This window comes from Poecilia formosa, unplaced genomic scaffold (assembly GCF_000485575.1).
Source record: "Poecilia formosa unplaced genomic scaffold, Poecilia_formosa-5.1.2 Scaffold217, whole genome shotgun sequence".
In the NCBI taxonomy this organism is placed as follows: Eukaryota; Metazoa; Chordata; class Actinopteri; order Cyprinodontiformes; family Poeciliidae; genus Poecilia; species Poecilia formosa.
In genome coordinates, this window is record NW_006800156.1 from 255,802 (window position 1) to 318,808 (window position 63,007).

Below are 63,007 nucleotides of genomic sequence, written 5' to 3' on the forward strand. Positions count from 1 at the left end.
CACACGCGCACACGCACACAGTCGTGTTTTCATCACTTGTGGGGACTTCACATTGACTTCCATTAATTTCTTCAGCCTAATCCTAACCCCTAACCCCACCCATCACATACCTAACCCTTACCTTAACCTTTACCCTAAACCTAACCATCACAGACCCTAAAACCCAAGAACAACAATTTCCCTCATGGGGAACAAGAAAATGTCCCCACAAGGAGCAATGGTCCCCATAACCCCACATTGTAGACAGAAATGGGTTCCCATAAGGATATAAAAACCTGGTACACACGCACACACACGCGCACACAGCTATAAAACACACACACACTGCAACAAAGACTATAACAAGTAAAATAGATACAGAACATTCTAGGCAAAGAAAAATGATTTTAAAGTAAACATTTTAAAATAAATAAGTATATAATTAAAAGCAGAACCGTTGTAGACACAGACAGTAAATACAATGTTATCAATGGGAATAAAATAACAGCGTCTCTTGTCTAAACATTTTTAAAGAGTTTTTTTCCTCTTCCCTTTTGAAAATCTATACATAAAATAATACAAAATAAATAAAATATTTTTTCAGTGTTAAGAATTACAGATCATTAATACTGCAGTGTTTATAATACTTGGGTATACTATATGATATTTAGTTGCATTTAAATTGAACAGAATAAATTTCCTATAAAGTACAGCTGTGATAAATTTTAATTAGTGGTTAAAAGACCTTTTGTTGTCAGTTATAACCTTTTTTTAATTATTATTAATGAAGCGCTTCAACAGAAACATGATCAATTTGTTGCTGTGATCCTAAATTATATTGAGATCTCATTTAAAACATAAAACTTAAAACAGGATCATTTATATTAGAGTTGAATTCAAACATTAAAATATGTTGTTAAAAGAAAAATGAGAATATTTTGGAGATTCAGTGAATTTGGTAATTACAATTTAAGAAAATAAACACAAAGAGGACTGACTGCACATCTTTGACTGTGATGAAAGTTTGACTGATGGCGTCCAAAGTTTGTTTGTGTCTGTTTCAAGTTGGAGTGAATGTTTGTTTGTCTGCTGTTAAATTTGAAGCTCTTTATGTTTATTATCATTTCTTATAATACAGATCAGATCCGACCAATCAGAGCTGAGCTGCCGTTGGTCTCAGAAAACAGGTTGAAATGAATCAGAAACATAAAACAGATTTAAATAAATCATAAAGCCTTTCTCCATATCAGCTCTGGTTGATCTCAGGAAGCTGAACGATTGGTTCCTACCTGCAGTCTGGACCAGAACCAGAACCAGGAGCAGAGAGCGACCCATTCCTGCAGGTCAGGAGATGAACTGAGATCCTGAGAGTCTGGTGCTGGAACCAGGATGGAGAATCACACGGCGACGGTGGCGTCACCTGTTACCGGGCAGATTGACCTGACAGGAGCAGAACAGCAGGTGATCATCGGATCCACTGGATCCACTGGTTCTGATGGTTCTGATGGTTCTACTGAAGATAAAAAACCTGCTGCAGGAATCCTTCTCCTCTTATCTGTTTAATGTAAGTTATATAAATAAAAAAATGGTAAAATTATATTAAATATTCTAAAAAATAGCGAATGTTTCCAAATGTTTCTCTAAAACTTAAAGACATAAAAACATTCAATTTGTTTAGATGATTTTAAAGTTTTCTGATCCGTTACAGATCAAACTTTTTACATCCTCAGGTTTATTTTCCCAAATCAGAAACAGACTGAGATATTTTTGGTGTTTTATAAAAGATATTTTAAGAAAATTCATGTTGTTGATTTGGCGTAAGTTAAATAAACTGAATTATTAAAGTCAGAAAGTTTGTTTGACTTGATGGACGTTTTTGTTTCTTGAAATCTGATCAATGTGTTGAACTTTGGTTTCTATTGTCTCATAACTGAATTTATGGATGTGATATGTCATTGTTTTACCTGTGTTTATGATGCTGACGGACATTATGAACGTTTGTTTTCCACCTGAAGGTCGTCTGCCACACCTGGTTTCTGCAGCTGAAGGTCGTGGAAATGTTTTATCATGAGACTAAACCTCTAACAGATGAATATTGTTCAGTACTTTCTAAAAATAAAGTCAGATGAGTTTTATGACTGTACAGGTTTGGTTTCACCTATCAGTTTTATTTTAGTTTTCCTTTTGTACAGATTCATTCTCATAATTTGTGTTTTGGATGTTTTCAGCTTCAGGTTTTCCTTCCTGAGTCTCAGGTCAGTTTCTGCTCCTCAGCCTGTTTTCCTGCCTGTTTCCTGTCAGCCTGGTTCATTTTCAGCCTGTTTTCTGTTTCTGTCGTGTTTTTTCCTTCCTCAGAGTAAAATCAACATTTGGTTTCATTTTTCTCCTCTGACTTTCTGTCATCCTGTTTTTATCTCCCTTGTTCTCAGAGTTGAACCTCTGTGTCCTCCAGCTTTATCATTTATTATTATATGTTTCATTTAGTTATTATATTTAAATCATTTTGAATTTTTCTGAGCTGAGTAACAAAACGGAGGAAAAGTTTCAGGTTGTTCTTGTCAAAGTTTGGACAGAGCCCTTTATAACAACTGTACAGTATTGATGGTTTTCCCACTAAATGAATATTTCGTTCAGGTTCTTTATTTGAAGAAAAGTAAATACTTCCTGCTGTTTGCTAGTCAGATTGTTACACAGTCGATGGAAACTCATTTTAATTAATACAACATGTTTAAAGATTCACTCTAACGGTGAAATGTTTTAGATTAGTGAGAACACAAATTCATAACTTCAGAGTGAAAAAGGTTTTAATTTCATTTTAATCAGAAAACAATCATCAGTACCAGCCAGAAAAACTGATTCAGTCCAGAACCAACTGAGGATCAGACGTTCGGGTTTCCAGAACCCGTTTCTTGATCGCTGTGACGTTGTGAAATGAAGCGTCAGCTCCAGAACATCTAGAGATCATATTTCTATAAAGACCAGCCTGAGTCCAGGAGCTTGAATGTTGAATCTCGGACTGATCCAAACTGATCGGATCCAAGTGTTGAATCAGAACCAAGACTTCCTGTCAGGAGGTTCAGGATGGACCAATCAGCTGCTTCCCTTTAACCATGAAGAAGGCTCCGGCGGCCGCTCCCAGCAGACCCACCATCACTCCCACCGCACACAGAACCGCCGGGCCGGAGCCGGGCCCGGGCGGCACCTCCACCTGGAACTCTGCAGACAGGAAACAGTCAGTCAGTCACTGCTTCAGCTGCTTCCTGTCTAGTCAAAGGCCGCTCACCCCAGGTCCTGGTCAGCGGCTTCCTCAGAGCCGGATGGTCCACCGAGCAGCTGTAGACGTCTCCGAACTGAACGACGATGTTCAGCCTGGAGATCTGGGTGAAGGTGCTGCTCCTGCTGGGCAGCGGGACGCTGAGGCTGCTGGCCGCCGTCACTTCCTGTCCGTTCTTCATCCAGTACACTTGGACCGGCGCCGGACAGAAACCAGAGACATGACACACCAGAACGTTCTTCTCCCCCAGAACCGCATGGTGGGCCGGGTAGAGCAGGCTCAAGGGGGGATCTGTTGGCAGGGAGGGTCAGAGGAAACATTATGACTGGAGGACACACACTAAACACACACACACACACACACACACACACACACACACACACACACACACACACACACACACACACACACACACACACAGGATGACATTAAACATCAACAACCAGAGCACACTGGTTGTTGATGAGCCATCAGGAAACTAACGATCAGTCTGATCTAATCTTGTTCTCTACCAGTTCAGGAACAGTTTCCTCACCAAGCGGATCAGGGATGTCCTTCATTTCTAAGCGGAGAGCCTTCAGGTTGTCTTTGCAGAACTTTTCTCTCTCCACAGCTCGCTCATAAAACCCTGGAAACTCTGGATGGACGAGGAAGTGCGGCATGGTGACGACTCCTTTTCCTTGGACAAAGTCGGCGTGCCAAACGTGTTCACCATCCAGAGCCATCATGTCCATTTCATTAGCAGGTGAACAAGCCACCACCTCTAGGTCCTCATGTTGGACTGGAGGGAGGAGGACCGGGTCAGAGGGACCAGGCTGAGTAACCAGGCTGGATGAGGAGGGCAGACGCTCAGCAGCCGCAGACACACAGAGCAGCAGCAGCAGCAGCAGCTCCATCTTCAGCTGGTCTGCTCTGAACTCATCGAGTCAGTCAGAAACTCTCCATCCAGCAGCCAATCACAGAGCACTGTTTAGTGATGTCATCAGCAGGTAGGCAGATGCTCCGGTCCTGCAGGTTCTGCTCTCTGATTGGTCAGACTGTGACTGGACTCCGCCCTCTACCTGCAGGTCATTGGGTCAGATTCCTCTGACTCTGGTTCACCTGTCCAGGTTTTATAGACTCTGTTAAAGTGTTAGAGGAGATCTTTACTGTCAGCTGAGAAAGGAAAACAGGTCCAACTGGTTCCAGTCAATAAATGACAAACATTATGGGATGAATATTTAAACTGTTTTTCAGATTAGATAACAGGATCAAAGTTTACATCTTTTATCTCCACAAAGTAAAAAAAAATCTGGTAAAATATTTAAAGAGGAAATATTTTGTGTTTTCCATCATTTCATCATTTCTATTTTCTGTTTTGTCTTTTCATCAGTAGTTAAAGAAATAAACTATCAGTGGAATAAAGTTTCTTCCTCTGCTGCTCTGAGTTCATCCGACCAGCAGAGGATGAACTCAGAGCAGCTAGCATGGGGTTAGCATCACCACAAGAAACCAGCTGCAGTCAGAACGGACTGAGGGTGATGGCCGACCCGGTTCTGCTGGGTCCATGGTGGGTCTGACCGACAGGGAGGAAAGTTTCCATCCTGGTCCGATTCATCGCTTAGCAACAGCAATGAACCAGAGACAACATGGCCGCCGCAAGGACGCTACAACACAGACAACATGGCCGCCATAGAGAGCTACATGTTCTCCTGTTTGCTTTGTGACCAAGAAGAAACACAGTAATCCAGATGAAACTCTGGATTACTGCTTTAGAGAATAATTATTCGCCTACAGACACTTCTGCTCATTTCATCTCTGCAGCTTTTAAATCTATATCACCTTTTCAAATCACAGTCATGGGTAGAAAAGTCGAGGAACCGCTGTTACAGAACCTGAATTTTTCCAGAAACCCAAAACTAAATATAAATAATTTCTACTCCAAACAGAAAAATGGAAAACTACCACTTCCTGTCTGACTGTAGATGGTTTCTGTTCATTTATTTTGTTGGTAAATTTATGTCCCATTAATGTCATGGGATGAAATTTAATGTTTAAGTTGGTTTTAGTCTTTCTGTGAACATGTGAAGGAGTCAAACTGAACCTTTCATGACCATCAAGACATCTAATGCAGGTTGATGGAAACTTGATGTGATCAAACATCTCAGCTGCTGCAGGAAGCAGGAGGCCGATGACTTCATGTGATCTGATGATTTATTCAGTTTGAGACTCAAATGGCCTTCATGGCTAATGTTTGCTAATGCTAATGCTTGCATCATTTATGAAAAACTTATTTACTTTGAACAGCACAAGTTTTCTCTTCCTGTTTGTCTCAGACTCACTAACATGTCTCCATTACAGAGTCATGGAACTAGTTGGTTAAACACTCTGACCTCTGACCTGACTGTAATGTTTTCCTGTAGGAATTACCTCACATGTTAATCCTCTGACTGAACCGTTCCTTAATCCCATTAATCCCAGTGCTGTCCCAGTAAACATGACCCATTAATCCCAGTGCTAACTCACTGGGCTACCAGTAAAATGGCCCAGGTCTCTTCATAGGCTGTGATCTCCTAAATATGAATCCAGCTGCTGTAAAAACATAAAACCAGGTTAATGTTCAGGATATTAACCATTGGTTCTCTTAAAAGTGCTGGAATCGCTGTTCCAGGTCAAACATTTTCTGTTTCCTGTTAATCAGATCAGAGATCAGACAACTGAAGAAAGTTTTATCCAATCCCTGCAGTCCATAAAACCAGATAAGATTAATCTTTATTGTCTTTGTTTCTCTCAAATAAAACACTGAAGATGCCATCAACATAAATGAGAAGATATAAAACACGTTCAAAATATGAAACATGTTATTTCAGAAATGCTGCTATGCCACCTGCAGCTGCTGCTCCTGACTCTGGTAATATTTGGTCCCAGATTTAACCTGGAGACATTTTCTCTCTGCATGTTTCCTGTCTGGTTCATTTTCCCTCCTGACAGTCAGGATGGTTTGTTCCAGGTCAGGCCTGGATATTTACCAGACTCTCAGAGTCCAATAATTCATAATGCTGAACTGAAAACCTGATAAGACTCAAACCATCAACTGGTCCAACAACCAGTAGGCAAGGCAGCTTTATTTATGTAGCACCTTTCAGCCGGAGACAATTCAAAGTGCTGTTATAATAAATGTTAAAAACAACATACAAGACAGGGAAAAAATAAAAATCAAGCAACATTTTTTGCTTGATTTTAGAGTCATCATTCATGCTAGCATAGGAACCGGGTGGGAGAGGGGATGTGTCCCCCCCAATCAGTGAGGGCAGTGAGGCTTAATCATAATCAGATTTACAATAAACCCCTGCATGTTGTTGCTTATATGAGAAAATTTCAGGATACAGAGAAAATCAGTTAAATAAAGTTATACAAAAAGTTTGGATGTGTCTTCTTTGCCCGGGGTAAGGGGCGGCTGGAGATCTGGAACTCTGAGGATGGAGTAGATGAGAGGTGAGTTAAAGGGCGTTAAAAGGAGTTAAAGGCCGTTAAAAGGAGAAGCCCCCCTAGTTGTACTTTAACAGCTTCTCCTTTGCTGTGGATCGTAGCACGAAATTAATAATACCTAAATGTCCAAGTTTGATTGTCAATAACGCAGTTATTCTACCGCGGCAGTACGGCTTTGGATGGTATGTATGTTGGGGTTCTGGTTTCTGTGGCGCTGCTTTTCTTTTCTCTAGTCATCCACTAGATGGAGACAGGAGGCTGTGTTGTCCGGAGGCGTGTTCAGTCGTCACACCTGCAACCCATAGGCGCCGGGCCAGGGTCCAGGGGGTCATATGCCCCTCCACTTCACAGCACTGCCCTGCTGGCTCCTTCAGTACAACTAACTCCTTTTAACGGCCTTTAACTCCTTTTAATGGCCTTTAACTGCTTTTAACGGCTTTTAACTCCTTTTAACGACTCGTTCCCATAGCAACCGACAACAACACCCCTAAAACTGAAATATTTCCCACACAAAGAGCAGAACATTCAATCTGTCAGTCATATGGTTTTAGGCTTAATGTTTATTTTGTGATTATTAATAACTGATCGCTGTGGTAAGAGGAGAAAACTATAAATATATCGATGCACTTGACTTTACAGCATGGCTAGATGCTAGCTCACTGTTATCGCCTCTTACTCTGCAGTTGTGGAGTCACAATGTCTGGGATCATGAGCGCCCTGGTGCAGAAACTAAACCCTGAAGCAAAAATCAAATATGTCATGCATGAATTCACATGAAATCATGACATATTTGATGGATTGCTGCATGTGTACAGGCCAACATGCAGCAATCCATCTCAATCTTTTGTCGACTGTCTCTCTGACAAGTTCTTCATTTTCTCTTTTTGGTTTTGTATTTTTTATTTCCTTTATTTAACCAGGTAAACCCCGTTGAGATCCAGATCTCATTGTCAAGAGGGACCTGGGCAGAAGTCTGCAACACACAGCAACCTGATTACAAAATTAAACTAATTGATACATATGCACAAGTGTAAAACGGTACAAAACAATTTAAAAACAGTGACACTGTTTAAAAGAATCTCGTTGCCTGTTTTTAAGAATCACTCGAAATAAGTCCAGTGAAATCAATTCTGACGTCTTGAGTTCAGACTGGAGCCGATTCCAGGCTGAAGGAGCATCGCACTGAAGGCTTGCCTTTTTCAGTTTGAAAATGTGGAACATGCAAAAGAAAAATGTTAGAATGTAAAGAATGGGAATTAACAGATCTATGTAAAAGAGAGTTTAAGTATGCTGAAGCCAAGCAGAGTAGAGATTTGTAAATCAGAATCAGCAAGTGATTAGTTCTCCTGCTCATTGTCTCCTCTCAGAGCGTTGCGGAGACTCCTCCAGAACTCCGGCCTCCTCTCCTCCTCTTGAGGCCACTCCAGGTAGGTGGTGGAGCTCATGAGTTTGCGCAGTTTGCAGAAACGTTTGGGGACGTCGTCCTTGGACAGCGGCTCCAGCAGAATCAAAATGGCAGTGTCTCCACCGGCCTCAAACAGCCAGAAGTGGGAGAAGTCCAGTTCATAGCGGCACCAGTCGGACTGGACGAAGTTCTCGGAGAGGACGAAGACAGTTCGACGACTGCGTTCGATGGCGCTCATGATGTTGTCCATGATCCAGTGTCCAGGAAGGAAGTCTCGCTTGTGGAGACAGAGAGTCAGCGGGGATGTTGGATTCTCTGAGTCGGAGTCACTGTAATAAGATAAGAATCCACATCATCTTATGTCCTTTATTATAAATTTGAACAAGAAGCCCTCCAGCACACCTGGGAGCCGGGAAGCATCTAGAACCTATAGGACTAGGTTTGGAGACTATGAAAACAGTTTCCAAGAGCCCTAAAATACTATCTTGGGATCTACAGCAGGCTCTTGATCCTCGACGTGAAAGTCCAAGGCTTTACAATGACAAAGAAACTTACAAGAAGGAAACTTGTCCTTATTTAGATGAGGCTCAAATTTCAGTATATCATGCAATTATCTGACAAAAGACAATATTTACAAAGTGGCTTCATTCATCCTATTGCTTCAGTATCACACTAGTATGACTTTGTTCACTGATAGACTTCATATTGTAATTTTTCCAGTGAAGATGTTTGTATGATTAAGATAAATCATAATTTATATGCATCCATTCAGCTGTGGAAACGGCCAACAGTGAAGAAGCACCAGTGCAAACAAAGACGTTTAAAGGTTACCTTGGCTCCTCCATCTCAGGTACCAGAAAGTTTTCCACCCAGCTGGCATCTTGTTCACTGTAGGAAACAAATGCATCAAAGGACAGCAATGGATCTGTTCCCTCCGTGTTTCTTTGTCGCCGTCGTCGTTGGGAACTTCTCTTGGCCTTGAGCCACGCCCAGGTCATCTTCAGGAACCAGAATGCGTGGCATCGCCAAAGCAGGCCAGCAACCAGTATCCCAAGAAGCAGCGCAACCCCACAGCTAACAGACACAAACAAAACCGGCTGGCACTGGATGATGGAGAGGTTAACCTGACTCACTGCCTCCCCCTGCAGGTAGAGAGGGGAGTCACAGACATAGGTCTGATGTTTGTCCGTTATTTTCACATCTCCACTTCCCGTTAGTTGTGAGTGGAGGAATGTGATGAATTCACATGAGCAAACAAACTTGTTGTGTCCCGCCTCGAGGTTCTCAAGTCGTCTGTATGACTGAAGGTCTGAAAGGCTGAACGCGTTCAAGGTGTTTGACTGCAATGTACAAAACCAGACTGGATCAGCATGGAGAACACAGAGAGACACAACGTGACGGATGGGATTGTTTCTTACCTGTATCGTGAGTGTTTGCAGATTGGGGTATGGGCCCCCTGCTGGTAACCTCAGGAACTTGTTCCCAGAAAGGTGGAGCTCTCTCAGAATTGGCATTGTCAGCACAAACTCTTTGAGATCGTTATAGCTTAAATCCAACACCTGTAAAGAAGCAAGAATGAGATAAATAGAAAGCATCTTTTCAGTGGGAAGGTTTACTGGTCCTTGATCCAGTCTCTGTACCTCCAGAGATTTTGGAAGACAGGGAGTGACGATGGTTAGCTTAGCCCGGGAGATGTTCAGGTACCTCAGGGTGGACGGCCAGGAGCAACTGGAGGGCATGGAGTTGTAGCTGGTTCTGCTGACATCCAGCTGGGTGAGCTTGGTGAGTTTGGTGACCAGACGACTCAACGTGGACAAAGACTAAACAGACAAACGTTCAAAGGTTTGCACTCTGAGCAATTTTACACAGATTTTACCTCAGGTTCAACGCTGACACCTTCAGAAGGTTTCCGCTGATGTTTAAAACTCGGAGCTCCTGGAGAGTTTCTTCACTGTCACACAGCATGTAAGTCAGAGTCAGGTCGGTCAGCAGATTATCGGACACATCCAAGTACAATGTGTTCACCATCATCTTGGTTAAGTAACAGGATAACAGGAACAACTGAAAGTAAAATGAGAACAGAGCTGTGAGGAAAACATTTATCATTATTTTTATATTTTAATGTGATTTAGGATGGAACCACACGAAAATACAAAACTCAAAATAAAATGCTGTTTGGTTAACATGAATGACAAGGAGATGAAAAATTATTTGCCTGCTGATTAAACTATGATTTAAGATTAAAAGCATCATAGCCTGATTCGCATTACCACCATGCAGACAGATTTTTGTATGTGAAGTGTGATTTTTACCTTTGCGTTAATAATGGAGAGCTTCTTCTGGTATTGCAACAGATACTGCAGTTCTGAAACCATGGCAAACTTCAAAATGTCTAAAATTGTGACGTCACTGGCAAAGAACTCGTCCATGCTTCTCAGATCTGTCCGGTTAGCCGTTACCCACCTAACGCAAAGCCAGGAAATGTTTTAGCCACATCAAATACTAAATATTCAGGTTTGGAGGAACAGTCAAAATTATTCATCCATCAAAAGTCTCATCAGATGTTTCGCCTGACTGGAATTAGTGTCTTGAGGTAACCCAGTGCCTACTTGAAGCCCAGCTTAGGCAGTCCGACTGTCTCACATAGTCCAAAAATGTGATTGTCAGGTTAACTGGTGTCTAAATTGCCATTTGTTATGGGTTAATGATTGTTTGTCCCTATGTCTGCGTTGCTCTGATGGACTTTTGTCCAGCGACTGCTGAAGATAGACTCCATGAACTCCACAAACTTTCAAGGATAATTGGGTTCAGACAATGGATGGATGGATAAAGTTTGACTAAAAGAGTGATGAACAGCTGACATGTTGGTTTCCTACCTGCCCTCGCCTGTCAGAGTTAAACCCACAATGGAGAGGGAGCTGAGCGGGACTCCATCTAGCAGTGCCAGCATAGAGACACAGGCTTCATCAGACAGAGACACATTACGGAGAGACAGATATCTGGAGAGAAGAACCAAAGGAGAATTAACGTTTGCTAAACATTTTGCTCCATTTAAGTTATTCTAACAGCAAAAAGGAGGTTATTATCAAACCTGATCATGTTGATTGAATCTTTAAAAGGTTGAACAGACACATAATGAGCCAGATGGAGGTCTGACAGAGTGAGCCGAGTTTCAGGGTAGCACACATCATTGAGCACAGCTGCAGCCAGCGCAGGGTTTGTTAAAAACGGGCCGTGAAGACTTAGAGTAACACGACCCAGAGGCCAAATGTCCCCAAACGTGCCAGAGTCGTACCTGCAGAGAGACAGAGTCAAAGGAAGAGGGAAGACAGCAGATCGATCAACAAGGGTTTGGACTTTGGTTTTTGTTTATTTCCATGAATAAACTGCCTGGCAGTTATTTATAAATTTTTAGTTTTTTTAGCTGAAATTTGCCACACTGCTGGACAGGACATGTAAAAAAAGGAGAAGCAATAAACCAATAAAGTCCAGTGAAAAACAAAGACCACCAGAACCTTTGGAGAACTGCTCATCAAGCGCAATTTAAAAGACTCTGAGAACATCTGGGAGATGGAAAACCCAGAAAAATGAGGGCTGGTTACCTGTCCAGATTGTTGGCGTTAACAGTAAGCTCTTCCAGGTGGGTGACTCCTGATAGGTCTTCTCTCCTCAGCTCCTTCAGATCTGGACCTCCAAACATCAGCCTTCTCAGTTCGGAAAGTCCAAGAAACAATGAAGGGGAGCCGAGAAAGCTGCAGGAGGCCAAGAAGGACATGCATGTGATGAGTCTGGTCTTTGTTCAGGCATTTGGTTGCAAAAAGGACGAGAGACGGCATGGAGGTTCACCTTCCGACAGGACAACAACCCTAAATGTTTATCCTGAGCTGGATGGTTTCTATTTAAGCATTTTCAAATGGCCCATTCAAAGTAAAGACCTTCATCCATCTGAGAACCCGTGGTAAGGCTTTGGGGATCTTCACAAAATGGGTAAAAGCCTCTGCATCAGAGCGTAAGCCGCTCTCCTCACCTGTACGGATTGTTGAGCAGGTTGAGATGCTGCAGCAGCTCCAGCTTGTTGAACCACTTGGGGTTGAGAACCGTCAGCTGGTTGTCAGACAGATCCAGTTCCTCCAGGCTCCACAGAGAGTCGAACGCTGACGGATGGATCTCAGCTAACCCGTTAGCTGCAGGGCAGAAACACTGCATTCAGACACGCTCTACTGGTTTTTTCAGTTTGAATCCCTTGATTGTTACCATGGAGATCCAGAAGCGTTAGCCGTGAGTGTCCCATCAGGTCATCTTGGGTCACCATGGTGATGTTGTTGAAGGAGAGATCAAGGCTCAGAGCTTGGTCTGTTACCATGGGAACGCGGGTGAACCCACTGTAGGAGCAGTTACAGGCGTGATGGAGGTCGCAGCGCCTGCAGGTCGGCCTCCCATCATCCCCGTTCGCCGTCTGACCCCAGATCAGCGAGAGGAAGAGGAACAGTGCCAGTACCCCCAGATGCCTCATCCTCTGCAGAGACATTTGAGTGTTCAAGTTGGTGAAATGCAGAAACAGGAAAATGAGTCAATTTTTTTTTCGTCCTGCAGCTTGTTTTACATGACAGACACACAGAAGTGAAAGTCTGACAGGAGGTGTGAGGAAATCATTTCATGACAAAATCAAGTCTTTCTGGCTCCACAGTGGATTATAAACACCATCCCATAAACACGTAGCTGTTAAAGAGGGAAGCTCTCTTGAGGTTATTATGGTTTTTATATGTGACTTAGGAACAATCATTCAGGCTAAATGTGATGTTAGGGGATAAAAAGGCTTGAACATAACATGTTAGGAGAGTCTGGTCGCTTGCAACGTGCCTGGGGTTTGTTATTGTTATTAACTGCTGGGAATTCATAAAAACATTGAGAAAGCAGATGCTCCACTTTGTGGTTAAAGTGCAAAATATGAGTAAAATTTGTGCAGAAGATTCCAGGATGGAAAACAAATGACGTGGTGCAAATGATCAGCTGGTCAGCTTAAGTAACATCAACTGCTTTTAACTAGTTTTTAACCTAAAAGACACAAAACAGAAAACTTGTGTTTGATCCTATGACTCCCGGTGGGACTAATGAAGTTTATAGATGATGTTTCTGAGCAAACAGTTCTGGGCTGCGGTGCCTTTTCACAGGTTCCAGCTGTGGGTCGACTCCATGCAGCACAGATGTGACTCAATGATTCAAATGAAAACTAAGCATACAAGGATTCTTCATGTGTCTTTATGGTGCAAATTGTGTTGTAAAAATCACTAAGAAGGGAAGAAAAATGACTTTAAAAAAAAAAAAACGTGTAGTCGAGTTTCAGTACATTGAACAAACTCCATATTATGTTTTTTCTAACTTTATTGCTGTGGCATCTCATTTTGTCATCTGAATAACTGAGAACCTCTGGAAAAGCAACAAGATGTGAGATCAACAGAGGCTGTGTTGGAGAAACTCCCTTCAGGTTATCGCCGATAAAATCTCTTCAATAAGAGTTAAAGAATACAGATTTTTTTTAAAAAGCATAAAAAATTTAACTTTGATGGATAAAAACATTTTTTAAACAGCGAAACATACTTTCATCAGTACTCAGGATGTTTCTTACCTTAGTATCTGCTGAACAGATGAAATGGACGACAGAAAAACTGAGTCAGAGAATAAGAAGAGTTTTTGTCCATCTCAAAGAGGAACAACGAGTTCAAGTGCAAAACAGGAAGTAAGTAGACAGAGCAGTTTCATGGTGTGCAGTCTGGGGTCGACGCCCCTCATATGACAGACAGGTGTGTGCAAACAGTCACACAACACAGATTACATCACATGTCTAATGGAGAAATGCTTTGCTGAACAGTGTGAATACATATTTTCATGTACGTTTAGGAATAATGAATTATTAGACAAGAAAGTGAGTTATTTTTAATGTTTTGTTTTTTCCATATCAGGACAAATTATTCCTGCTCTTAATGAGGATTCATGTCTGTTTTGAACCTGCTGACCAACTTTCAGCAGGGATCCTGTGTTAAATTATTATCCGTCGCCTGATAACACAAAATGACATGAAAATGTTTTTTATTTGTTCTTTATTCTTTACAGCTAAAACATATTTTTGTCCTCTAAGAACATAAAAGCAAAACAAAATTTTTCATGCAAAGCTACAATTATTAATTATGAATAAAAACATTAGTCATCAGGTCAAGTTACTCATTAGGTGATATTATTGGTAGAATAGTTTCAGCATTGCTCTTTTGTATGTTGTTTTGTTTCAATATGTCCAATACATCTTTTGATTGTTATTAACCTTAAGCAAGGCGTTAATTATGGTTTTCCAGTTTCTATGGTTCAGTCCTTCTCCTTGGATTATAGTCCAACATGAATTACATAAAATGTGGGTGTCTTTCTTAATAGTTCAAACACCAAATGTACCTCAACATGCATAAATACACACAGTGAAAGCCGTGTTAGCGCAACTGCAGAAGCTAAAATCCAACATCTTATTGATTTCCACTCTTGGGGGTTCAGCCAATAAGAACCCAGGAAAATGAAATACAATAGAGGATTAGCTGCTTAGAAAACACCAGCCAACAGAGTGCCAAATAGCATTGCACAGCTCTTTCACTTTCCCAAAAGTACACAAATGGGTAAGATTTTTCATGAATAACTTTAAGTTACACAAGAAAGTCCTCAGTGCATCTGATTTTTTCCTTCTCCTATACATAGAGGCTCCGTTTTGTCAGTCATTGTCTCCTCTCAGAGCGTTGCGGAGACTCCTCCAGAACTCCGGCCTCCTCTCCTCCTCTTGAGGCCACTCCAGGTAGGTGGTGGAGCTCATGAGTTTGCGCAGTTTGCAGAAACGTTTGGGGACGTCGTCCTTGGACAGCGGCTCCAGCAGAATCAAAATGGCAGTGTCTCCACCGGCCTCAAACAGCCAGAAGTGGGAGAAGTCCAGTTCATAGCGGCACCAGTCGGACTGGACGAAGTTCTCGGAGAGGACGAAGACAGTTCGACGACTGCGTTCGATGGCGCTCATGATGTTGTCCATGATCGTATGTCCTGGAAGGAAGTCTCGCTTGTGGAGGCACAAGGACAATGGCCGAGAGGAGCTGGTACTACTGGAACCATCCTCACTGGTGAGAAAACAAACAGGAAACCAGATTATGGATCCACTTTCTACTGTACTTTAAGGGTCCATCACTGTCAGACTGAAGTCAAACTGACTGGATGGTCACGTATTACGAGACGCTCATTTAGCAGAGTTCCTGTGAAACCCCTACAACAGACTTCATGGTGTTTTGTTATGTGTGTGGTTTACAATAATGCCTTTATGATTATGGAACAGAGGATTGACTATTACAAATTCACAAGTTTGGACAAGGAGGAAATGACGATTGACAAATTGTAGCGTTACTAGAAAACGGGAGGTGTCAGAGGGACGTTCACCCACTGCATCGGATCAGAACCGAGCAGGAGAAACCAAGTGTTTTGGTCAGATAGTATGTAGTTCCTCAAGACCTCAGACAATTGACCCTCAAAATTGATTGATTGATTAATTGTAACAAGGAGTAGACAACATGAGGTTGAAGACAAAATGACTTGATTTTTGTCAAACAATTTTGACAATAAGAACTGATTTCAGCAGTTCGACCGGATCATGCAGAGCCTTTAAAAAGCAGCTTGATCCAAAAACTTAAATTTTGTTAGAGGAATATATAAATTCACCATTTATATATTTGACTAAATGTTTTTCTTACATAAATGCATAGCTGACAGGCATAGTATCGTTGCTGAAGTATAAAATGAGCTAACAGGTTAAAAATACTCACCTTGGCTCCTCCAGCTCAGGTATCAGGAAGCTTTCCACCCAGCCAGCATCCCTCTCACTGTAGGAAACAAAAGCATCAAAGGACAGCAGCGCTTCTGAGTCTGCAGTAGCTCTTCTTTGTTTTTGGGAACTTCGCTTTGCCTTGAGCCACGCCCAAGTCATCTTCAGGTACCAGAAGACATGGAGCCGCCACAGCAGAACACAAAGCAGTAACCCAACCAACAGGGCCGCGCCGCAGCTCACAGAGACAAACAAAACCCGGTGGCAAACTTCCACCGAGAGTCGGGCCTGACTCACTAACTCCCCCTGCAGGTGGAGAGGGGAGTCGCAGACATAGCCGTCCTTTCTGTCTGTTAACTTGACATTTCCGTTTTGTTTTAGCTGTGACTGGAGAAAGTTAACGAAATCGCAGGTGCAGATGAACTTGTTGTAACCAGCCTGGAGGTTCTCGAGCCGCCTGAACGACTGAAGATCTGAGAGGCCGAACATATTCAGGGTGTTAAACTGAAAAGAGAAAGGGGTCACATACTGGAGAAAGCAGAGTTGACTTTATTTAGAATTACAGGATTCATTCTTACCTGCATTGTAAGAGTTTGTAGATTTGGAAAGGGTTGTCCAGCGGGTAATCCTAGGAACTTGTTCCCAGAGAGGTAGAGTTCCCTCAGTAAAGGCAAGTCCAGGGAGAAACCTTTGAGATTGTTGTAGCTCAGATCCAGCACCTGTCCATAATCTTCAGTCAGTTAAGCATGTTTTGGTTGTGACTGCGTTGGATTTGTTGGGTTTGCTTCTGTATGGTTCACTTTCTTTACCTCTAATGATCTTGGTAGACAGGAAGTGGTGGCTGTTAGCTTAGCTCTGGAGATGTTGAGGTATTTCAGAGTAGAGGGCCAGGAGCAACTCGACGGCATTGAGCTGTAGAGAGTTCTGCTGATGTCCAAGTGGGTCAGCTTCAGGAGGTTGGTCACCAGATGGCTAATCATTGACAAAGACTGGACAGAAGTGGACAAAGCTTGAAACCAAGAAACTCTGATTCCTGGTAAGTTACCCAGATTTTACTTTAAGTATAAAGACACCTTCAGAGGATTTCCACTGATGTTTAAAACTCTGAGTTCTTTCAGCGTTGGCGCTCCATGACAAAGCGATTCTGCTGTCGTCAGGTCGGTCAGTAGATTATCAGACAAATCTAGGTACTGCAGGTTTACCAGCAGCTTGGATGTTTCACAGGGCATCACAAACACCTGAAGACAAAAGCAACTTTTACAAGGAATCCAAATAATTTCTAATTAAATGCAACACGGCTTCCTCTTGCAGTCTTTAGTTTTGTTAAGACTTTGGTCAGAGCCTGGAAACTTTGGAGTGGTTGCTATCACATATTTACCCCACAGTTTATGACGGACACCTTCCTTGGGTAATACAGAAGAAAACCCAGCTGTAGGAATGAAACGAACTTGTAGATGTCAACCACCACAGCATTTCGAAGAAAGAACTCGTCGATGCTTTTGTAATCGGTTTTATTGGCTTTCTCCCACCTGCCACAGACAAACAGTGAAAGTTACACAGTTAGCTGATCATAAAACATCAGTAATGGCAAGCAAGGAAAAACATTACATCTATTCAAAACTAAGTAAAAAATCAATGCTGCAGACAAAAAAATCCTTTTTGTCACATTCATGTTTTGAAATTCGTCACTGGTGGACCTTTCCTACCTCTACATGAGTACAGATAAGAAGGAGTTACAAACCTCAGCAGATGAGATGCAACTGTTGCCCAGGTTCTTCACCAGCCTCTTTCTAAATCTGATCTATTGAAAATGATCTGTCATTCTGTGTAAGGACCAGCAGGTGTCACTGTTGGTCCTTACAACACCAACACCACCAGTGTTTATGGAAGTGAGTAGTTCAAGTTTTAGCAGGTTTTTAAGTGTATTTCTCCTAGTTATAACTGAGGCATCAAACTGTTTAAACAGATCACTTCGCTCTGTTGACTGAGTAACGGAAATATGTCAGTAATTTGACATAGATTTGTTCATTTCCGAGAAATTAACGTGGTCGAATTATTACTTTTGTTTTTTAAAAAATCCTCTAATCATAAATATAGATGTGGTTTTGTAGCAATCCCTCGAAGTCCTAAAGATTTTCTTATCCTTGGGCAATCTGATTTCTAAGCACAAACTGTATTTACATCCATTGGGTGTTTAAACATCTGCAGGTTTTGGTTTCCTACCTCCCTTCGCCTGTCAAAGTGACGTCTTCCACGTGAAGATAAGAGAGCGGGTCTCCATTCAGCGCCATCAGGAAGTCGACAAGCGTGGCATCAGACACAGAAAAGTTACGGAAAGAAAGAGATCTGAAGGACAACAACAAAGAAAAGTTCATAAAAGCATGTGCTGCTGCAGGAACACACTGAAAAGAGCATGATAACCCAACCTGATCCTCTTTTTGGCTGACTCTCTGAAGGGCAGGACAGAATGATTCCCAATCAGATGGAGGTCCTCTAGAACAATTGGAGTCTCAGGGTACGATACGTCCGTGAGCACAGCTGCAGCCAAGGCCACGTTGGTTAGAAACGGCCCATGGAGCCTTAAGGTAACACGACCCAGAGGCCAAATGTCTCCTAATGTGCCAGAGTCATAACTGCAGAGAGCAGAAAAAAGAAAGGAAAAGCCAAATATTAACTGGAAGTTAAAGGTCAGTGCATCATACAGGACGAATGTGGGAACACCTGGCCAGGTTGTTCGCGTGGACAGTGAGGTCCTCCAGCTCCGTGACTCCAAACACATCTGTTCTCCGTAGTTCCTTCAGGGCTGGACCTCCAAACATCAGCCTCCTCAGTCTGACGAGTCCAAAAAACATCGAAGGGGAACCAAGACGGCTGGAGGAGACCAAACCACGGTGGATTTACAAGTTTCTGCTCATTTTATTACACATCTAAGATGGTTTCCAACTGAATCTTGCTTTAGGTGAGGAACTATCTATGCATGAATAAATCCGGATTGATTCAAGCAGGTTTCCTTTGTAAAACCCAATCCACATTAAACATATATGAGGGCAAACAAAGCTTTTCACTTGTTCCGTACCAAATTAAATAGGAAAACAATTGAATATTCTTGCATGTGTGAATGTCTCATTTTCATGATAATAAATCAGAAGGAGAATTTAGTTGAAAATACTTTTTATTGATGTGGTTAAAAACTGGAGGGGTAAGAAGATATTTTTTCACACATTAACATTGTTCACCACCTAGATTGATTATTATTAATATTATATTGGATACTTAACGTGTACAGGGAAATGTGTGAGTCAAGTCTGTAGACGAGTCACATCTTACTAAGATACTGGAAACAGAGGAACTCAAATGCTCTGAAACTGGAGTTCAACAAGTAAAAAACAAGAAGTCCTTCAGTCTGACTGGTAATGACGCTATAAGACAAAATGAAGTTTTCAGAACATCCGGCCTGTGTGTTGACTAGTTACACATCACATGTAGACACACATTTTAATGTTTCCACAGGGGACATTTGTCTGGGACCTCATGTGCTGCAAAAAGAAAATACACACTAAAGATACATATTGGACACTTAAATCACAATAAAATAAAAATTACATATATGCTCAATAAAAAAAAATCTAATTTCACCTTCCCACATATGTTCCAAACAAGCAATCAAACCAGCAATGCACAATCGCCTACCTTATTTATTATTCTGATGGGTGCAGAGATTAATGAATATTTAAACCTATTAGGTCTGTAGGAGGGGACTCCATAACATTTGGCAGACAGAAGCAGTTCATATTGTGACCTGAGGATGTGAGCGGCACCAGGGTGTAAAAAAATATTTCACCCCTTACAATGTTCTCCTTTTTTTCTTTTTTTCTTTTTTTGCCTTTTTCAAAGTTCCTTCCGTCTCTAAATACACCACACACTAACAACAAAGCACTGCTGCTTTTTTGATGCAATAATAACAATAAAAATAATAAGTAGAGGTGGAAAATTGTTAATTTTCTGTGTCTTTGTTTATAAATGGATGTGTGTAAGTGTTTGGTGTGAACAATAAAAATTTTTTATAGCAACAGCATCACATCATGTCCTCTAGGTGTCCTGACTGGAGAGTGGAGAACATCATCCCACTCCTTCCACTGAGAGAATAAACTTTAAAATACTTCTGTTAGTTTATGAATCACTGGATGACTTAGCCCCACAACACAGTAAAGATCTGCTGCTGTCAACCTTCCAGTCTTCTGGTTCTGTTCTGCTCTGCATCCCCAGAACCAAACATGGAGACCATGCTTCTTTAATCTGGAACAAACCTGCAAAACTACTCAAACTCTAAGTTCCTTTAAATCAAGGTTATAAACTCATTTCTGGCATTACGTTTGCGGCAACTGTGCCTCTGCACGGTTCTGAGCTCCTCACCTGTATGGGTTGTTGAGCAGGTTGAGATTCTCCAGAATCGCCAGATTTTTGAGCCACTTGGGGTTGAGAACCGTCAGCTGGTTGTCAGAAAGATCCAGTTCCTCTAGGCTCCACAGAGAGTCGAACGCCGACGGATGGATCTCAGCTAACCCGTTAGCTGCAGGCAGGGCAGAGTATCCGGAAAATGTCCTCAAGTAAGAGTAACACTACTTAAACTTATTCTTATTCAAGTAAAAGTAAAAGGTATCGGTCCAAGAAATTACTCAAGTAATAGTAAAAAAAGTAGTTGGTAGAAAGTCTACTCAAGTACTGAGTAACTGATCAAGTAAAAGTAAAAAGTACAGCACAGTAAAAACACTCCTGAAAGTACATTTTTTCAAAAAAGTCACTCAAGTAAATGTAACTGAGTAAATGTAAACAGTTACCACCAAACTCTTCCTGCAGGACAGAAACATGTGCATACAGCAAAAACAATGGTTACCATGGAGATCCAGAGCCCTCAGCCGTGAGTGACCCATCAGGTCATCTTTGGTCATGTTGGTGATGTTGTTGAAGGAAAGGTCCAGCCTCAGTGCTTGGTCTGTTACCATGGGAACGCGGGTGAATCCGCTGTGGGAGCAGTTACAGCAGTGATGGAGGTCGCAGCGCCTGCAGGTCGGCCTCCCATCATCCCCGTTGACCTCCTGACCCCGGATCAGAGGTACCAACAGGAGGAGCAGGGCCAGGGAACCCAAAGTCAAACGTCTCATGCTGCAGAGTGGAAGAGCAGATCTGTTGAGCTGAACGAGACGCAGAAGTGAAACGCACACATTGGGGAAGTCATTTGTTAAACAGGAAAGACTGTTTTTCTTTTTTTACTTTATCTTCTCATGAAGTCTTTATGCATCTGTCCAGAAGAAAGGACAAATATCTGAACAAAAATAGGTTTCACTTTGGCTATTTCCCTTACACTCAGCTCAGGGCTAACATGAAGCAGTTTCAGTGAAATAGTATATTTACCACATAACGTCAATATCTGAAAAAGGCTTCAATAAAGTATTAGAAACTCAAAATCACCTACATTTTAGTAATCAAACTGTAGCAAAATTGAGCAGATTAAAGCTTTACAAAAAGATGCTTTCTAAATGATCAGCTGAAGAACGATGCGTTTCTCTGATTCTGTTCACATGCAGATTTTCTTTGGCTACAACAGAAATAATAGTGAATATTTCTGAGTATTATAGAAAAAAGCAAAAGTGTGTTTCAAGAAAACTAAATTGTGAGCAGTAATAATTAAAGAAAATTCCCATGAATGTTTGCATTAACCCTCTAGTGGACATGAACACGTCTGTTCTGACGTTTTACACACATTTAGTTACTTCCACCAATGTGCTTGATGTTTTCTGCTAATCCTCTAATCTTCTAATTGTTTCTATGTTCCATGTTTGATTGTTGTAGTTCTAGTTTATTTTCTCTTATTTGATCTGCTCAGCATCAGTCAGTAAAATTCATAGATAATTTCTTTTTTTGAATCAAATGTGCTCCAGATGTGACCCACAGCTGATTTTGGACTAAAGTGAAGTGTCCTCTTATTAATTTTTGCCACTGGCAGTTCTGTTGGTTAAAGCAGATATACATAAAAGTTTTCATGCTTTGAAACCTTTCCAACATCTTCCAGTATTTCTGCCAATCTTATTTTAATCTGTAAAATTTAAAATTAAGCACAGAACTTTTCCTTTAAACTCCAAAAAAATAGACTTCAGTTAAAAAAAACTTTTAATGAACATAACTAAAAACAATCTGAGCATTTACTTAAAATAATGTCAGTTTAGTTAAGCAGTTGGTTCACATTTGATGCTTTATATTTGAGTGCTGTTGTAAATCCATTTAATTTTATCCTGCAATTTATGCTCAGCTTTCAACTGCTATAACATTACCCATCAGTAAACATCTGAGACAGAACCACACCAACCATTGTTTAATTGTTATTTTAATGCTACAGTATCTGACTTCCACCTGGGTTAGAAATCAGTCTACTGAATTTTAATCTCTTACTATGTTTAATAGCTTCTCTTTTCTTTTGTTCTCTATTTGAAACAGTTGAATCATTTCAGATGCAATCACAGCTGTCACAAAGTGGAAAGCACTGCTACTGAGGTTCAAAGTTTTACTTCATGACAAGAACATCATGTATGTTGTCTTACCTAGTTTGCTCCAGAGTAGAGTCCTCTAAAGGAGTAAATATTAAAGTCTAAAACCAAAAGTGGCAAAATAATGAGATAAGGGGATTTTATGGTTTCAACAAGAGGAAGTTGACTGACATCTGACTGACATCTGGAAGCAAGACTAAAAAGGGGTAGTAAGCATGAGAATTAGATTGTGGAGGAAAAATCCTCCAGTAAAAGCAAACTTAAAATAAGTTTGACCAAATCACTTAAAAATAAAAATAATAACTTTTCAACTAAGAACTATTTTTCTACCACAAAGTTAAGTGTGAAAGCAAAGTAAAGCAGTCAAAGGTTGTTGTAAACTGTTTGGGTTATGTAAATGTCAGAAGGCACTGAACCATAACCCTGATGTCCGCTTTTAAAGCCTCACTGACAGGATTATTATTACTGGTACATACTCTTTTTTTCTAGCTTATAAAGTCAAGATTATTTATTCATATCCCACTTCTCAGCAAAAGGACATTTCAACATGCGTTACATGATAAAAACACAATACAGTGAACAAACAACAACAAAAACAAACAAACAAAAAACAACAGTGGCAAAATAAGGAGAAGTGATGAAAAGTTGTAATCCAGATCAGAATTAATTGATGTTCTGGTTATTATTAATCAAAGTGAACTCTAATCAAACAGGTTTTTAGCCCTGATAGAGTCAGAGTCTCAGCATTATTTCAGTTTCCAGGATGTTTGTTCCAGATTAGTGGAGCATGGAAACCGAATGTTGGTCTTCACATGACTGACTTTGTAATTGACTTCATGTGTCTTTGAATGTTCAGAGCTGATTCTCAGCTTTATTTTGAAAGTTCAAGTTTAAACAATTACTCTTTTCTGCAAAATCTCTCACTTAATTCTAAATTTGATCAGTTCTGCTTCTTGTTTTAGTTCCTGCAAAAGCTATTTATTAATGGTATTGTAATTTGTTGAGATGCATCAGTAAATGTGTGTTCTCACAATAACAGTGACAGGGCTATTTTGGATCACATTCAGAAGACTTTAGAGATTTTAATCTACGTTTCTACAAAGTCTGAGAGAAAAGATCCATGTAACCCAGATTTGAACAATACAGAGAAACAAGATCAAAGTGTAAACAGATAGTAGCTGAACACAGAGACCTACAATGTGAAAAGAAGTCAGATTTTATGGGAAGCTAAGATGCATTCAGAAACCAAATAATAGTATGAAAGTGATATTAATAAAAACACAAACCCAGACTTTCTGGCGATGATAACATGAGTCCTGAATGGCTCTTTCATTAATGTACACGTCAGGAATAAAACAACGACATGGGAGCAGATAAGGTTTATTGTTATTGTGAAATTAGAGTCTGGAGCTACTGTAGAGCTCATGGGACAGAAATAAGGACAATCTGCAGTATAAAAGCCAGGGGAGCTGCAGAGACTAAAACACTTTGCCTTGTCAAGAAGAAAGTGAGTTCACATTGGAGCTTTTCAATTTACAATCATATCGAATTTGAAATGTTTTAAATACTTAGTTTAATTAGAAATCACTTTGTTAATTTAATTTGTATTTTTGTTGTACAGATTCCTTTTTCCAGCCTCTTCCACCATCACCACCATGACCTTTCTTGGTGTTTTTCTCACGTTTTGTGGCGTATTGACGCTGACCCGAGCCGTGCCGATTAACTCAACCCTCACCAAGAGCCTGGGGGGTCTCTGCGACTATAAGCAACTGCAGTGCACGATTTTCCCCGGAATGTTCTGCCCACAGTGCGATGACGACGGGAAATTCCTCCCGCAGCAGTGCTCCGGCTCGACCGGATACTGCTGGTGTGTGGACACAATCACCGGAGAGGAGATCCAGAACACAAAGACCCCACCTGGAGTCAGGCCCGTTAACTGCGGTGAGTGGTTCTGTCTAAACTATCACAGGATAATAGAACCATGCTAAGAATGACTTTTCCTGTTAGTTTTCCTGTATATTTTTTAACCAGCTGTGTTGCAGACACCAGTATTTATTTTACTGGTACATATTTTATTAAAAGTTAATATTTTTTATGTAAATATCTTGTTACAATGTCAACACCCATGACTTACAGGCAAGTGCTCTCAATAATCCAGAAATTATGACAGATCTTTTCCAGCAATGACCACTGATTGTATTATTCTTTGTCTCCATTTTGATTCTGTTGATTTTTTTTAGTTATTTTATGTTTGCATCATCTGTTTTTTATGTTTGTTTTTGTTGTAAAGAACTGCAGTTTCCTTACCTGTGAAAATTGCTATCTAAATAAAATTTGGATGACTGAATGTTCTCTAGTAAACTTCATGTAAACCAAATTTGAGACTAAAACGAGTCAAAAGTTAAATAAAATAAAATGAACTTTTCAGCTATATGTTGAAATGTGTGTCTATGCTTTACAGCAAAGATTATGCACTGCCCATATGGCTGGAGCGGCTTCGGTCATCGGTGTTTCCTCTTTATCGACACCCCAAAGACATGGCCTGAAGCTGAGGTGGGGCAAATTAATCATCTTTAACCATTGTATGTCGAAATGGGGTCCAACCGACTCCACACACGTAAAACTTGTATCATTTGCCATAGTCCTCTACGTTTGCCTCAGTCCTCGTACACACAAGGGTTAAACTGTTTATATATGGTAAAATTCAGATCTTTGGAAACTGTTATGTGTTTTTCTGTACAGTTTTACTGTCAGTTTGAAGAAGCCAACCTGGCGTCAGTCCACAGTTATGAGGAAAATCGCTTCATCCAAACTTTGACCAGAGGAGACACCCACAGCTTCCCAGAAACCTGGATTGGAGGAACTGATGCCATACACGTATGGAAATCTTTAAAACATCGTTTACCACTAAGAAATTATCTGTCAAACATAAACTGAGTCATCTTTATAAGTTTTGCATGATTTCTTTCAAACATAAAAATAATTATTTTCCTGATAAAGTCAGACTATAACTAGTTTGGTAACTTAATCAGATGTATTTATCCTTCTTCACAGGTATTTTAACATATTTAAGCTGTTTGACACCATATGATGTGCAGTGTAGTTAAGTATAGTGGTTTGTATGACTTCATATAATTTTTGTTCCAACAGCTTGACTTGTGGATGTGGTCCGACGGCTCCAAGTTCTATTATGAGAACTGGTACAATGATGACCACGACGAGAAGGAAGAGCGCTGCCTGAAGATGAATTATCACTGTAATGTCTACCACACATACACACAGAAATTTATATTTCTACCCATATTAGAACTTTTAATTAACTTCCATTCAGTTTAGTACATAGTAACTATAGTAACTATATTTATGCCTAACCCTAACACCTATAATAAAAATGTGGGTCTTCCACGTTAAATCTAGTCTTTGGTCCCCATAATTACCCATCTGGTACATACACCAGAAAGGGCCCTGAAGAGACAATAAACAAGAACACACACACACGCACACATATGTATGTATATATACACACACATTCTTGTATTTACTGCTTTCTTAGGACTACCAAGAAATCTACCTTTTTAACCCTTGTATGTAGAAATGGGGTCCAACTGACCCCACACACATAAAACTTGTATCATTTGCCATAGTCCTCTATGTTTGTCTCAGTCCTCGCACTCACAAGGGTTAAGACCACCCTTTCTTTTATTGTTAATTTAGATTACTGGAAATACAAAAAAAATTATGAAAAGATGTACACACACAAACACACATAATATTATGTCTTTCTATCCTCACAAAGACTTTGCATGTTTTCCATTCATTTTTCATTCATTACTATATCAAGCTGTTTTTCAGTTTTTCCACAGAACTACAACACAAAAATAATGTGTAGAAAATAAAATATAATGTTTCTCAAAATTATAAATTGATACATTAGTAGTTAAATACTTATAGTTTGGAAACAGGAATTACCTTATAAAACTGGATGATTTCCATCTTCCTTTTGTATTAAGTGAACTTAATGATCAACATCTTTCTTTGCTTCCTGTCTGCCTGTTTTTCAGATACCCTCAAGTGGTCTGCTGCCCCCTGCAACCACACTCTGCCATTTGTTTGTTCCAAGGACAACTGAACGCATCTTCATGAATGAAACCTGAGCAAAAACAAATCTCACCCATGTCACTAACTGGGATTCTAGACACATGGAAGCTGCAATTTTTACCACATTTTGATGTTTTCTTTCTACATGTAATCTTTTTTGTTGTATAAGCAAAATAAAAGCAAAGAAATAAAACCAATAAAAAAATAAAGCAACAAAACCTGTTGTAGTGTGGATTAAGTTAGACAGTGGTTTCATAGAGAATAATTAAAGGTCAAAAAATCTAAATTTACCTTCAAGAGTTGGCACACCTTTCTTACCTGACCCGACCCTTCTCCCACTATTCAAAACATAAATGTTTTGAATAGTTATTGCAAATGTTGCAATAACTATGCCAGGCCAGTATGTGACAGTGTAAATTCTCACTGAAAGACATAAAACAGAGAAGGCAGCTAGACAAACATGCTCATTGTAAAGGTAATGACAATATCTGCATGAAAACCTCAGGGTAACATAGACTTATAGGTTATCTTTGGAAATATGTGATATAAAGTGTTCACAGAACATTATCTGCATATTACATGAACATTTTGGGGAAGACAAAAAGTGAGGCCTTGGTTACTCTGTTATGCTCAGAAAATATGTTGATTACAACTTCAAGGGGAACATTATCAATGCTTTTGATGATAAATTACTGATAGTTTATACAAATTATGTGAAGGTGTCCACTCTTCTAAGTTTATTTGGAACAATTCACAGATGTTGAGCTGCAAACACAAAATTCTTACACTGGTTTCAGCCGTATTTAGTCAGCAGAATAAAACAAAAATTGGCCCATTTTTGAACTCATCTACTGTCCCTCTGCTTCTCTGTGTGGATTAAAGAAAACAAAATGTTTCCTCATTAAGTGGCTGAAATGTTTGTTAGCGCAGGTTTGTGGATGTTTGTGTGGGTTAGGGTTTTGTCATGCGATACTTTTACCCTTTTGGACTCAGCAGTGACTCTGAAGTGAGAACTTCCAGGCAGTGACATGCTGTGTTTAACTGAATGTGCCCTGAAACCCTCTGAATCATCATTGAGATCATAATCAATAATACAAATTCAGAAAAACTAAGTACAAATATTACATTATGGCATGGAGTGGATGAAAATTAATGTTTAAATGTGATGCAAGGCAGTGTGTAACTGTAAATTAATCTGTCTTCATGGGCTGTATTTATAAATGCTTCAGTGACTGAGTAATACTTATAAAACTATGCAAAAATACTAAAATCTAAAAGGACATCCAATCTGAAATAAAAAGTATATTTCATTTATTTCTGTTTAATTCAAAACATTTCAAAGTGGTTTTTTGATGTTACATCACTCAGACTGACAGTAAACCACCAGCTTCTTTCAACACATTCGTTAAACAAATTGTGACTCCTCGCTCCTTCTGCCCTTTTGTTCCTTGACTGATTTCAGAGCTGAGTCAGGTTTGGTTGGGCCGACCTCGGTGGTCAGTTACTGATCAACTGCAGCAGATCAATAAAACCCGGGGGAGGCAGGTGGAGCAGAAGATCAGAGGATAAAAACCTCCACAGCAAAGACCAGAGGGTCAGAAGAAGGAGGCAGAGAGAGGAAAACAGAAAGAGATCACAAAGTTGAAGATGAAGACGTTATTGTTATTGTACCTGTGCCTCTATGTCACCTGGGCTCAGGATGTCTTAGAATACGACGACTATGACACAGTGAGTATTTTAATGTCGGACAAATCTGTGAAATCAGTCAGAGGAAAATAAATTCAAGTTGTCATAGTTTATCAGTAACAGTAATATTAAATGCTTATTTTGTTCTGATTATTATTTCCAGAAAACATAATGCATTTTATGGTATTTATTTTGTTCCTAAAAGATTATTGTTTATTGTTTCAATTAAAATATGTCAACAATGGGCTTTTTTAATGTGGATCATGATGTCTGATAACAATCAATCCAGCAAGTAAAAAATATGTCATTAAATCATGTGGAGAAGCTAAAAAACAACAAAAATATTTTGGATGGATTGAGATTAATTTAAAAATAATAAAAAATTCAATTCAAACTAAATATTTTTTCAAGTGAATGCTGTGTTCTTCATTTTTATTTTTTCAGTAATTCCTGTAAACATTTTAAATCATTGGTATCTTTAAAAATATATAATCTAAATTATTTACATAATAAAATTAATGTCATGCATGTTATATTAAATACAAAATCCAATTAGATGTATCATTAAAGATAATTTATGGATTCATTAGATAATATTTCTCAACTGTTTCAGGGAATCACACTTTTAGCAGCATCATTAAATACAAATTTTAGATTTTTAAAAAGATTGTGAAACAAAAAGTTATTTAAAATTGTAATGGTACTAAACATTTATTATGCATCTATTCAAATTTTATTTGATGTTATTGTATCATGTAAATTTAAAAGTTATACAATATAGGAAAAATAGAATCAGAAAAATTCAGAATTTTGCAAATAATTGACAAAACCAATAGATGTAAACTTTATGGTTGAATTTCAGCTTACTGAAGCATAATTTTATTTAATTATTTTACTTTAATTAATAGCTAATTTCTTTTATATCAGTCGATTATGTCTTAAAACTGCAGTCAATAAAATTTTCTACAAAAATTTATTTTACATTATGCATTTATCTTTTTGTCATATTAATCTTAGTAAACCACAGCAGAGAAACAGGGCACAGAAAAATGTGCTTAAACACCAACAGACCAGATTGAATTCCTAACAATTATTTGTAATATTTCTCCACAGGACACCAAGGCAAAGAATACCACAGTATGTAAAACCATTTATCTTGAGGAATATATTAAATTTGGTAAGAACTATGTGATAGTTTCTCTTTGTTAACATATTAACTTTGTTTTCTGTGCAGAACGGAGGAACAGCTGTTGATGCTCGAGGTCATCGGCCGGTGAGCAGAGGCAGAGATTCGTACAGCCCAAACCGATACGCCCCTCCACCAATCAGCTCAGGCCAGAGGTAAGCCCCGCCCACAGCCTCACCTGACTAAAGCACTCCGAATCACACATCATCCATACTCATCTTACTGGAAATCCACATTGAAGAATCAATCTAGAAAACTGATAAAATCCAGTGAACACTTAGAAAATGTTTGAACAAAATGATTAAATAGTTTAATTAAAAGTTGTATTAAAATTTAGGACATTATATGTCTAGCTGGACATCCTCCTCCTACACTAGGAACCCCAACTCCTGTTGTTCACATGAGAGGAAATAAAATATTTTTCAGTTTAAAGGCAATAAAAAACTAGATAAAAAAAGTTTTTCTAGTTTTTCTGTATGTTTTTAGGAAAAGGAAGCTGGACAAGGCTTTTAAAAGAAGCTTAATGTTTGTTTTTTTTTTATTTATAGAAGCTCACTCAGTCTGAAAATAGAAATATATTTTATATTTTAAATTCATTTTCTTAACTGTCAAACTTAAACACCATTCACTACAAAAAATTATTCTTATTTTACAACTCCTCAAAGACCATTATCTGCATATTTCATGAAACTAAACACAACAAAAATAAACTGAAATGGCTTTAATAATAAAATAGTTCATTAATAGATGTTTAAAATTGACTTTACAATGACAAAACAAAGCAAATGAACCAGTTTCTGGTCTATTTTTAGCAAAAAAGGTTGAAAACTGATTATTTTTTTTAGCTGATATTCCCATTCTAGACAAAAAGCATTTAAATGTCAGACTTGGTTGGACCATTTCAGTTTAATTTGTCCAAATTCAGACCCTGAAAACTCTCAGTGTCAGAATGAAGACTTGCCTTGCTGTTGTGTTTTCAGTGGGTGGATGGTTTTCTGATGGTTTTCTGTTCAGGTACCGCGGTCGGCCCACCCCAGCTCCCGTCGGCCGTCTGGCGCAGGAGAAAGAGCCACAGCCCGATGCGGGAGGATGTACGCATGCTTCAGAGGCAATGGTAGGAAAATACTTTCAGCATTTATGAAACAAAATTGACTCAAGTTTTAACAGGATTTTACATTTTCAGTTTACTTATCAGTCTGTAGACTTGAATTTAATTAGGTTAAGTGTCTGAGAAATCAGCAAAGAAAGATTTCAGAAATGAAAGACTTTGAGTCTGAGGTCTTCCAGAACAGCTTTGTCATTAAGCTGAAAGTTTTCAGAAAATTTTGACTACAGGTTAACAGTTTAGAAAACTTTAGGACCTTAGAAAACAAAGAGAGGATTTTGCTTCAGGCCACTTATCAGTGTTTTGTTCTCCGTCAGGGTGCTTTGTGTCCGACTGGCTGCGAACTGAAAAATGCTTTGCTGAAGCAGGAGAGGAACGTTAAAACGGTAAATTTCACTCCTTTTCTTCAAGTTGTTCGAATGGAAAAATTTTTATAAGATCATCTCTGGAGATTAAAGATTCAAATCTGTTCAAGCTTCAAAAATAAAAAAAAAACTTTGCGATGCAGATGTTAATTTCTGTTTTCTTGATCTTTTCCCTGTAAGGTTATTACTGAACTGAAGCCTCAGATTGAGGAATTGTCCCGCTCGTCCAACAATGTCTACAACTACGTCAACGGCATCTCCAACTCTCTGAGGGAGAGACAGCGTGTCTTCAACAGTAAGGACAATTGGTGCAAAATATGATGCTACTTTAAGTTAAAGAGAAACTCATGACAGCAAGATATCCCTGTTTGTGAGGTTGGATGTTTATTTTATCACTAGTAGTCTACATGTTTGTTGTGTGGATATTTATTCTGGACTACAAATGTCCCCTTTAGAAATGAGTTTGTTGCAGTCTCTTTATAGACAATCACTTCTCCTCTTTCCATTTCCTGACATTTTCAGCCAACAACCAGGTGGCGAGTCAGTACACTGATCAAGTAGAGGACCAGCACGCCTACATCAAAGAGACCATTGACACGATCTTCCCCTCCAACATCAGAGTACTGCAGGTGAAACTATTTTTTTGAGTTGTATTATATAAAGAAAAGAACCAACATGACAAATAAAAAGGTGATTCTAGTGTTAATGGTGTCGTGGCTACAGGGGGTGCTAGACAAGATCAGGCAGAAGATCCAGAAGCTTGAAAAGGCCATCCTGTCCCAGAATGAGCAGTGCAAGGATCCGTGCATAACAAAGTGTCCGATTCCGGTGGTTTCTGGTGAGTGAGGACAGCAAAATGTTTTCCACAAAGAGAAAAACAATGGGTGACAGAATTGCCTCTGGTTTTCTTTGATAACCTCCCTTTGTTGCGATCCAGGTAAGGAGTGTGAGGACATTTTCCGGCGTGGAGGACGAGACTCCCAGATGTATCTCATCCAGCCGGATCCATTGCTCCCACCGTACAAGGTCTTCTGTGATCAGACCACCCAGAACGGAGGTTAGAGTGCAACTCACACAGCATGTTTCCAGTATTTGTTTTCAGTTAAAGTCACAGTGGTTTTCAAAATGTCTACTTCCAGGATGGGTCCTTATCCAGAACAGGCTTGATGGCAGCGTTGACTTTGGCCGCCGATGGGATGACTACCGCCGTGGTTTTGGAAACATCGCCTTTGCGTCCAGCAAACGTTTCTGCGAGACTCCTGGTAAGACTTTAAACAACTGTAAGAACTGTATCCCAACCATGCCATGAAGATGAATATCACACTGTCTTTTGTTGTCATGTGACAGGTGAGTACTGGCTGGGAAATGACCGCATCAGCCATCTGTCCAAGATGGGCCCCACCGAGGTTCTCATCGAGATGCAGGACTGGACAGGAGCCAAGGTGAGTCTTTTCATAAATATGGTGATTTTAATTCTAATAAATATAAAGAAAAAGTAGGAATTATCTTTCATCTTTAAATTTACCTGTGAAAACTTTGACTTCAACTGAAGCTAAACCTTCCTGTTCCTTTTCCTATTTTCCTATAAGGTCTATGCCCAATACCAGCAGTTCACCATCCAGACAGAGACGTCCAACTATGTGATGGCCGTCAATGGTTACTCTGGTAACGCTGGTAACTGCTTCCTGGAAGGAGCTCTGGAGCTGTACGGAGAAAACCGGACCATGACCATTCACAACGGCATGATGTTCAGCACCTACGACAGAGACAACGACAACTGGTAGGCAACCAAGCAAACACTGAACCTCACAGATGTTGCTTCAACTATTCCTGTTTGTCATCGCTTCCTGTCCATGTCTGCTGCTCCCAGGACGCCGGGCGATCCCTCCAAGCAGTGCGCCAGGGAGGACGGAGGTGGCTGGTGGTACAACCGCTGCCACTCAGCCAATCCAAATGGGCGATACTATATGGGCGGAGCCTATACGTCAAAGATGGCAAAGCACGGCACAGATGACGGTGTGGTGTGGATGAACTGGAAGGGCAGCTGGTATTCGCTGAAGGCCATCAGCATGAAGATCAGACCTTTCTATGCCTCCAGATAATCATGCAGAAAGGGCGGACACGAGCAACACAAACAGGAAACTGCCAAAATAAAAGACCAACCAAAGAGTTTTCACTAAGGTATCAAACTCCTTAGTTTGGAAGAATAATAATATGGTAAAAGCCTGTTTGTCCATAAACACAAGCATATTTATGCACAACTAACTTTGAGTTTTTAAAAAATGGTGTAAAAGCTACCAAAAAAGTTTTATTCTTATATAATGAAAATGTTTTCCAAAGGTTTAGCTTCAAAAGAGGAGAAATCAGATTTGTTGTGAAAATATGTGCTGTGATTTATCTTGTTGTGCGTGACGACGTTTGCATGAAAGGAACAGTGAATAAAACTGTCCTGCGCTACTCAATAAACACATTGAGGAACCTATAAATATGATGGTTGTGTTTTTTTTTAATAATCCCATTAATTTCCAGTTAACATGAACATGTCACAGTTTATTATGAACAAACATTTTGATTAAAAAAAGTAGAAGAAAGAAAAAATCTCTCAAAATGTCAGCTTACTAAAAGAAAAGCAACTAAACGTCAATCAATCATACATGTAAATAACTATTTAAACACAAAACAGGTAATACAGAGAAAAACTTGAAGTCATGAGGTAACAAGTGGATCTACAAATTAGACCACACTCAACTTTAAACATATTGATTTCAAATTTAGCATAATTTTAACATGTAAAATACATTTTTCTCCTTTGTCTATTTATAGTTTTACAGTTATTTAGGTTTGCAAAACTGTAAGCCCCGCCCCTAAACACTCTCTTTGCTCTGATTGGTCAGCTCTAGTGGCGTGGTCAATCTCCAAATTCACTTTTTGCTTCAGCTCAGCTAATGTTCAACACAAACGATTCACCTTAAACTTCAAGTCCACCTTATCAGAAGCAATGTCGTACTTAATCTATTGATTTGGGACAAATTTTATTATTAGCAGTTGTACAAAGAACAAAGCCAATAAGATGAATGTATTTGTCTTTAAATGCAACACCAGAGATGTTTGCAAAAGAGTTATAAATTATTTACAAACACATAAATGACTTTTTCAGAGGAAAAAAAAGAAAAATATAAGGCAGACCACATGACTGTAATAAAACAATGTTACAATAAATAACAAAGTTATATTGATATTTAAATCAAGGGTGTTATTTACATAAATAATCCAAACAAACAAGTTTTTTCCAGGTTTGGTTCCATCATGTCTTAGTTCCAGAACGCCACAATCATTCATTTTAAACTAAACTAAACTGATCAGTTAATTTAAATGAATGTATTTTTGGTTTGTACCTTTGCTCTTTGTCTTTAAGACAAACATTTTCTATCAATTTAAATCAGGCTAAGAGGAAAAGTAATAAATAATATGACAAAGGGAAAAAACTTGAAAGGTAGGAGGTATTTTTGTCAGGAAAACATAAATAAGTGAAGTCTTTCTGTCTTTATTAAGTATTACTACAATGATCCCCCTCAGCTGTTGGTTCCAGATTGGAACCTGCAGCTCTGAGTGTGTTCACCTGGTCCGACTGATCCACCAGAACCATGCGGTTCTGCTCTATGTCTTCAAACTGCGTCAGCAGCTCTTTCTGGACCGTCGGGATCTTTTTGTATTCTGCAGACGGCGGCGGGCCGACGTTCGCCGGCTGCAGCGTAACTCTGGGAATGTTCTGGGGAGGCGTGGAGGGTTTGGTTTTCTGTGTCATGGTTTTGTCCATGAGGCGCAGGTCTGTTTGAAGAGACTGGTAACCATGGTGATCGACGCTGAATGGCAGCGCCGCGCGGCAGGATCCCTGGCAGGTCCTCAGCTTCATGTCTATGTCCACCTGATGATGTAAGGCGTGAGGTGTTAGCAATAAATCAATTAATGTGATGATGCATTAAAATAAGCTCAATCATTTTCATTTGCATGATTGTTTTTCTTGTGTCTTTCTATCAAAAACTGGACACAAAAGGCCTCAGTCTGGTGCTTCGGTCTCAACTATCCTCTTTTTTGAAGGACAATTTTGTTTACAGAGATTTAAGTATCTATTTTATTTCTTTTGGACATTTGAAATGTTTTCCAGTTAGAAATTAAAGTTTGTTGATCTCTAAGAGGGTGTACTTGCACTATTACAGGGGTGGCCAAGTCCAGTCCTCGAGAGCCACCATCCTGCAAGCTTCAGATGCATCCCTGCTTCAACACACCTGAATCAAATGACTGGCTCGTTATCAGGCCTCTGTAGAGCTGATCCCGGTCTGTTGGAGTAAGGATACTTCTAAAACTTGCAGGATGGTGGCTCTCGAGGACTGGACTTGGCCACCCCTGCACTATTATGTCTCTACAATTATATCAGATAAAAATGGTCTCAAAAAATGAATCATTTATTGCAATAACTTCTGGGACCATTTATCATCCAGCAAAATGTATTATGACAGGCCTCTGTTAGCGTCCTACTGAGGTTTACTGAGGAATTTCTGTCAAAAAGACCAACTTCTCAGTTTTATCTGCAAAACATTTCAGAACCAAATGTCTAATTTTCCCTTCACTGTATTTCCTGTCTCTGTTTTGTTTCATCCTCACCTCTGTTCGATACAGCTCCTCCACCTGTTTCCTCACATGGCTGCTCAACTCCTTTATCTTCTGCGCCAGAAATCCTGATCGCCGTCGTAGTTCTCTGAGGTTCTTGGCCAGTTTGTCGGCACTTTCCACAAACTTCAGTTCTGAAACTAAACACAAAATCCAGCTTTAGTAGGTCGTTATTTATTCCAGAACGCCTAAACCAAACACTTTGTGTGAATCTTAACTGTATCTGTTGACCATGACTCTGCGATTAGAGTTGTAGACGTGCGTCATCTCCGTCATGGACTTCTCCATTGCGATTTCATAAATACTTGACTTTTGACAGAACGTCTGCAGTTTTTTTTCCACCTCATTTTCCATTTCGGACATCAAACCCTGCAGCCTGCAGCCAGACGGGCATTTGGAGACCTTTGGAGGAGGAAATGGGAGCTGGAAGTGAGAAAGTTGGAGCCAATGGCTCCTAGCTGAAAGAAAACACTGATCCAGTTAAAGGTGGAGCACCACAAGGCTCTACCCGCGGTCCTGCATTATTCTTTATTTATAAAAAGGATTATCAATAAATCAAAGGATATTTACTAGAAATAAATCTCTGGAAACAATCCTACCAATTTCAGTTGTCAGTAATGACACATCTACTTTATTTCATTGCATGTTTTCTGTTTGTTCATTGTAAACCACAGGAAGCAACTTAATATTCATCCATTAAAAACTGATCGATAACTGATTAAAAGAGCATTTCCTCAGACTCAAACTTCTTACCCAATCATCATCTGAACACAGAGAGAGATGTGATCCAGCCGAGCACCACTGCATCCTGTACGTGTTGGTGCCACTTGCAGAGCGGCGGCCATCTTGTTTCTGCTGTTTGAACCTCTGACACACTGAAGAGGAAGAGAAAAACAAGGCAGAGGTGGGTTTATGTTTGGACAAAGGAAAAGATAACTGTGTTTGTTTCTGTCTCTTGGTCAGACCAGAAGGACCTTTGGCCTAGTCAAAGACCCTGATGCTGTTCAACCTTTTCAGTATTTGAGTTGCATTTACATAACATGTTTTTGTCATCCTTATCCTTTTAGTCCATTAGGAGATTAAAACACTTTATAAACCTGTTTGAGACTAAATGTGACTCAGTTTGTGAACCATTTTTATTGTCTCCAATCGCCTCAAGGTTTTTGATTGTATATTTTTTGTTTAGGTAGAAAACAGATAGTTCAACACTTTATCAACTGATAAAGTATCTATTTTCCTAATATAGAAATTAGCTTTATGTTTCAAAGCCTTTACCAAACAGTAGTTTATTCAGCAGTACTCTGGGTACGCTTTATTCTAAAAGTAATGAGGCAGGACAGATTTATAAACTAATTTTATATAGTTAGGAACAGAATAGAGCTGACATGCTGAAAGGTTTAAAGAGAAATCTAAAACAAAGAACATAAATACTAAGACATTCACTTATTGTATACTTTAATACTAAAGCTTACACTTGCATTTTTATGTACTTCCTGCCACAAAGTACTAATACTTAGTATATCTTGATCCAAGTACAGACTCATGCTGACATTTACAGTTTACAACAGAGATGACTCCTCTTTTGTTGATATTTATTGATCTACATTTTGTTTTTGCTTTTCTTTGACCTTCAGTTCTCAGTTGGAGACACCATTTTGTTTGCACTTTTTCCTCTCCCACTTTTTGACAAAGAAAGCTTTAACTTTGAGAGAACATTGCTTACATTTTTACATTCAAATCTTGGATCTTTTCCTTTCATTTTTCAGGTAGAAAGTGTTGCATTTGATAAAGGATCTTACTTTAAAATGGATATTCGTAAATAGGCTGTATAGTATATTTTAAAACATTATGTTCTCTTTCTTGTGATTTTATATAAGGAAGTATACATGCAGTATAGCTTAACCTCAAGAACACACATTAGCTTTGGCTGATTCTATTTGGATCATTAACACATTAGAGTTGCTGTAACTTTACCATTTCAAAATGTTGCCTTTAAAGTTTTTAAGTTGGAAAAACAGGACAACAAACAGCAGCTGAAGTGAACACAGCATCTTTATTGATTGATCAGATTTAATCCTCTGATCCTCATGGAGAACATTGGGTCACTTTGGGAACATTGGACAGCAGATCGATGCAGTTCAGTACATTGGTACATTGGTTGAATGATTCACTAACAGGTAAACCGTCACATCCTCATTTCGGTTTTCATGCAGTAAATGGACAAACTTCTAGATGTTTATGAGGTTTAGTGGTTGGATCATGTGTCAAACCTGAGGCCCGGGGGCCAAATCCGGCCCACGATAGTGTTTTATGTGGTCCTCTAGTTTCCAGATATAAACATTACACCAATCAGTATTTCTTACTTCTACTACTCTGCTGCCTCACCCTTGATGTAAAGCTAAAGTTCATGACTGGTGCTGGGAGTAACGTCATAAGTGCAAATTTACCTAAATCAGAACATTGTAAGAGGTTTTAACGGTGTATCCTGGAATGATCGGCTCTTTGAGAACATTCATGATCCTGTTTTGGCCCAACTTGAGTTTGCCCGCCCTGGTTTGGATCAAAAGGTGGCCGGTCGGATGAACATCCGCGCCGCCTTCAGGCTGTACGTGGCCGGTTTGAACGTGGGCCACACCACGCCGTTCGCAGTTTTGTAAGGTGTGTTTGTTTCTGGGTCGTATGTTCCTTTGTAATAAATCCCGTTTAAGTTAGCCGCCTGGCAGCTGTTGTACCACCACCCGCCACCGTACGCCTCCGCACAGTTCTCCCCCGACCCGTCGTTGTCTTTGTCGAAGGTGCTGAACTTGACGCCGCTGTGGGACGCCAGAGCGTCCCCGGCGTCTCCGGTGTACCCGGACACCTGCAGGGGGAAGCCCTCGACCTCGGTGCCGACCCGAACCGTGTACTCAGCCGTGGCTACGCCCCCCTCCCAGTCCTCCAGCTCCACCTTCAGGATGGTCTCCCCCTGGTTGGTCAGCAGGTGGAGGTTCTGGTTGCCCAGCCAGAACTCCCCCTTCCTCAGAGCGTCCGCCGAGCCGAACCCGTCGCGGTACTCGGCCCAGGTGCGGTTGAAGCTGACGGAGCCGCTCTCTCTCTGCTGGACTAACAACCACCCGCCCATTATGCCCTCCTGCTGGCAGTAGACTTCCACGGCCGCCGCGGAGCCAGCGGGTTTGATCCTAAAAAGACCGTTCGCTTCGCCTTTCAGGTGCTTCTGGTAGGCGTCGACGCAATCTGGGGACAGAGGGGCACACACCGAAGACCGCGGATTAGCGAGGACCGGCTTTGGATCAGCCGGCTCAAACTTACTGCAGAAAAAACGATTCCTTCCTTCAATCAGTTTTAAAAAGCAAATCTCCCAGTTCTACTGTGTCTGGACCAGGGCTGGGCGATAAATCGAATTTATCAATCGATCGATTTGCGGCGCTCTTTCCGCCTGATAGTCTGGTATTCTCAGTTCGATTTGGGACCAAAATTACAACATTTGTTGCATTTTCAGTTGCTGTGTTTCTCTTTCTCACTGCACTGTCAAACTAAACAAACTAATTAAAAAACTGTTCCCCTCCTCGCCTGTGGGGGCGCTGCACCAAGAACTACTGAAGGAAACAACAGGACAACCTCTGAACACGCAACTTCCTCCTCCACAACATGTGAACAAGCAGCTTCATATCTGAGAGGTTGTCAGATTTCTCTCTAGACTTGGTAAAAGACAACAAGCCATTTCTTCCGTTAGCATTAAGAGTCTCACATTTGTTTTGGTTGCATTTACCCAGAATGCCCTGCGCTGTAGTCCACTTCCTGATTTTGGAGCAGCCTCTGGTCCGTTTGGCGTTTGCATTTGAACTGCACCAGAGTTCACATCAACCGAACCAGACTTTTATTTTCAGGCCACATCACCCAGCCCTGGTTGGACCAATGGAAACATTTAAAGTTATATTTGCTACAGAATGGGTCGATGTTAGAGAGCCGATAACGGTAATTAAAATGGTTATAAAGTCCTCGGAGAGTCAACGTGTTAGCTAGTTTTGCTTTTCAGAAATGCTAGGCATTCTTATGTCACATTAAATGTTTAAATGTGGAAACTAGGACCAATAAAGTCGCAGCTTTGTATTCACTTCCTGTTTTTGGTACATATGGCTAGCTAACAAGCTAGCTAGCTAGCTGTCTGGCCTCCTCCTTCCCGTCTCCTACAGATCCTACTCCAGGTCGGCTGTTTTGGTACCTGTTCCTACAAAGTCCGCCTGCCGTTCCACAACCGTGCTCTTCACACTGCGAGCATGGAAATCAGGAATGTCGTCCTCCACGTTGTCGGTCATGAACGCGCCGAAGTCGGCTCCGAACGGGTCCAACCCGGATTTAGAATCTGCCAAGATGCTTCCCTTGGATCCCCCGGAGTGGAAGGATGAAGAGGAGGATGAGCCGGTGAGCGTTGGGAACAGGGAACCCATGCCGCCCTTTGTGAAGCCACCCAATGTGTCACATTCGGGTCCACCGCCCACTTGCTCCACCCGCTCCACCGGCCCATTCTCGGTCTGGATGACCGTCCTCCTGATGGTTCTGGTGCAGCTGACGGTTTTGGTGTTCACGCTGACGCTCGGCTGGCTGGGGAGTCCTTGGCTGTTGAAGCCGCTGAGAAAATCGCCGTCGCCGCGTCCTGAGACCTCCGTGATGGATTTAGTCGGGGATCCGGAAGAGGAGGATGAGGAGGAGGATGAGGAGGAGGATGAGGAGGAAGACGTTGAGTGGGGAGAAGTACCTGGGACCTTGGAGATGGTGGCTGGAGATGAGCTGGAGCCTTCCTCCTCCAGGATGAACTGAACAGTATTCACCTGGAAACAGAAGAAACTACGTTTTAAGAATGGGAGCCAATCATTTCATCATTCAGGAAGCTTCCTGAATGAACCTTCCTTCATTCAGGAAGGTTCATTCTGAATCAGGCTGAGGCTAAATCCTGGGAAACAACCTGAGAGAGTCACATCAGGAAAGTTTAATCTAGAAATTAACACTCAATTCACTTGTTTTTCAGCTACTAGTGGGATTTATAAGATAGAAGCTAACGTAACGAGCTAACAGATATATTAAACTGCACTTTGGACACCCGGTGTCAGACGTTCCTCTGCAGAACCAGATGAGGTTCTGATGAAAAAATTCAGCATTTTCAATCAACAGAAAGAAGACATCAAAAACCAGTATGGCCTTGAAAACTGGAGCTGGAAACCCCTTTCTCTGAGGTAAATTACATTGTTTTACTATTAACTGGGATTTATTTCTCATGTCCTTCAGTTTCCTTCTGCTTAAATACGTCGCACCTCTTGTTTCCGGAGAACCCAAAGCGTTCCTCACCTGGGGGAACACGTCCTCTGTCCGCTGCGCCGCCACATCCTTGGATTTGAACCTGGAGTCAACAATCACATCCTGCAGCGGCCGGCTCTTCATCACGTACAGCGTCCCCACCGTCTCCACGCTCTGGGCCGTCTGGGCGTCCAGCTGGTTCACCTGGGGGAGGCAAAACATTTTCTCCTATAACAAACCTGATCAAACATGATGTTCTTTTGCTGATAAAATTCGTTCTCTTTATTATAATTTTTGCAGCATCAGTTATTTGTTTTTAAGTGGAATTGCAGCTTTTTACTTTTTTATGTAAACTGGATGCAAAAACAACAAAGTTTGCACACATAACATAAATTACAATAGATACATTTTACGAATCATGAAGCTTCACTGATGTTAGAAGTGAGATATGAAACTTAATCAAACGGGTGTTCACCTGCTTGTCCAGAGCCACGTAGCTCTCCCGGTCCACCTGGTACTCGGTGTGTCCGCCGCAGGATCCCTTACAGGAGCGCAGCTTGATGTCGATATCGACCTAATGGAGGAGCAAAAAGTTATAAAAATAAAAATCTGCACAAAGATAAATCAATACGTTTTGCTGCTGCCTTGTTTAGATGTTGCTCTTTCCCAGATAGTGACATTTACTTTTCTTATGTTAAACCAAATAAAAACATAGATATAAAAAACAGATCACATTATATGGCTTTGCTCTTTTTCCTCAGTCTCTATCCAGTTTTTGGCTGTAAAAGGAGAAAATAAGCATCTAAAATCAAATTAAAGTCAGAGAGATAAAATGCTTTCTTTAGGTTTTTAAGTTTGTTTTCATAAGCACCAAGTTTTAAACCTTAGTCTTAATTATTGTAGTTGAGATTTATGATTTAAAACCTACTGATTTAATTCAAATCTGTTTTAAAACAGACAAAAAGCAGCTAATTTTTTACAGTGTTGGAGTTCTCTTAATTTTGAACAACTGGGCCCAAAATAATTCATGCCTGACAGGATGAGGTAGGAAATATAACAAAACTATGTAAAATAAAGATCCGTTTTAAAAAGATCAGGGTTTTAAGTATATTTTCTAAAAAGACAGCACATCAAAAACGATTGAAATCCTTATCAATAACTAATGAAACGTATTTTCAGTATTACAAGAATAAAAACCTTGTTTTAACTGCCAAATGAGATGCAAATAAAAACAACCAGAGTAATGAATTAGTCTGAGTGAAGCTTGTAGTTTTTGTCTGAGCGTACCTCCAGTTTCTGCATCTCCACCACCTGCTCTTTGACCCGGTCCTTCAGCGCGGCCAGAGCTTTCTGCTGCCTGTCGATCCGGACCTTCATTTCAGAGATCCGCTGACGCAGCGTCTGGGCCAGGTTGTAGTACATGTTGTCATTTCCTGCAGGAAAAAGAGACGACCCGCTAGCATCAAACTGGGAAATAAGTGGATACTAATCATAAACTAAAAAAGTTAAAAACTGTAATTTCTGAGGGCCTTTGTGGTTTAAAAACTGTATCTAAATTTGACCTCACGCTGTGTTACGTTTAGTTTTCCTGTTTCTACCAAATGTTCACAAGGCCAGAGGCGGTGCTGAAGGCTGACCCGTGTCCAGGGTGAGTCTCTCCGTCAGGATGTCGTAGGTCTGCTTGGACACCAGGTCCACGGAGCGGTGCCGGGCCTTGTGCTGATCCAGCAGGCTGCGGATCTTCTCGATCTTCTTCAGCAGCTCGTGGTCGTTTTTATCCATCAGGCCCTGGATCCTGCAGCCCGACGGGCATTTTGAGTACTGATGGGAAACGCATGGGAATAGAAAACTTTGAACAAATATAAACCAAAATCCTTACAGGAGAATCCTGAATTAATACAAATAATAAACATTTTCATATCAGTGGATCCTTCAGATCAACTAAAACCTCACCGACTCTAAAAATAAATGAATAATTTAACAATAACAATAAGCAAGCAAACTAAAATAAAGCCTCTGAGTTGATCCTTCAGCTTAGTTTTGTTTTTTAGTTGAGCTGAAAGCTGCTGACACAAACTGTTGTTCCCCAACAGGCTGATAAAGAAAAATCCTCATTAAGATAAAACCTAAAGTTCAAAAGCTTGAAAATCTCCATCAAACCTAAAAATCATCTTAAAAACACAAAGTTGTGCCAAAAAATTCATCTTCCAAATGAAAATGAGATATTCCAAGATATTTTTTATGAAGCTTGAGCATTATTACCAGAAGCTCAAAATGCATCAAGGCTTTAATCAGAAAACTAAGAAAAAATCTGAAAAACTTTCATTGTATTTCGTTGTTGGCTGCTTTAAATTCGTAATAAAGCTTTTGGCCTCATATCAGGCTTATTTTTACAAATGTTTACAAAAGTCATTTTTTCAATTCCACAGAAGGCTAACTGTGTTAAACATGTAGCTTTCCTGTGATTATTTACCCAGTCATCGTCTGTGCAGAAAGGCCACTCTTTCTGGGTGGCGCATTTCTCGTCTCTGGTGGACGGTTCCACCGGTCGGGCTCCTCTGGGGTCCAACAGCGCAGCCTGGACAAAAACACAAGAGAAACGTTTATCTTCTGTTTGGAGACGAATGAAAAAAATACGGATTTCAACAAAAACTTTATATAATTGAGCTGTTTGGTTCAGTAGAGCCATTTCAGGAAAATCTGATTTTATAGTTGATTGTAAGGTTTATATTGTAAATTGTTCAGTATCTAAAAAAAACAACAACTATCTACTAGTGATGAAGAAAAATGTGTAAATTTGGACTAACCAGAAAAAAGTTTTAGAGTTTTTATTAGAACAGTCCATCATTACATTAGATCAGGTTTTATATTCCTGATCTAATATAGTGATTTTATGTTCACCATGTCGTGTTGGAGACGTTTCCAGCAGATCTTAAGGTAAAGTTTAAAGATAAGTTTTGTCTCACCTGTGTTAAGGCCACAGAAACCAGACAGAGCAGTAAACTGAGCTTCTTCATCCTTCTGTCGTTCTTCCTCTCTGAAGATCCTGAATGTTCCTGCAGCCCGGCAGTCGGATCTTTTGAATCGTCCTGGTTGTTTGTTGAGCCTCTGACTCAGTCAGTCGGGTCTGATCGGAGTTGAGCAACAGCTGAACGTTGCGTTGGCCGTTTTCTGTACTTTGTGTCTCTTCTCTGCAGTAAATAAACACAAAGGGAACTCAAACATGCTGCTGGATAAACAGGCATCTCAGGCTGAGCTGCTTCAGTGCAAACAGTGACAAACCTCTGACGGTAATTTTGACAATGACTAATCAATATTGGAACAATCACCAATAGGTAAATAATGTATCATTTCATTTGTTTAAAAGGGGACATTTCTGACTCATGAACTCTGTTGTGACTCTGTAAACCTGCCAAGAAAATAAGCAAATTTTCATTGAGAACTCAGTCAGGTTGATATTTTACCATTAAAAGAGCAGAAATGGTAAAACCAATAACTAATTATCTGTTTTGCTTTGTTGTCTGACCGCCCAGTTATGATTTTCAGCCCAATAAAGATTGTACGTCTTAACTCAAAGATAGTTTAGCTGTTAGCTCATGATTTTTATACACAAACTTATCATGAATGTTTTAACTATCATGCTAACAGCTACATTAGCTCATGGCAAACAGTTGCCTTAGCTGTTAGCTTGCAATGTTAGGCTAATTAGCTCCTCGTTAACTGATTTTCAAGGTCTACCAAACTTTAATTTCTCTGATTCTGGTTTTAAATCATAGCAGAAAATGCTAAATTATCTTGAATGTGCTAACAAGCAAGCTAACAGTTACATTAGCTCATGGCTAACACATACTTTAGCTGCTAGCTTGCAATATTAGCTAAATTAACTCCAAGTTTACTGATTTTTATGGTCTACTAAACTCTTATTTGGCTTATACAGTTTTTAATATGCAAACTTATCTTAAATGTGCTAACAAGCAAGATATAAAAGCTACATTACCTCAAGGCTAGCATTTACTTTAGCTGTTAGCTTTTAATACCAGCTATAAAATGCACAAGCCACAACAGAAGTTATGGTAAAATGAAACTTATCGTATGGTAAGTTTATTATAGCTTCTATATTAGTATAACTCTTGTTGTTGGCTTGTGTTGTTTTTTGACCCTTCTGGGTTACCATAGATTTTCAATGTAAGCGTTTCCCTGCAGACCAGGTATAAAAGGTTTCACTGATCTTGTTGCAAAGTTTCTAAATGATTTATCGTGATATTTTTCTGTCAGGTCCTACAGAGATCTGAGTGTTTGTTGCCCCCAACGCTTCATAAAGAGAAGATTTTTAATTTGAAGCAGGAATGATTTCATAAGCTAAAATATTTTCATACACATAAATATTAAAATCCATAGATCTTCATTAAAATGAAATGTTGCTACATCAGAGTAAAGAGAAAAACATTCAAACCTGCACATTTCCTCCTGAGTGACTGCGGTCGTAGATAATGAGGTTCAGGATCAGCTTGCAGGACTGACTGTGGGTTTGGATCCGGGATAAACAAATCAATCTCCCTCTCTCTCTGATTCAGTTTGGGCTGCATTGTTCCTTCAGGTCTGGAGCAACGTAAGAACGACGTCCTGGTCTCATTTCCACTCCGGTCACAGGCCTTTGGATCGGACACAGGGGAGGCTTGAATCTCCCTGAGGAGAAAAAGGTGACAGAATAAATTTAGATTTGTTTTACAGTGTCATCATGTCTCCCTGTGAGCTTTAGCATCTCAGACCCTTGAAACATACATGCAGTGCAGGAATCAGAGTCTGAGCTACAGCAACAAATATGTGATTGGCATGCAGAGCAGTTCTAGCTTACAGTAAAGGCTGATAAGCAAAGCTTAGAGAAACAAATGTGTTGATGCTTCATGTTAAAACGATCATGTTAAAAATAGAATAACTTTCATCCTTTACAGGCTGACTGCCAGCTAAAATAGCTAAATCTGTCCGTACTTTAAGTTATCTAACCAAAACTGTTCCATAAATATAATTTATAAAACCTAAAACTTAACCAAGAAACCGTTTCCGTGCTTCATGAACATAACAGGATAAGGGCCAGACACCAGGAGGCCTGCTGATCAAGATACGGGATCAAATTAGGAGCAAAGATTTGAAACTGAAAAAAAATAAGAAATAAAGAATCAACTTGAAAGTGAAAAAAGATGTGAAACTGAAAAGACAGATTTGAATCTGAAAATGAAAAAATGTGAAACTCACAAATTTCACAATTTCAATTTTGACAAATTGCAACAGATACAATTGAGTAATAAACTCAATCTTAATTCAAAAAGAAAGATTTGGCTTCACTCCTTTTTATTTTAAATAAACTTTTCATACTTCTCAGATCTCAAGAGCAAAATCTGACATTTGGCTTCAATATGTATTTTGCTGTTAAATATTCAGTAAATATGACCCTTTCCTGGCTCCTGATGCGGCACAAACTGAACGTTCAGGTTGAACTGAATGATTCTGCTGCCACCTGCTGACTGTTTGGTGGAACTACAGAGTGAGGACTGGAATGTTTTACCAGTTCATATTCTTCAGTGAAAACAGATTATAAAAAGATTCAGTGAGAATTTAAAAACTTTAGCTGTGAAAACAATGATTTTAAAGCAGAAATTTTAATTTTAAAAACAGGATGTTCCTGCATTAACATTAACAAAGGCCAACTCGGTTTCTGCTGGGTTACTGATATGTTTTCTTTTTTATTTCTGCGACTTTTTAATTGTTTTTCCCACTAATTTCTTTTTATCTGTAATCAGAAATAAGTCGTAATCTTTCACATGAAACCTTTGCAGCAGATTGACATTAACCTCATAGTGCAGAGATTTAAAGATGGCCGCCTTTAAAGGTTTAATTTTTTTCCACAAACAAGTTGAGGTTCTAAAAGAAATGTGCCTGATATTCCAGTCAAAGTATATGCACATATAAATTCTATATTTCCCTCTGTATTATTTTTATATTCATTCTCTTAAAGTTTTCAGCTGATATTTGCTGCTTAAATGAGATCAGAGGCTTCAGGGATGTGACTGAATGCAGAAAGATTCATTCACCTCTGAGACTTCGATGCAGATCGGAAACTACAGCATCTAAATGTTTTGTATATTTAGTCAAATATATATAAGATATTATTTTTGAAGAAAATAATATCTTCAAAAGGACACAAAGTGCAGCCCTTCTCACTATTAATAGTATTTTTGTTTACAGAGTAATAATCAGTAGCTTTAGGTTCTAATGTTGCTGTTTAACAGCAGGAGCAGCATTGTGCTGCCCAAAAATAAGCCTGCTTAAAAGCACTGACAAGAAGCCCAACAGCAGCAGTTATTGATACTTAAAAAGATCTGAAAGAATATATTGTCTAATTATTTGTGTGTCTCATAATGTTGACCAACTTCTATCTGTCAAGATCGATTCATTTATTAAAGGGATCTATTATGAAAAATTCACAGTTTGCATGTTTTTTTAATCATTTCATTTCATTCTACAAACAGCAAAAGCACTTAAAAAAGCTGACTTTAGTCCACAAGTTTGTGTGTTTTGGTGTCAGGAAAACAACCCTCCCAGTTGTTGAGTCATAATGAACTGCCGTTACCTAGCAACCCCAGCTGGTCACCTAGCAACCGACGCTGAGCTCCAGGACTTTGGTCAGCTGGTTACAAAGTCTGACCAAACAACAAGTGTTTTCTTGTTGACTAACCATCCAGAAACCACTCGCTGCCTTCTTGTTGGTTGTGCAGGAGGCTCTCCTTCTGCTTTTCAAAGATGTACGGTTGAATAACTGCAGACATTTTCTCTTGCGAGTGTAAATGTTGAGTTGGGGGGAGTGGCTAGCAGCAGCGGCAGCAGCAGCTTCTGGCCGCAGCTTGTTTTAGAGCGTCTTGTTTTAGACGCTCTAAAGCAGCTCATTCTGAAAACAGGCAGAACTGAGCTGACTAAAATCTCATTAAATAAGAATAATTCTATCCAAAAAAATATAAAGAACCTGTTTTGTAGAAACCTATCCCAACCTGAGCAAGGAAGCATAATAGATCAGCTTTAAACAAGTAGAATGGTTATTATACTTCAGTTATCCTCCTATAATAAACAAACAAACCAGATGTATTTATTACTTTCCTTTAGTGAATGGTTGAGTTTAAGGTTTGGATTTTGTTCCATAAGCTCAGATAAAAGCAGATTAATATTAATAACAGCTGATTTTCTCCTGCATGTTGTAAATCAGCCTGTAAGCTGAAATAATTCACCGGGGTGAAATCAAATCAGTTACAATCTCCAGAAATTTTATCTGAGCTCCTCCCACACAGCTGAGGAGGGAACTCCACCAGGTGTCCTGCCTCTCCTGCACCCACCACATCTACGCTGCCTGAGCAGCAGAGAACAAACCAGACCTGCAGGCAGCAACCAGAGGAACACAGGATGACGCAACGACACCCAACATTCCTCCTCCAGGCGGCGGTAGCCGGGCCGAAAGGTGCTGTGGTGAAACGAGTCCTTCAAGAACCAGACAGAGACGCCGGAGGGGCGAAGATCGGCTGATCCAAACCAGCTTTACAGACAGAGCCTGGAGGTAGACATGAAGAAACGAGAGGAAACTTTGTTTAGTTTATTGTTTGATGTCTGAGGAAGTTCAGAGAAAGGTTTGATGTGCGTCAGGCTGCGGCGCTGAACTGAGGTCTGGCTGAGGTTTGGGCTCAGGCTGCAGCGTCGCATGAGACGACATCTACAGTTCAGCTCACTGAGCGTTACGAAGGCCAGATAAAGGAGCAGCACCACCATTCAATTGTCTGCAAGTAGCTCCACCCGTCCGGTTAACTCTGCTTACGATAACATAAAAAAAAACATGTTGACACCACATAGAATTAGGACACTACTGGCTGTTGCTTGGAGACATTTTGACTCAAGCTGTGAAGCAATCCTGCAGCTCTGCAGCTGTAATTTCTGCAAAGCAACCAGAAACTGTTCCTCCTGTTTCAACAACAAGGAGGAACAGCAAGCAGCAGCCTGGGTCAAAGGTAACATCACAACCCAAACCATTCTGACCAAATACCGACGCTCAGAACCTGCTCTTAAACTAACTGTTGTCAACAGCGTTTCTAAACAGTTAGACACTGTCACCTAACTGTGTTTAGACAAACTGTTTTAGACACGCATGAAACAGAAACACACACCAGAGAGCTCAAGGCTGCCGCAAATAGTCGGCATTTTCGACTAAATTGACCAGAATAACACGAAGAGGTAAACAGAAACTGAATTTATGTCTATTTCCGTTTATTTCCTGTTAAGCTGTTGCAAACCCAGAGAGCTGCTTCAGTCTGCAAATCAGGCGCACAAACGAACGCCTCAGATGAACTCCTCTGTCCGTATCTGAGGTGCACAAAGGAGCGTAATCACAGATCCTTCCTCCCAGCAGCTGTTGAGACTTTAGAACAACAAAGTGTTTTACATCCCTGATGTCATTTACAGGTTTTTCATTTCTTGAAAACAGCCTGTCGGTTTTTATGCATAAACATGGTACATTTCTAAAATTATTCTACTCAGCTGCACAACCTTTCAATCTTAGTGTGCTATTTTTATTCTCATTTTTACATTTTATAGTAGTTTGTATCTACATGCTTCTGTTCACCTTTAACTTGCTGCTGGCTCAATTTCCTAAAAGTGGAACAATAAAGGATGTTTCTATTCTATTATTCTGTTCAGTCTCATATTTCAAATTCACAGGCTGAATGCTCAGCTTCAGTCCACCGTTTAAACCTTAAATAAAAAGAGCTTTCTTTAATTTCACTTAATGTCTCTACTTAACAACTTCTGGAAAGGAAACTCAAAACATTTCACCTAATTGCTGTTCCAAAAGACACTTCTACTAAACAGTAAGGACATTAATGTAGCATTTAGTTTAGAGCAAATCTAACTTAATGTCACAAAGTGAGTGAAAGCTGCTGATAATTTACCATTTTTTGAATTCTTTTGTTTTCAGGAGATGCATTAGTTAGAAAAACATTTTTATTTCCCTATTCTGGCTGTTACTGTTCAGCTCTCCCCGCTTGAGCTGAGCGACACACGGCTAGAAATACACAACAATCCCCGCCTTCGTGTGGTGACGCTTGTCTCGCCGGCTAAGAAATGGTGTGGAGCAACGGCTACCCTCTTTTAGCCTCAACTTCAACGGAGGATACGAAGAGAAAATATTTCAGTGAATTACTTTAATATACGTGTCTGAACTTCAGAATCAAAAAGCTCAGACAGACGTCAGGCTGTGTTTTAGCTGCTTTACTAAAGCAGCCGGTCGGCCTCCGTCAGTTTAAACTCCGGTCGTTTAACACCGAGTGAAACAAATAAATTAACCGCTCAAAACTTACCAAGTCGTAATCACATATAGCATTTAAGCTGGAAAAAACATGATAGAAAACTCAGCTCCTCCAACATCACCGTTTGTTTTTCCGCGTTTCTTCTTCAACTACGTGTAGACGGCAGCCGAGGGGCATAACTGGCGCTGTGCTGCCCCCAACCGTCCAAAGTTTAGCAGTACAGGTGAGACTTCTGATACATTTAGGAGCTGCACAGGAACATAAGGCACGATAAATTGGGATTACAGAACAGGTCAAAGTGTAATAACCCATTACAGTAATTCGAACACAAAATTCATTTAAAAAGGGAAAAATCTTTGATCAACCATTTGAACTTTTGAATATTTTAAAGGTTTTATTGACATCTGTAAGTCCGGCAGTACATATTCCTCTGCTGTTTCACTAAGGTTATTATTATAGCTTTCAGAGCAAAGGCAATGCAACAAACTCTGTATAAACCATGTAAACATCAGCAATATCTAACAATTATTGTCATATTTAGTAACAAACTGATTATTGATTATATTTGGTCAATATATCTCTCCATCCTGAACTTAGAGAAGGTCAGAATATGGAGGTAAGACTTTATGAAAGTATAATAATTCAGTTCAGTTTATTTATCCACAATATAGAACAATTTCACAACAAATATCGTCTTAAGGTGCTTTACCGATAAAAGTAATTAAAATCCAATCACACAATCAGATTCAAAGTCAGTTTCACAGAAACTCATCCAGATGTCACTCCTGTTTAAACCACTAGAGGGAGGAAAAAGATCAGTGAACAGCCTTTCCTCCGCTGGCATTTAAATGAATGTTTGTTTCTGTTGGTGAAGCTGCTGCAGGGCAGCCTCACTGATGCACACCGCTGTTTACACTGAAACAATAAAATAACACTAAAGTAAATATATTCTGCAGCTGACGAAGTAGTTTGCACACGTTCACCCACAAGCTAAATTATTTAACCAACACCTGAATTAAGAGACAATTATTTTACAGTAAAGTTGATCATATATGAAGCAGGCAGGGCCAGAGATACTCAGGGACAAAAACTTTAATCCCCTGAGCAGAAATATGAGTTTATGCAGCAAACGTTGCTTTACGAGTGTAATGGAAAACTTTACTTTCGACTTTGTATTTTCTGCACATAATAGATAGATAATAAAACCAATACAGAGAAGGGAGTGTCTGTTATTTAAAAAGTGGAGTAACTTGGAGCCTTGCTCCGACTGTTGGTATGTGAAGGTCATCTGGAGTGGGAGTGGAAAAGAGGATGTGTGGTTTCAAAACATGAATTTTCTGTCTGAGTGCAGAGGAACTTTGTTTCTGTTACATTTCTCTCCTCGTTACAAAAACATTCAATAAAATTCTCAAAGGATTCAGTTGTTATCGCCTTATCTAAAGATGACCCGTTATTCTTCCTTTATCAGGTTGGGATCGGTCAGAAGAGGAGGGCAGAAAACCCAAAAACTGTGTTCAAGTTAGAGTAGCAACACTTCAACATATTTTACTCAAGTGGGTAAGAGAGACAAGTTTTGTTAAGTTTACTGAAGTAACTGATGACATTAGCAATCATTTAATATTTAAAAATTACGATATAACATTCAGTGGAAATGTTGGTATTTTAAGCATGAAAATTACAATAATTTATATAACTAACAAAAATTAACAGTAACATTTTCCAAATAAGTTTATTTGGAAACTTATGAAACTTTAAGAAAACAGCAGGTGTGTGTTTGTGTCTGGTGAATTTTTGGTGTTTGCTTTTCATTTAGTGGGTCGAAAATCCAGAAATTTTACTCAAGTAAGAGTAAAAATACTTCATAATAAAATTACTCAAGTAAAAAGTGAAGTGTAGTGAAAATACTCCTAAAAGTATTTTTAATAAATGTAACTAGTTACTGCCCAGCTCTGCTCGATCGACCATGACAAACATTTCCATTACATTTTCTTGCAGTTATTGTTATAAAATTAGATTTTCTGCTCAGTTCTGAGCTCCTTTCCAAATGAAGCGAATTAAGCAAATTTATTTTTGTAATGTCAAATTGAGCAATTATATGGCCAATGGAAACGCAGCTACTGAAGCTCCTGACCAGGCATTTTGTTTTACAGGCATTTAACAAACAGAGAATAAAAGACTATAAAGAAGATAAACATATAATGAGTTTAAACACCGGTTTTCTCTCTGCTGTTTTAAGACTCGTGTTGTCACTGCCGAGGGTTAAATAGGCCGTTTTATTACTGAACCACCTCCTGTATTAGATGTTTGGTTTTAATTAAGCAGAACTCAAAGCACACTTTGGTTGGTTGAAATGAGGCGTCTAAATTTGTTTGCTTTCCCAGGCATCATTAACCCACAAGTCACTAATTATGACTTGAACGAGGATGTAAGCTGTGTAACAGGAAGAGGTAATTACGGTTATTCCCAGATGACAAAGAAGGTGGGATTTCATGTTCAGAGCGTAAATGTAACAAACACTGAGCATCAGCGTTTCGTGATTTAAACCCCGGAGGCTCCGACAGATGTCACGTCTGGAAAAATCTGCTTTTATTAGCAGGAAGTTATTTGAAGCTTTGCCTGGAACTGAAGATCATTTCAGTATTTGGCGTTACGAGTGAGCGGTCAGCGTTAAACACATCTGCCACGTTTTATCAGTAAACTGCTCGCTTCCCCTTCCTTTTACAGAGCAGGACACACTTTCAGTTTACCTTCAATTACTTCAGTAAATCAGAGTAAATACACTTCAGTTTGGTTTGGGTAAATTAAGGGAAATGAGGAGTTTCAGTGATGAGCATTTTAAACAAATAAAGCAATAAAACATTTATATGAGCAGGAGAAATGAGCATTTTAGTAGCTTGTGGAGAGCTTAGAAATAAATCTTATTACTGCAGACCACCAGTAGGAAGTAGCAGCATCTGTGCGAGATAAATAAACCAATAAACATAAAGTCAAGCTATGCAGCAACAGTGGGGCCCTCAGGGGCCACCATTACACTGTAAAACATCTGAGCCCCATGTAGTTGTGTCTGCTAACTTCTAAACTTTAAGACAAATAAATCATGTGAGTTTTAGATTTTGAACTTAAGTTTGTGAAAGATAAACTTAAGTTGTGTTAACTCTCTATTAAGATTTATTAGCACTTAAAAAAGATAAAGGTGGAAGTGGGGATCAAATCAAATCAAATTTTATTTGCACATCACATTTCAGCAACGAAGCATTTCAAAGTGCTTTAAATCATGGAAACACAAAAATACAAAGCCATAGAAACAATATGAATAATGTTCTTAAGGCTGCTTGTCCTGTTTATTTAGTCACAACTCATTGTGACTTTTAATAAAATGGGAATCTAGAATTTCAATTTGCTAAATGGAAACAGAGAATTTATGAAAAAACTCCCATTTTTCTATAAAACGTTTGTGGTTGGGATGAGGAGGTTTGTATTCAGCCGTACCTCGTTTCCTTGTCAGTCTGCTTCCTCCAGAGCTCTCACAGCAGCAGACGCTTCATCATAGCCAGAATTATTCACGTGGGATTTTAATTACATTTAATGGAAACATCACAACTGCAAAACTGAATTTTTTTGACAGCAGAATACTGAAAAAGTTTTGGCCACATTTGTAATTGAAACTCATGTAGTGGGAATAACTGAAAGCTGCTGCAAACACAAAGTCTAGATGTGAGGAAATGAGGGGAAATACTGGAGTTTACATGGACAAATGGGAACCACTGGAGTCACTACACAAAAGTCAAACCACCATTAAAGAGTCCAGCTTTCCCAACATGCTGTCTCTGCAAACTAAGGAATTTGCAGCTTTATAAGTGGTTTGTTAAAAACTCTCACAAAGTTCAGAGTGAATACAGTCATTAATGAATGTCCAATGCTGAGCTCACTTCCTGTTTCCCACCTGCCTCATCAGGATTCAGTGCTTAAACTGCTTGAGTGTTTTGTGGTGAAACATTTTGACCCCAATTTTACATCTGGCTGAGCAAACATCTACTTCACAGGCACTCAGGCTTCTCTCACTGCCGCTGCACCTCAAGGACCATAAAGGTTTATAAAGTCATTTAACGTCATTGAAAGGCCTTATAAAGCAGCTTACGGATAGCATACAGTGCACCTAATGGTGCCATTCATTAAAAGGGGCGTGGCCGGGGTCAGCTTTCTTTCACAGAATTTGTTTTGTCCAAAACGTACGGAGAAAAAAACGTGCCGTTTTGTGTCTGTTTTTGGAAATAAAAGGAAGCATTTTTCAGAGAAACCTGGAGGATTCAATTCTTCTTCTGACCTGAAAATATGCATTAAAGGTCAGCAAAGAGATTCAGAAAATTTGACAGCATGTAAAGAAAAACGAGCTAAATGTATAACGAGAGAATGATCAGTTAGTACAGAGAAGACCTGATGGTTTCCATAAATCCCTCTGCACATGATCCTCAAAGGAGCATTTTATGCACCGAGGGTCAACTGGACCAACGGTTTTCACTGAGGAAAAGTTTCCAGTCCCTGCAGCAGTTTTAACAGCTTTACCGACTGACTGCTGGTGTCGAAAGGTTGAGCCTCTGCTGTGCAGCAGTAAACGTCGATGTCTCTCTAACTTCTTCTGTTTCTCCTTTTCCCTGCACATCCGCCTGTATTAACAAGACATAAAAAATGAGTTTCAGGCACATTCAGTCAAGCAGCCAAAGAAATCTAGAAAGACAATTTGATTTATAGTTCTACTGAGCTCAAGGAAAAACTCTCGTAACGAGTAGCCATGAGGTTTTACCCTGGTGGGAAACCAGTTTGGTCTCCACACAGTCGTCTTAGTTCAGCCATGTTGGAGGGTTTTAGAGTCAAGACTTTAACAAGCTTCATCTTATTTCTTCATTTTTCATTTACTTATCATTCAGAGGCCGTCTTGCTGGTGTCCTTTGGACCTTTGTCCTGCTGCCAATCTAATCTTGATTTGTCCATAATTCTGAGGTAAAGAGAAGAATTCATGGCTCCATCCGTTAAAGCAAGTCGTCCAGATCCTACAGAGGCAAAGCAGCCAGAGATCATCACACCACCAACCACCATGTTTCCCAGTTGGTCTGATGATGCTAATGCAAACTGTGAGGAGGTAAATGCTGCTCCATAGCACTGACTGAGTTTCATACTGTAATGTTTTGCCTGATCTGTAGGAGTTGGTTTCCAGAGCCTGAAGTATTTATGCTGCTGCCTCCAAATAGATTTATTGGAAATCAACTTCAAGCTCGAGGTCCAGTTTAGTTCCCACTTATGAGGTGAAATTCCCTTTTACAAATAATAGATTACGAAGCAGAGAGTCAGCATGCCAGGGTCAACACCACTCTGCAGCCCGGCTCACACAACCCGCCGTCGCTCCTGATCGTCCTGCCTGAGCTTATTGGTTGAGCTCCACCCACATCGGAGCGTTCCCTCCTCTACCCGACCCAGGGAACAGATTGGGTCTGCAGACTGAGTCCAATGGCTCTTCATGAAGTTGTTGAAGTGATTGTAGCCATTTTGGTACTGGATGCCCTTCTAGGACCCAATGCCTCACCAGGATCTGTTTGTGTTTTGAGTCTTTCTGACAGAAGATCTTCATTGGAGATCTGCTCCACCTGCTGCTGCTTATGCACCACTGAGTTGTCAGCGCCCTTCGTTTTGATGGCGTTCTTAGAGCAATAGATGGACGGGGCACTGCTTTGGGGTAATAAACGATCTGAGCTCAAAGTTTTCTATTTATCTCTGTAGCATACATGGCATCTGACCAGGATGTTTGCTGTGGAGGTTTTCCTGACCTGTCTGACAGGAAGGAGACTCTAGAGCAGAACCAGATCCCGTTGGACTGAGTACATACTTCCTTTCTTTCCCAGGAATCTCTTATGATTCCTCAGGGTTAGCTGGGAGCATCCCTGAGAGATGAAACTGAAAGACAATGAATTAATGACTTATTGGCAGAGAGGTTAAAGGAGTAGTTTTACTGCCTGAATTTGGATTTCTGGACTGACTTTGGAGTGTAGTTATCAGCTATTAAACCAGTCACTGATGCTGGTAATTAAGCAGTGTTTAATTTCCCTGCTGGTTTTCTCACTTCCTTCACTTTTATCTCCTCTGTACTTCCTCTTTTCATCAGCTCCTGTTTTCTGTCCCGTATCTTTCTCTCCTGTTCCTCCACCTCCAACCTGAAGCCGATGCTAATTGGCTTCTGATGCATTTTTAATGTCCAGCCATCCAAACCATGCTTTCCCAGTGAGCTCGTAACTCACGTCTGTGTGCGTGCGTGTTTGCTCTTCAGTTTAAGGATGCAATTAGGGTTGGTGTGTGCATGTTTTCTTGCGACAGGAAGGTAATTTGTACTCATCTTCTCCCGCTCCAGTCCCTGCGGACGCCTTAATGGCCAAAATGGAGAGCTGAGAAACGGGAAGTCAGATGAGACTTTTTTGTGTTGTTGTTGATTGCCGTTGGAAAGTTTTTTTTATATATATAAAAGCTTTTCCTCCAACTATTTGACGGTGGCTGCACTTCAGTGAGTCAGCTCACACTGTCCTGCCATGCTGCCAGCAAACTGGGTCACTCGTGTGTTTGTTGGTGTGTGTGTTTGTGCGTCGTCGTACCCTTGAGTCCAAAATATCCTTAAAAGGGTAGAGTAAAATAAAAAAAATCTTTGGCTGAACGGTTTGAGCAATCTTCCAATTTATCTTCAAGGTTAGACTCATTATGGTTGGGAAGAGCCTTTGCTCGTTATTTGTATTTTGTATCAGGAACATTTAAACAGAAATGTTTTAACAAATGCTGGTTTCTGTGAGCAGTTTCCTATCAGGCTGGATTGGCACCAAGCGGATCTGAGCTCATTGGGACACAGTTAGTCTATTCATTAGTTAGGGCTTGGATCCTGCATGTTTTAGTTTGTTCTCTGGCTCAACAGCTGAATCAGACGATGGTTCATTAGCAGAGCTTTACTGAGGAGGAGATACTTGGACCATTTCAATCAGCTGCCTTAAACCGTAAGACATCCAGGACACCGGAGACCAATAACTACCCACACCACACATTTATGATGTGTTAGCTGTCATGTTTAATCTGCTATAAAGTTAAATGTAAGGATGCTTTCACACCAACCCTGTTTAGTCCAATTTACTTGAACTCTGGTAGAAAGTCCGTTTCATTTGGGGAGGTATGAATGCGTAGACAAACTCTGATGAGAAAAAAGCAAACTTTGGTCAACCTTCAAACCTCGGTTTTGGTTCGGTTGAAGTGAACTCTGGTGCTGAATGCCAGGCGGACTAAAGCGCACAGCATTCTGGGTAAATACAACCAAAACAAAAGCCCAAGTGAGAGAAATGGCTCCTGGTTTTTAGCTAAAAACAAAAGAGAAAACTACTAAAGTCTGACAGTTTTTGTTTAGAAGGAAGTTTGCTCACTTTCTTCTTCAGAGGTATTCATGTTGTTTCCTTCAGTGGTTCTGGGTGCAGCGCCCCCTCAGGCGAGGAGGGGAACAGTTTGGTCAAAGGGTTTAGTTGGTTTGACGCAGTGCAGCGTGAACGAGAACCACAGCAGCTTAAAATATAACACATTTACTCCACCATCAAACCGACGCTACCGGACTGTCAGGCGTTTAGCTTTAACTAAATTTAGATTGATAGCTCTTTAGTTTTTAGTTTCTTGTTTAAAGTTCTTGTTTTATTTTGGTGAGTATCAGTTCTTCCTGCTGCGGTCTCATCACTTCCTGTTTCCTTGCTCTCTTGTTTCTCTCATTTTGTCTTTGTTTTAGTCATCCTCGTATTGAGTTCTGTTTTCTAGTTACTGCATCTTTACTTTCTGCTCTCCCATTCATTCACTACATTATCTCCTACACTGTTCGCTAATGTTTCATACTTTAACCTGCAAAACATGGTATGCAAAGTTAATGTAAAAGATTGATTTAAACAATGTGTGGAGTAAATATATTTTTTACTAATGTTAAAGATGTGTTTCTTACTCTGATTCTTTATTAACCTGAAACACAAATATTCACCAACACAAGCGGGCGTTTGAGATCTTTTCTCCTTGAAAACTTTAACAATAAAAGTAGAAACTGCTGACATATAAAGGACTGCATCCAGTAAGCTTGACCCAGTCCAGCGTCGGTGTAAATCACAGCCGAGCAGCAAGAAGGTCAGAGCGGCATAACCTCCGATGACAAAATAATAAATTACTCCAAAAGGCCAAACCAAGTCAGCAAGTAGGGTCAACATCTGAGCCTCGCTCCTGAATTAACCATGAGACAAACTTTTCCTTCTGCGTTACATTTTTTTAATTTTAAAACAGATTCGGACACGGCTGAGCAAATATCCTGAGAACAATCCTGGAGAGAGAAAATATTACTTTGCTTAAAGAGAACTGTGAGTTGGTTAATCAGAAATTTGAAGCTAGTCAATAATGAAATAGATGGAGCAGAACCTCCTGTATTCTCTGAGCTCTGTAACATTTACATGAAGCTGGAGAAAGCAGATGATAAATGTTAAAGAGTTACACCAGAGGACTAAAACCGTTGTATTTGCATTCATTATTTAAGGAAGCACAGGAGACCGTCTGATGATGAATGCTAATTAGAAAAGGAGAGAAAAGGCGTCTGACCTGCTGGCCTGGAGGTTCTGGTGAGGTGAAGATCTGCTGAGCTGTTCTTTGCAGTTTATCCTCCAGACAGGAGAATGTCAACCCGACCCATAACTCACGACGCAGAGCATGTGTTCAGGGCGGCAGGTTGATGGAAACCGCATAAATCTCTGGGAATGTCGGTTCCCTTTTCAGAGGGAATTCCCATCCTTCAGTCACCATGGAGACGCTTATTATTATTTCATTACCTAATCTCTTAATTCAAGAGCATTTCTGGATTTTCCAGAGTTATGGATCTTTATCCTGTCAGAGCTACTAAAGGAAACACACGTGACGTTCACATGGGAGAACATGTGAATGATCAAATCCACATGGAAACTTCCATGTGAACTCAGTAAAACATGTTTTTCATGGATCCACATGTGGATTTGGAACAATTGATGGTGTAACATGTTAAACTCCTTGGACTGAAGATATGGAAACATGTAAAACTGTGTTTTATTATACAATACAAAAAGCAGAGTCATGAAGTGGGGTGGAAATTTATCGTATTATTATTTATCAAGTTAAATTTCTTACCATGATTAGAATTTTTTATTTATTGATACAATAAATTATAATTATGAAAACAGTCTGTAATGTCAATATTGTTATTTTTGCTATTTTCTCCACTGTTTGCTTAATGAGACCATCAGTCTCATAAATCAGAAAATATGATTAAATTTAGTTGATGTGCAGTTTAGCGACATAACCTAGACTTTATAGTGTGACTGGTGTCCTAAAGAAGCATTTTTCAAGAGCAGTATTTGTTTTTACTGGGCTGTGAGTGCAGCCACAGCCATACAGTTACCTAAAAAAGAAAAAAATAAATGTCCCTTATCGTTGTTTTATTGTTATTACAGTAGTACCACAAAGTATCATAATGAAACTTTAAGTCCATATCGCCCAGCTCTATCATGAAAACTAGTGTTAGTGTTTATTTATTCTTTGATATTCTTCCTAATCTGATGGAAATGTTTCCAGACTGGGTTGCATGAAGCCTGGGTTCCAGTCCCAGCCTGGTTTTTCTGCTTGGATCTGCATATTTTCTCTGTGTTTGCATGAGTTCTCTCTGGGTACTCCAGCTTCCCCTCCCAGTAAAAAAAACATCACTCTTGGCTTAACTGGCTACTCAACAAACATATGGAAATTAATAATAATACTAGTGAAATTTCTTTTTATCTTCTGAGATATTTTCCCACATTTTTTACAGACAGATGATTTTTCATCTCCATGACAGAAACTGAAACCTGAAGAAGAAACTGACTGGAAAGCTGATAAACCTTTAAGGTTTGTTGTTTAACCATCCAGTAGAGATATTTCAGTGAACTGATGTCCTTAAATGACATTTCTTATAAGAACTAAATATATAAATAAAATCAGAGAAACTGTTGCGAACATGCTATTCCATGACTCAGAAAGCACAACATGGAAAAAGCATTTGCTCCCCTCACATGGCCTCTGAGTTTCTGAGCATCATGGTTCGGTTGTGCAGTTCGTGAATGTTTAACGAGTTGAGCAGCTTCCCCCCTCCAGAGAGAAGAGATCCCGAGTTCAGCAGAAAGAGCACAGCATGTCTCTTTAAATTATCCCACAATCGTCGGTTTTTAACCAGGTCCTGGCCTCGGCGTTTTTCTGCCCTGATGATTTTGTCTGAGGACAGCCGAGATGTCCTGCATTTGAAACTGCTTCATTCTCACAGACAAATGCAACATAAACAAAGAAATGTATTCTATTATTCTACCATGGTCTTTAAAAGTAAGACTTTGATGTCTAAGAATGAGGGGGATAAACATAAATGTTATTAAAGTACCGCAATTTCGCTGTGTTGATCCTCATTATTATTTTTAAATAAACATTGACCAATTTATCCGAGTACCAGTCTGGACCAGTTACCATGTCATAAAGCTTTGCCACCAGTTTATGAAAGGATGAAGATTTTGTTCATTTCTTGAATGGACGTCACATCTCTTCAGGGAATATTTTAATAGTATTCATTGATTTGAATGAGAGTCCCAAAAAGTAGGGCGGGGCAGGGTGAAGGTAGGAAGGGGGTAGTTTATGGTAAAGGTAAGGTGAAGTAGGCTATAGGTGCATGGGGTACAGTGACTGGTTAAGCATAGGGTAGAAATATGGGTAAAGAGTGAGGTTAGGTAGATTATGGGCAAAGGGTGGAAAAGGTTATAGGTAAAGGGTTGGGTGGAGAACAGTAAGGATAATAAGGGAGTGGGGCATGGCTAAAATATGGGATGGGGTAGATAATGGATGAAGGGTAGGATGGGAAAGAGTAGGTTAGAGTTATGGGCAATGAAAGGAGTGGGGTAGATTATGGGTGAAGGGTAGAGTGGTGGAGGGAGTGGGTAAAAGTATTCAAGGTTTCAAAGTGGGTAAATGATTTTGTTTGGTTTGGAGATTTAAAATCCTTTTGAGGGAATCACTGGATTAATTCTTACACGTCTGAGTCCTGTTTCCTCTCATGCTTTCCTTTCCACCTGAATGACCCAAATGTTTTTAAAATGTGAATATGGATCCCTCCTCTTTGTTGTCCTATGTGTGAATAAAAAGCCCCAATGAAACGTGAAATGATGTTTTCTGGTCTTGATTTGGTCTTAAAGTTTTCTTGAATCTCCTCCATCAGTTTTCCTCTCTGCCTCATTTCCCGTCTGAATTTCCAGTTGACTGACATCAGCTGCTTTTCATTTGTCTCCTCCTGTACAGATACTCAGAGATTTTATTATATTTTCCTCCTCTCTCTCATTTCATCTCGTATTCCCTGGACGTGCAGCTGTTTTTATTTGATGTAAAGTTTAATTTTATCCACCTGCCTCTGGAGCCTTGGAGTTTGAATCTGGACGCTTCTCTGTGCTATAAGACATCCAAAATGGAGATTTTAAATTGAACGTAATGGGAGCAGCAGCGTGACGCTGGCATTGAAGTCTCACAACCCCATTAGCTTTAATGCAGAAAAGAACAAACTGCTCCCAAAGTAGCAATAAAAGATGCTGGGATAAACGCCAACATCTTGCTCAGGCGTCAAAATGAAGGGCAAAACAATCATTTTAAATAAATTAGCATATCATTAAATAGTTATTTTAACCCAGTAGTTTAAATTAAAACGTATTGCAACATATTTAAAGCCCCCATTTCTTAAAAATATTGAAGAACAATGTTTGTTTCTAACAATATTTCAATATTGCGTAAGATTAAAAACATGGTGTTATGTTATCACAGCACAAGTTTTTCTATTTATGATTTTTGTGAGCCATATTCATCAGTTTTGCTGAAATAAATGATTTAAATGTCACTTTGAGTTGACTGAATTTAAATATTAGCTGAGTTTTACGTTTCTAGTTTGAACTTTCCAATGATATGCTAATTTATGGAGATGTGCTTGTAGACAGTTACCAACAAAAACATAACTCTGCTTTGTTCAAAGCCAGAAAGACGCGTCAGATTAAAATAAACATTTAATCAAAAAATGTCATCTAAGGTCAATCCAATCAGTTCCAGCCCATTATAATTGGGTTTTTCCCCACCGGCTTACAAACAAAGATTAATCTCTAACTTATCTGCGTCTTTTCCAAACATCTGCACTTTAAGAAACACATAATGCCGTTTGTCAAAGCCTGTATGGCAGGTTGTGTTAGGAAAATTGGATCTCAGCAAACAGAATCGCTTTCCACAGCTTTGTTTTCCTCCGATAGCAATCAAGGATAAAAGTTTATCAGAAAGTAAGCCAGAAACTTTTAATGATTTTTTTAGTTTGTTTAAAGTCACACAGGGACAAGAAATGTGTCTCACTGAAGTGTTTTGATCACAAATCTGGCATCAATACAACTTATAACTCACTCATGCAAACTGTTGACGCCTCTATCAAAAACTGAAGGTAATTTTGACAAACAAACAGCGAAGCTGCAGGGAAATAAAGGCAGAATGAAAGGAGGGATTTCAATTTTCAATACACGCACATCTGAACCAAACCTCAGCTGGGAAAATTAAAATCAAACTCTTCAGAGCCATGCAAAGCAGGTTTGTGAAGCAGCGCTGTGTGTGTGTGTGTGTGTGTGTGTGTGTGTGTGTGTGTGTGTGTGTGTGTGTGTGTGTGTGTG

The 63,007-nt window shown here is 39.8% G+C and overlaps 7 protein-coding genes across 11 annotated transcripts in view; 2 read left to right on the top strand and 5 right to left on the bottom strand.

Moving 5' to 3' along the window:
* Nucleotides 1–1,363, bottom strand: part of LOC103149099 (DLA class II histocompatibility antigen, DR-1 beta chain-like) — a 7,214-nt gene extending 5,851 nt beyond the window's left edge. For both annotated transcript variants that reach the window (XM_016679662.1, XM_016679661.1), the window contains exon 1: nt 1,269–1,363. In XM_016679662.1, coding sequence (XP_016535148.1) covers nt 1,269–1,314 — 46 coding nt within the window. In that variant the 5' untranslated portion in view covers nt 1,315–1,363. The remainder of the gene's footprint in view (nt 1–1,268) is intronic.
* A 1,402-nt stretch (nt 1,364–2,765) lies between these two features.
* On the bottom strand, nt 2,766–4,364 carry LOC103149100 (RLA class II histocompatibility antigen, DP alpha-1 chain-like). Its single transcript, XM_007568118.2, has 3 exons — nt 3,789–4,364; nt 3,263–3,544; nt 2,766–3,195 (listed from the first exon to the last, which is right to left on the bottom strand). Exons 1-3 carry the CDS (start codon nt 4,147–4,149, stop codon nt 3,056–3,058), a joined length of 783 nt encoding a protein of 260 aa, XP_007568180.1. The 5' UTR covers nt 4,150–4,364; the 3' UTR covers nt 2,766–3,055.
* A 3,307-nt stretch (nt 4,365–7,671) lies between these two features.
* On the bottom strand, nt 7,672–21,178 carry tlr2 (toll-like receptor 2). Of its 3 annotated transcripts, XM_007568061.2 has the most exons (12): nt 13,753–13,909; nt 12,381–12,642; nt 12,154–12,310; nt 11,729–11,878; nt 11,218–11,421; nt 11,003–11,125; nt 10,439–10,589; nt 10,023–10,187; nt 9,767–9,946; nt 9,545–9,685; nt 8,958–9,466; nt 7,672–8,455 (listed from the first exon to the last, which is right to left on the bottom strand). In XM_007568061.2, the coding sequence occupies exons 2-12, from the start codon at nt 12,637–12,639 to the stop codon at nt 8,059–8,061; spliced, it is 2,436 nt and encodes an 811-aa protein (XP_007568123.1). In that variant the 5' UTR covers nt 12,640–12,642; nt 13,753–13,909; the 3' UTR covers nt 7,672–8,058. The 3 variants fall into 3 exon arrangements, with proteins under 3 accessions (XP_007568123.1, XP_007568121.1, XP_016535116.1); XM_007568059.2 differs by lacking the exons at nt 12,381–12,642; nt 13,753–13,909 and adding an exon at nt 20,858–21,178; XM_016679630.1 differs by lacking the exons at nt 7,672–8,455; nt 8,958–9,466; nt 9,545–9,685; ... (7 more) ...; nt 12,381–12,642; nt 13,753–13,909 and adding exons at nt 14,262–15,268; nt 15,965–16,467; nt 16,542–16,682; ... (6 more) ...; nt 20,377–20,533; nt 20,858–21,173.
* Nucleotides 21,179–23,927: 2,749 nt separating this feature from the next.
* Nucleotides 23,928–26,815, top strand: eslec (eosinophil lineage-specific marker). Its single transcript, XM_007568062.2, has 6 exons — nt 23,928–24,012; nt 24,127–24,446; nt 24,967–25,058; nt 25,248–25,382; nt 25,656–25,761; nt 26,567–26,815. Exons 2-6 carry the CDS (start codon nt 24,161–24,163, stop codon nt 26,632–26,634), a joined length of 687 nt encoding a protein of 228 aa, XP_007568124.1. The 5' UTR covers nt 23,928–24,012; nt 24,127–24,160; the 3' UTR covers nt 26,635–26,815.
* Nucleotides 26,816–28,166: 1,351 nt separating this feature from the next.
* fgb (fibrinogen beta chain) lies at nt 28,167–33,427 on the top strand. Its single transcript, XM_007568063.2, has 13 exons — nt 28,167–28,331; nt 29,403–29,426; nt 29,524–29,630; nt 30,490–30,589; nt 30,898–30,966; nt 31,126–31,240; nt 31,468–31,574; nt 31,669–31,783; nt 31,883–32,002; nt 32,085–32,207; nt 32,293–32,387; nt 32,535–32,725; nt 32,816–33,427. The coding sequence occupies exons 1-13, from the start codon at nt 28,251–28,253 to the stop codon at nt 33,045–33,047; spliced, it is 1,479 nt and encodes a 492-aa protein (XP_007568125.1). The 5' UTR covers nt 28,167–28,250; the 3' UTR covers nt 33,048–33,427.
* Nucleotides 33,428–34,102: 675 nt separating this feature from the next.
* LOC103149048 (fibrinogen alpha chain) lies at nt 34,103–37,548 on the bottom strand. Its single transcript, XM_007568064.2, has 4 exons — nt 36,367–37,548; nt 35,832–36,015; nt 35,608–35,753; nt 34,103–34,870 (listed from the first exon to the last, which is right to left on the bottom strand). The coding sequence occupies exons 1-4, from the start codon at nt 36,418–36,420 to the stop codon at nt 34,493–34,495; spliced, it is 762 nt and encodes a 253-aa protein (XP_007568126.1). The 5' UTR covers nt 36,421–37,548; the 3' UTR covers nt 34,103–34,492.
* A 99-nt stretch (nt 37,549–37,647) lies between these two features.
* On the bottom strand, nt 37,648–50,377 carry fga (fibrinogen alpha chain). Of its 2 annotated transcripts, XM_016679686.1 has the most exons (12): nt 50,295–50,377; nt 48,327–48,499; nt 45,359–45,591; nt 43,872–44,096; nt 43,379–43,483; nt 42,543–42,726; nt 42,193–42,338; nt 41,381–41,479; nt 40,957–41,109; nt 40,362–40,442; nt 39,836–40,331; nt 37,648–38,847 (listed from the first exon to the last, which is right to left on the bottom strand). In XM_016679686.1, the coding sequence occupies exons 4-12, from the start codon at nt 43,920–43,922 to the stop codon at nt 38,174–38,176; spliced, it is 1,989 nt and encodes a 662-aa protein (XP_016535172.1). In that variant the 5' UTR covers nt 43,923–44,096; nt 45,359–45,591; nt 48,327–48,499; nt 50,295–50,377; the 3' UTR covers nt 37,648–38,173. The 2 variants fall into 2 exon arrangements, with proteins under 2 accessions (XP_016535172.1, XP_007568127.1); XM_007568065.2 differs by having other exon boundaries at nt 39,836–40,442.
* Nucleotides 50,378–63,007: the final 12,630 nt, after the last annotated feature.

Bases quoted from the DNA above. Each gene is read 5' to 3' on its own strand.
- LOC103149100 (XM_007568118.2), bottom strand. From the start codon at position 4,149: ATGGAGCTGCTGCTGCTGCTGCTGCTCTGTGTGTCTGCGGCTGCTGAG. The intron at 3,545-3,788 runs GTGAGGAAACTG...CCCTGCCAACAG, and splicing joins GGACATCCCTGATCCGCTTG to ATCCCCCCTTGAGCCTGCTC. The intron at 3,196-3,262 runs GTGAGCGGCCTT...TCCTGTCTGCAG, and splicing joins GCCGCTGACCAGGACCTGGG to AGTTCCAGGTGGAGGTGCCG.
- tlr2 (XM_007568059.2), bottom strand. From the start codon at position 21,125: ATGAGACGTTTGACTTTGGGTTCCCTGGCCCTGCTCCTCCTGTTGGTA. The intron at 11,879-12,153 runs GTGAGGAGAGCG...GGCCTCCTGCAG, and splicing joins CTGCTCAACAATCCGTACAG to CTTTCTCGGCTCCCCTTCAT. The intron at 10,188-10,438 runs GTAAAAATCACA...TTTTACTTTCAG, and splicing joins TCTCCATTATTAACGCAAAG to TTGTTCCTGTTATCCTGTTA.
- eslec (XM_007568062.2), top strand. From the start codon at position 24,161: ATGACCTTTCTTGGTGTTTTTCTCACGTTTTGTGGCGTATTGACGCTG. The intron at 25,059-25,247 runs GTGGGGCAAATT...TTTTCTGTACAG, and splicing joins AGACATGGCCTGAAGCTGAG to TTTTACTGTCAGTTTGAAGA. The intron at 25,383-25,655 runs GTATGGAAATCT...TTGTTCCAACAG, and splicing joins GAGGAACTGATGCCATACAC to CTTGACTTGTGGATGTGGTC.
- fgb (XM_007568063.2), top strand. From the start codon at position 28,251: ATGAAGACGTTATTGTTATTGTACCTGTGCCTCTATGTCACCTGGGCT. The intron at 31,575-31,668 runs GTGAAACTATTT...TCGTGGCTACAG, and splicing joins CCAACATCAGAGTACTGCAG to GGGGTGCTAGACAAGATCAG. The intron at 32,388-32,534 runs GTGAGTCTTTTC...TTTTCCTATAAG, and splicing joins AGGACTGGACAGGAGCCAAG to GTCTATGCCCAATACCAGCA.
- LOC103149048 (XM_007568064.2), bottom strand. From the start codon at position 36,420: ATGCAGTGGTGCTCGGCTGGATCACATCTCTCTCTGTGTTCAGATGAT. The intron at 36,016-36,366 runs GTAAGAAGTTTG...CCTCCTCCAAAG, and splicing joins TGTGTTCAGATGATGATTGG to GTCTCCAAATGCCCGTCTGG. The intron at 34,871-35,607 runs GTGAGGATGAAA...TTACATCATCAG, and splicing joins AGGAGCTGTATCGAACAGAG to GTGGACATAGACATGAAGCT.
- fga (XM_007568065.2), bottom strand. From the start codon at position 43,922: ATGAAGAAGCTCAGTTTACTGCTCTGTCTGGTTTCTGTGGCCTTAACA. The intron at 42,727-43,378 runs GTAAATAATCAC...GTTTCCCATCAG, and splicing joins TCTGCACAGACGATGACTGG to TACTCAAAATGCCCGTCGGG. The intron at 42,339-42,542 runs GTCAGCCTTCAG...TTTTTCCTGCAG, and splicing joins GAGACTCACCCTGGACACGG to GAAATGACAACATGTACTAC.